At 40.7% G+C, this 71,329-nt stretch overlaps 1 protein-coding gene across 2 annotated transcripts; it reads left to right on the top strand.

The window, feature by feature from the left end:
* Nucleotides 1–12,390: 12,390 nt before the first annotated feature.
* LOC140727305 (cell surface glycoprotein CD200 receptor 1-B-like) lies at nucleotides 12,391–67,475 on the top strand. 2 transcript variants are annotated; one of them, XM_073044567.1, is made up of 7 exons: nucleotides 12,391–12,505; nucleotides 44,870–45,030; nucleotides 49,904–50,224; nucleotides 51,146–51,430; nucleotides 55,032–55,152; nucleotides 65,040–65,067; nucleotides 67,313–67,475. In XM_073044567.1, the coding sequence occupies exons 2-7, from the start codon at nucleotides 44,907–44,909 to the stop codon at nucleotides 67,397–67,399; spliced, it is 966 nt and encodes a 321-aa protein (XP_072900668.1). In that variant the 5' UTR covers nucleotides 12,391–12,505; nucleotides 44,870–44,906; the 3' UTR covers nucleotides 67,400–67,475. The 2 variants fall into 2 exon arrangements, with proteins under 2 accessions (XP_072900668.1, XP_072900669.1); XM_073044568.1 differs by lacking the exon at nucleotides 12,391–12,505 and adding an exon at nucleotides 38,813–38,889.
* The last annotated feature ends 3,854 nt before the right edge of the window (nucleotides 67,476–71,329 follow it).

Genomic DNA, 71,329 nt, shown 5'->3' with positions numbered 1-71,329 from the left:
TGCTAAGGGTCAAAGAAAAATTTAGGACAATTCAAACAAATCCATATTTACAATGCTTCCTTTGAACTACATGTAACAGTTTCAGATGCCTGGATCTTCCCACCATCGCATCCTAACTAAGTGTTAGTTAGCGTTGTATCCATGCAATGGGAAGTTGATTGGGTTCATACATTTGCAGACAATTAGTTAAGTGCCTGTTTCCTGGTCTGCCTGGCTACAGCTTACTGTTCTGAGCTGCATTTAGAGTTTAATCTTCAATGCATATTTGAATCTGAAGGTAAGTGGCTGAAGTCAAAGTTATTTGCTAATCCAAAAAATTGCTCTAACAAGACTACAGATACACTGAATCCTTTCTCTTTGCTAATCAGGTTTATTTACTAGTTCGGGTTATGAAAGAATACCGTATCACAGAGATATATGATCTCCTGTGAGTCAACCTTCAACCACAACCTGTCATGGAATGCTATTAGTATGAAGGTTAAAGTCACATTGACTCTCAATTTCCTGGCCACCTGGTATCACATTCCAGGGAGCCACAGCAAATAGAAACATAGAAAGCCTACAGCACAATACAGGCTCTTTGTCCCACAAAGCTGTGTTGAAAATGTCCTTATCTGAGAAATTACATTGGGTTACCCATAGCCCTCTATTTTTCTGAGTTCCATGTACCTGTCCAGGAGCCTCTTAAAAGACCCTATCGTATCCGCCTCCACCACTGTCGCTGGCAGCCCATTCCACACACTCACCACTCTGCTTTTTCTAAAGAAAAAGCTTAGCCCTGATATCTCCTCTGCACCTACCTCTAAGCACCTTAAAACTGTGCCCTTTCATGCTATCCATTTCAGCCCTGGGAAAAAGCCTCTGACTATCCACATGATCAATGCCTTTCATCATCTTATGCACCTCTGTCGGGTCACCTCTCATCCTCCGTCGATCCAAGGAAAAAAGGCCAAGTTCACTCAGCCTATTCTCATGAGGCATGCTCCCCAATCCAGGCAACATCCTTGTAAATTTCTTCTGCATCCTTTCTATGATTTCCACATCCTTCCTATTGTGAGGTGACCAGAACTGAGCACACTACTCCAAGTGGGGTCTGACCAGGGTCCTATATAGCTGCAACATTACCTCTCGTCTCCTAAACTCAATCCCATGATTGATGAAGCCCAATGCACCTTATGCCTTCTTAACCACAGTGTCAACCTGCGCAGTAGCATTGAGTGTCCTATGGACTCGGACCCCAAGATCCCTCTGATCCTTCACACTGCCAGGAGTCTTACCATTCATACTATATTCTGCCATCATATTTGACTTACCAAAATGAACCACTTCACACTTATCTGGGTTGAACTCCATCTACCACTTCTCAACCCATATTTTCATCCTATTAATATCCCGCTATAACCCCTGACAGGCCTCCACACTATCCACGACACCTCCAACCTTTGTGTCATCAGCAAATTTAGTAACCCATCCCTCCACTTCTTCATCCAGGTCATCTATAAAAATCACAAAGAGTAGGGGTCCCAGACCAGAACCCTGAGACACACCACTGGGCACTGACGTCCATTCAGAATATGACCCGTCTACAACCACGCTTTGCCTTTGTGGGCAAGCCAATTCTGGATTCACAAAGCAATGTCCCCTTGGATCTCATGCCTCCTTACTTTCTCAATAAGCTTTGCATGGGGTACCTTATCAAATGTCTTGCTGAAATCCATACACACTACATTTACTGCTCTACCATCATCAACATGTTTAGTCACAGCCTCAAAAAATTCAATCAGGCTCGTAAGGCATGACTTGCCTTTCACAAAGCCATGCTGACAATTCTTAATCATATTATGCCTCTCCAAATGTTCATAAACCCTGCCTCTCAGGATCTTCTCCATCAACTTACCAACCACTGAAGTAAGACTCACTGATCTATAATTTCCTGGGCTGTTTCTCCTCCCTTTCTTGAATAACGGAGCAACATCCGCAACCCTCCAATCCTTCAGAACCTCTCCAGTCCCCATTGATGATGCAAAGATCATTGCCAGAAACTCAGCAATCTCCTTCCTCACCTCCCAGAGTAGCCTGGGGTACATCTCATCCGGTCCTGGTGACTTATCCAACTTGATGCTTTCCAAAAGCTCTTGCATATCCTCTTTCTTAATATCTATGTGCTCAAACTTTTCAGTCCACTGTAAGTCATCTTTACAACTGCCAAGATCCTTTTCCATAGTGAATACTGATGCAAAGTACTCATTAAGTACCTCTGCTGTCTCCAGTTCCATACACGTTTTTCCACTGTCACACTTGATTGGTCCTATTCTCTCACATCTTATCCTCTTGCTCTCCCATACTTGTAGAATGCCTTGAGGTTTTCCTTACTCCTGTCTGCCAAGGCCTTCTCATGGCCCCTTCTGGCTTTCCTAATTTCTTTCTTAAGCTCCTTCCTGCTAGCCTTATAATCTTCTAGATCTCTATCATTACCTAGTTTTTTTGAACATTTCATAAGCTCTTCTTTTCTTCTTGACTAGATTTACAGCAGTCTTTGTACACCACGGTTCCTGTACCCTACCATCCTTTCTCTGTCTCATTGGAAAGTACCTGTGCAGAACTCCACACAAATATCACCTGAACATTTGCCACATTTCTTCTGTACTTTTCCCTGAGAACATCTGTTTGCAATGTATGCTTCCAATTTCCTGCCTGATAGCTCCATATTTCCCCTTACTCCAATTAATCACTTTCCTAACTTGTCTGTTTCTATCCCTCTCCAATGCTTTGGTAAAGGAGACAGAGTTGTGATCACCATCTCCAAAATGCTCTCCCACTGAGATCTGACACCTAACCAGGTTCATTTCCCAATATCAAATCAAATACAGCCTCTCCTCTTGTAGGCTTATCTACATATTGTGTCAAGAAACCTTCCTGAACACAACAAACTCCACCCCATCTAAACCCCTCACTCTTGGGACATGCCAATCAATATTTGGGAAATTAAGATCTCCCACCATAACAACCCTATTATTATGACACCTTTCCAGAATCTGTCTCCCTATCCATTCCTGGATGTCCCTGTTACAATTGGGTGGTCTATAAAAAACACCTAGTAGAGTTATTGACCCCTTCCTGTTTCTAACTTCCACCCACAGAGACTTGGTCAAGAATCCCTCAATGTCTTCCTCGTTTTCTACGGCCATGACACTATCTCTGATGAACAGTGCCACGCCCCCACTCTTTTGTCCTTTCTGAAACATCTAAAGCCTGAAGTAACCATACCTGCCCCTGAGCCATCCAAGTCTCTGTGATGGCCACAACATCATAGTTCTAAGTACTGATCCATGCTCTAAGCTCATCCGCTTTGTTCGTAATACACCTTGCATTAAAATAGACACATCTCAAGCCATTGGTCTGAGCACGTCCCTTCTCTATCACCTGCCTATCCTCCCTCTCACACTGTCTCCAAGCTTTCTCTATTTGTGAGCCAACTGCCTCTTCCTCTGTTTCTTCAGTTTGGTTCCCAGCCCCCAGCAATCCTACTTTAAACTCTCCCCAATAGCCTTAGCAAACCTCACCACCAGTAAATTGGTCCCCCTGGGATTCAAGTGCAACCCGTCCTTTTTGTACAGGTCACTCCTGCCCCAAAAGAGGTCCCAATGATCCAGAAATCTGAATCCCTGCCCCCTGCTCTAATCCCTCATCCACGTATTTATCCTCCACCTCACTCTATTCATATTCACTGTCACGTGACGCAGGCAGTAATCCTGAGATGATTATCTTTGTGGTCCTGCTTGTCAACTTCTTTCCTAATTCCCTGTAGTCTGCTTTCAGGACCTCCTCCCGTTTCCTACCTATGGCGTTGGTACCAATATGTACCACAACCTCTGGCTGCTCTCCTTCCCACTTCAGCATATCTTGGACATGATCATCCCGGATCCTGGCACCTGGGAGGCAAACTACCATCCGTACTTCTTTCCTGGCACCTGGGAGGCAAACTACCATCCGTACTTCTTTCCTGCGTCCACAGAATTGGCTGTCTGATCCCCTAACTATACTCTATCATTGCTGCCATCCTCTTCCTTTCCCTACCCTTCTGATCCACAGGGCCAGACTCTGTGCTAGAGGTGCAGCCACTGTTGCTTCCCCCAGGTAGGCCGTTTCTCCCCCCCCACCCCCGCCAACAGTACTCAAGCAGGAATACTTATTGTTGAGGGGTACAGCCACAGGGGTACTCTCTAACCTCTGACTCCTGCCCTTCCCTCTCCTGACTGTTACCCACTTATCTGTCTCCCCAGGTCCTGGTGTGACCACCTGTCTATAGCTCCTCTGTATCACCTCCTCACTTTCCTTGACCAGACAAAGGAAATTGAGCTGCAGCTCCAGTTCCCTAACACGGTCCCTAAGGAGCTGCAGCTCGAAGCACCTGGCACAGATATGGCCATCCAGGAGGCTGGGAGTCTCCAGGACTTCCCACATCTGACACCGAGCACAGAACACCGGCCTCACACACATACTTCCAGTCTGTATTCTACTCAGGCAACCTATCTTGTCTCGACCCATTAACGCCAAAGCCCCATTGAGCCAAAGCCTTCCTACTCTGTCTCCCTTTCCTCCGTCACCCGCTCCTCTGGTGCCTGCTCTATAAAACTGTCTCCTTTTAAACTCCTCTTGCTGTTCTCACCAGCTGACATTCTCACACTTGCTCAGTTGTGCTCGATCAAACTGCTGAAGAAATAACGTTGAAGAGGTGAATGACATCTCTTTCACCACTCAGATGAATGATGTTGTTCACTTTAATTTCAGTTACAATATAAGGTGGCATCTTGAGCACCGGGATCTGCTCCATTTCCAGTTTCCCACAAGTACAGTCAGTCTCTAAAGGCCCCCTAAGTAGCCCTGGCCCTTGAACTTCCAGTCTTTGAGCTGCTCATCGATAAACAGTTCCACATGATCTGACCAACTGTTCCATGTGACCTGGCCACAGCCATGCCTCAGTCATTCTGTGGCAGCCCACACTGCTGGACACTTCGTCTGCTTTGCTGGAAGGATAGACCCTGAGTATAAGGGCATCCTGTTGACTTCCTCAGGTCTCCACATGTTTTGTCCATAGAAATGGAGAGATACAAGTACCAGTGTTGTAAAATTTCAACAACAATTTTAAGGGTGATATTCAGTTGCTGCATCAGTCCAATATGCTGGGAGACACCAGGTGATATCTCCTACATTGTACAAATACAGGTATTTTTGAACTAATTATAACTCATCAGTGATGAGCCCCTGAACCAATTACTCCTGTTTTTATACATTTCCAAAGAGTGGCACTTTGCTTCACCTCTGCACAAAATCCACTTTCCTTAAGGCAGTTCCTCTTTGCTAGTCCAAATGTTGGTTGAGATCTTGATTCTTTTAGACTGCTCCCTAACATCCATGGTGCTTTGCTACATAATGGCTAATGCAGCCAATAGGAAAGCACATAGCAATATTTTATCAGGTCATCTTGCCTTAGGTTGAAAGATCCATGTATAAACTAGAATAGTAAGACATTGACAAATGTGAGAAATGTGTGTCTTGCTTTAGTAAGTTAACGATACCTATATTTATTCAGCAATGAGAAATCCTTCCTGAAACACAGTGTAATTAATTGCATCAACTGCGCATTTAAAAAGGTTGCCAGTGTAGCAGAAATATTGAAGTTTCTGTAGTGAATTATGGTGTTTGAAATGTCGGGTGCCATAATTCAACTCGTTTACGTGAGTTGGATGCAACCTTTGTACTTATTTCATCCTTTGAAAACTCTCTCTTATTCTTTCCTTTCTTCGGGACTTAGCCAAAAATGTTGACTGTTTACTCTTTTCCATTGATGCTGCCTGGCCTGCTGAGTTCCTCCAGCATTTTGGATTTCCAGCATGTGCAGATTTTCTCTTGTTTTTGATGGGCTTACTCTCTTTTACAAGTTTCCATCCCTAGCATAATGGAGACATTCAGAGAATGAGCAAGGCCTATCTCACTCTACAAACTTGCTCATGTTCCTTTGCCTCTTTTATTTTTGAAAATCTCATAATAAATATCATGATCACAAGCAGATTTGAAGAGTTGGAATGTTCAGATACAAACTGTGAGAAAAATTTATCTGTTGTGGCATCCAACATTATCTTGCAATCATTCTTTGAAAAAAAAATAATTTAATGACTCATGGCAATTAAACTGGATCTCAAAACATGCAAAGGCTCTAGCAATCTTTATCAGAGGGGCATTGCAACATGTGTTATATCAATAGTTCTCAATCAGGTGAGACTAAGACTGTTGTAGTAGTTGAACATTAGTCAACATAAAGTGGAATGTAAAGTCAAAAATAATGTATTACAAAGAAAAATCAATTAATACTTGGAAAAAAATTGTTTCAACCCTTACATAGCTTGGAACATTTCCCATTTGTAAGTGACAGCCATGAATACATTGGCTATGAATACAACTATGAAAGTTGTCATAGCACTCCACAGTGTTGACCCACGTGTGTTTGCAACTTGGTTGCTGGCAGCCCACTCCATTTCACAAATGTACGTGATGAGCACAATTGGTTGTTGTCTGGAAGGTCAAATTTCGGACAGCTGTCCAGGCTGGGATTACTGGTTGTGGGGCAGGTGTGGATTTCCTGCTGGAGAGGCCATCATGGGTGGTGAAATACTGATCTTCTGCACTTGTTCTTCAGGCAGATTGGAGACTGAGTAGACAATAGTGCAAAGATCTGGAGGCACATAGAACTTTTCATTATATTTCTAACTGACAGTCTCTGCTGCCTTCACATTTCTTAGATTCAGTCTTCTACACAATCGGAGTTAGGACTCTGCTAACAGTGAAGGGTATGAACCAGGACAATGTCTCTGCTTCTGCGGAAGAGTTGATCTCCCTTATGCAGTCTCCCCTTCCGTAGATCTGCTCACATGTATCATCTCTTTAGTTCTGTAAGAGAGGAATGTGCTTAAGTCCAGCAACTCAGTTGGTACATGGAGAAAATTCAAACATTAGAGTTGCAAGGGTACTCGGAAGTCGTTGTGCAGGATTCACTAAAGGTTAATTTGTAGGCTGAGTCAGTGGCAAGGAAGACCAATGCAATCATTTCAAGAGGCTTTGAATATTAGAGCAGGGATGTAATCCTAGCAATGTATAAGGCATTGATCAGAACACACATAGAGTATTGTGAGCAGTTTCATGCCTCTTATCTAAGAAAAGATTTGCAGGCATTCGAGAGGGTCCAGAGAAGGTCAACAAGAATTATTCTGGCAAAGAAAGGGTTAACATATGAAGACTGTTTGGTTCTGGGCCTGTACTCACTGGTCTAGAAGAAGGAGGGGGGGGGGGATCTCATTGAAACCTTTTAAATATTAAAAGAGGGGATGTGGAGAGGATGGTTCCTATTGTGGTTGAGTCTAGGACCAGAGAGCACAGCTTCAGAATACAGAATACAGAGATGAGGAGGAATTTCTTTAGTCAGAGTGTCGTTAATCTGTGGAATTCATTGCCATGGCTAGCTGCAGAGGCCAAGTCATCAAATATATTTTAAGTGGAAGCTGGTAGGTTGCTGATTAGTCAAGGCAACATAAATTATGGGGAGAAGGCTAGAGAATGGGTTTGAGAGGGATAATACATCAGTCATGTTGGAATGGTGGAACAGACTCAATGGACTGAATGGTCTAATACTGCCTGTATGGCTTAAGGCCTTGTAGTGTCTGTTCGTGTAGTGCATGAAAGGACCATTAAAGTACTTTTTTCTAGTATTACTCTATTGAGCAGAGATTCTAACTCCTCAAGGAGACAACTGAAGCCACCTCCTATCAGCCCCTTTAACAGTGGCTTTATAGATCTTCTGAATCCCTCAGTGCACAGGTCTTTCTCCTTGTATGTATTCCATCATAGAGGACTTCATCTTTCAAATGAACCTGAGTCCTTTTATTTTCCTCAGCAACCTCTCTCTTCCATGGTTGTATCCTGACTGCCAAAGGAGTGCTCCCTTCTCACACTGCTGCAGAGAAATGTGCTGGAGTTTGTATCAAACCAATAACTGTCTTAATGGTATCTGTGTTCAGCCCATTTTGAAGCTGTGTTTTATCTGCAGACTGTCCTATCACCGTCTACTCAACTATTTTTGAGGTGGAACCTATCTGGTGTGAACGCTAAACACAGCCCACATTTTAGTGCACCAAGAATGTCTAATGTTTAAGCAACGCACACAAAATGCTAGTGGGACACAGCAGGCCAGGCAGCATCTATAGGGAGAAGCGCCGTCTACTTTTCGGGCCGAGATCCTTCGTCAGGACTAATTGAAAGGAAAGATACTAAGATTTGAAAGTATCTCTCTCTGCCCATCACTCTGCCTGTTCTCCATCTCCCTCTGGTGCTCCCATCCCCCTTTCTTTCTCCCTAGGCCTCCCGTCCCATGATCCTTTCCCTTCTCCAGCTCTGTATCACTTTTGCCAATCACCTTTCCAGCTCTCAGCTTCACCCCACCCCCTCTGGTTTTCTCCTATCATTTCGCGTTTCCCCCTCCCCCCACTACTTTCAAATCTCTAAGTATCTCTCCTTTCAGTTAGTCCTGACGAAGGGTCTCGGCCCGAAACGTCGACAGCGCTTCTCCCTATAGATGCTGCCTGACCTGCTGCGTTCCACCAGCATTTTGTGTGTGTTGTTTGAATTGCCAGCATCTGCAGATTTCCTGATGTCTAATGTTTAGACATGTTTGCATTAAAGGATATTACATTCTTAACTGGGGCTATAGGCTTTTGTTTGGGTTCATCCACCAGCTCACATCCTCAAGCTGCTCGGACAACTGCAAGCTTCCTGAATGATGATCCGTCAGCACTGACTCTTGCTACCCCAGAAACTGGCACCAGAGTAATCTCTACAGTGAATCAAAAACATTGCTGATGTGCCCTTTGAGGTTCTGCTTCCGTGGGTGTGTTATGGTGGTTGAGGTACAATAATGTAACTCTGTTAATGTAATACATGCAGGAAGCATTGAATTATCTTGTATACTGGGGTTAGGGAAAGATGAATCCAAAAAATTCGACAGAAATCTTTGTGCCTGGGTATACCTAAAGAAAGTACATGATGATCGAATATGCACTGGTTTTATAAACCTCAATATTAAAATGTTAAATGCGAGTAGCTAAAGTCTAGACTTTGTGCGTCTTCCAAATAATTAAAATGAGATGCTGTAGAATAACCCACCCATTAGTTAATCACTGTTGTTCCACTGCTACAAAACCACCATTATGTAGGAGGCTTTCTCCACACGCAACACTTACAGAAAACACAAAACTAAGATTAACAAATGGAATTTTAATTTCACCACAGCTAGCATTTGAAGGACTGTTTCCTCCCATTTCCTCTAGAAATAGTTATCACATTCATGGCCTTTTTTGTAGAGTCCATGTCAAATGTTGACAATAAAAAGTGATTTTCCTTCTAGGAAAAAGATGTTTATCTTCTAGTTTATGAACAGCAAATTAAAGCACTTAGGGGGAGTGCACTGATTGGCAGAAAAACCTACTGTTATCAGAACTCATCTTTAACTTCCTGGCTTTTTGATGTTTTTCAAAGAACTCGAACCATTAAAATAGGATACGTATGCATTCAGGGGTTCAGCATATTCACCTGCCGAGTAGAGGTTGTGAAGGGCTGTCTCAGTTATCGTCTCCAGGAATAAGAATCCCTGCTTGATGAAGTAACATTAGAAGATGCTTCAAGGCAAATTATAATGTTCCTGATGTGCACTATCTGCAAGTATGATTTCCAGATTTAAGTCCGGTCAATCTTCAAACCATTGACTTGTTAAAATCAATTGTGGTTCAGATCAACCGTGCTATTCTCAGGAAACATATTGGTTGCTAAAACCTTTTCTAATAAGATTGCACAATCCTTATAGAATGTCTGTTCTTAATTATTGTCAAGCATGTCTCTCTAGCCTTAGAATATGTAATAGGTCTGGATCACGGAGTTATTTTATTACAGGATTTTTGGGGAGCATGAAAAGAAACAACTTTCAGACATACAAATCAAGGCTATAAATATCTCTCCTCCTAATCTGACTGGCCCCATTCTCCTTCCTCAAACCTGTTCTTCAACTTTTTACTCCGGCTACAACCACCCTGTTCTCACCACCATTCTCCCTTCAGCTATGTGCAGGAGGATCTTTCACCTGCCTGGGAGAAGATCTGCCAAAGTGTCAGGGGGAAAGTTCTGAAGAAACAAACTAAATTAAATTAGAGTTACATTCCATAGTATCATTCACCTTTCCACCTGCATTCACAGGTCAGGCTTCTTCAAGCACCACCATATCATTCCTTAAAGAGATTACTTTTTTTGTTATAGGAGCATTGAATTATACAGTGAAGTGCATTGTTTGCATCAAACTAAATCAGTGAGAATTATGCTGGGCAGTCCGCAAATGTTGCCAAATTTCCAGCACCAACATAGCATGCCCACAACTCTCCACAACTAACTGTACATCTTTAGAGGAAAGTAGAACACCCAGGGGAAACATATGGTCATGGGGAGAACATACAGACAGCTTACAGGCTGGTGGGAATTGAATGCTGACCTTACGTTGGGTGCTGTAAAGCATTGCATTAAGCACTATTCCTCATCCCACTCCTTCAGCCACTGATCAGGTCCCACAGCTTTACAGGGCTCCATTAGATTTGAAAATATCAGAGATTTTGTGCCTGTGATAGACATGATGAAGAATCAATTTTATTTACCCTAATACAAATAGAATTTCTCCATTGCCGCTAAACATTTGGCTTTTTAAAGACACTACAGAATATATATCTTCATAAACCCAATGCATTAATGCAATCATGAAAAAGGGTTTTAGCAGCTCCATTTTAGAAGTTTGAGGAGATCAAAAACATTTCCAGAGATTCTTAAACTTTTCTATACATATATAGTGGAAAGCATTCTAACTGGTTGCATCACTGCACGGGGTTACAACAGACTGAAGAGCATTGTAAACTCAAACAGCTCCATTGCAGGTACAAACCTCTCCACTTCTGAGGACATCTTCAAGGGGCAGTGCCTCAAGGAGGTGTCACCCAAAACCAAGTACCCTCACCATCTAGGACATGCCTTTTTCTCATTATTACCATCAGGGAGAAAGCGCAGGAGCTGTAAGACCCACACTCAACTGGTTCAGAAACAGCCACTTCCCCTCCTGCATTGGATTTGAAAGGTCCATGAACATTGCCTCTTTATTCCTCTTTTTTGCACTAGTTATTTTGTAATTTATGGTAATTTTGTGTCTTTGCATTGTACTGCTGTCACAAAACAACGGATTTCACGCCATATAAGATAGTGATACTAAATCTGATTCTGATTATTCTTAGTCTTTTACTCATAGAACATGATGGTGAATTATCCAAAACTTTTCCAATTATTAGTCATTCCATTAGGTTAAGACTCTTGGATCTTGACCCAGTCACAATGAGGATTCAGCAGTACATTTCCAAGTCAGGATAATGGACCAGCACAATGCCACAGGGATTAAGATGTTGCCTACTTAAATTCAATCCTGACTTCTATGCCTCTTGAAGAGAGTCTACATATTCTCCCTATGGCTATGTTGGTTTCCCCAGTTCTTTGATTTTCTCCCATGCTCTAAAGTTGTACATGTTCATAGGTTAATTGATTTATGTAAACCACCCCCCGGTGTAAATTGGTTGAAAGTTAATTGGCGTGTGTGGAAAAAGTGAGTGAAAGGGATATCAGGGATGAGGATTGATGGACATGCTCTAATAATCATCATAGATCCAATGAGACAAATGTCGTCCTATGTTAGAATGAAAAACGAGAACTCCAAGTGTCCAGTGTGGTGGTGACATTGTAGCCAAAGGAGTTCTCACATTCCTGGGTATCCTGTCCCAATAAGTGTTTGGGACAGGAAGATACCAAATAGATTTTGGATAGCAGACAGAAGTTAAACTTTAATGAAAGCAAATTCTATACCCTGTAAAACATTACATTTAATCATAACTGTTAACTATAAGTGGTACAACATTTGACACGATGAAAATGATCATGTTTCATCGTGAATAATTGTGAACATTTCTGTCATATCTTTACTATCTTAAAGTTTCTGCTTAGCAGTAAACATCATTACGGTCATATTTCTGGAGTAAACTGGAAATAATGATTCCAAAAGTATAGTTTTAATAATGGAAAATATAAATAGTTAACATAAAGGAGAATTAGTCCCACACTTAAAAGATTAAATTGACGTTCAAACGCACAGTGGTATTTGCTTATATCGGAAAATCCTCCTTTCTCTGGTTTCAACTATGCTGAGCTAGTAACACCTCTGAGTCAGAAAGTTGTGGATTTTGTAATCTTTCACTTCAGTGCAGTAGAGTGCAGTGCCGGAGGTGCATTTGTTCAACTGAGGTCTGAACCACATGGGACTATTCAGAACAGAGAATCTTCTTGACATACTGCACTAAGTTCCCTCTCCAAACGACATCAAAAGGTAACTTGCTAGTTATTACAGTGTTGCTGATAGTGTGAACTAGTGTGTATGCTGATAGTCAAATGTACCGTCACAACAACAATTACCATGATGAAGAGCTGTTGGGATATTTCTTTGAATAGCAATAAGATTTTTAAAAAAAACAAATCATTCTGCATTCATATTCCTACTCCTGTAAATTGATGGCAGAATTAAAAAATCTTTAAAGCAAATCACCACAAGATAACGAGCATAAAATGTTAAAGATAAAAGGACTTGTTGATCTAGCTTCCCTTTTTTACAAAAGGGACAAATGTAGATTGATCTACTTCTTAGTCAAACTTTTTACTGATCAAAACCTAGGATTTTTTCTGGGTTCACACCAGTTGAATTCAAATTGAGAATGTGAAAGTGTAAGAAAGAAAGAGGTGAGTGATGTTACTAGAATATCTATTGTACTTAGACACCTGAGGAATTATAGTTCTGGTAGCCTATATAATTTAAGATAATCTGTAAATAGCTTTGTACCTAACTTCTAACAGTTGTTGTATATATTTCTTTATTCCTGTAGAATGGAATTATTTAGGCTGATCTCTATAATCATTACAGTGCCATGATTGCAGGCAAGACAAATGTATTTGCTGAGATAGAGATCCTTAGCTGATTTTAAAAATAATCCTCAGATACTTCCTAACCTCAATCCTAAAAGGTTTAAAATTGGAAGCCTTTTAGGGAAAAAGGACTCTTACTATAGAAATTACCAAGTAATGAAAAAAAAACAATAATGCTGAAGTTTTGGCCGCCATGGGCAAAGCTTATAATTTATTATTATTACCATCATCAACCACTTCCCAATACATCTCTAATCCCAGCTTTCATTTGTCTCTTTGGGCCAGAAAGTTTTCTCTTTGTGTGTACAAGATAGATTAACGCAACCTTGCTGTTGACTAACTGTTATTGTTTGCACAATCCAATTCTTTCAAACCGATCTCTTAATTTTGTTGAATTTATCAACTTAGAAACACAAAATAAAGAGGTAAAGCAGAGCAAGAGAAAATATTCTCATCGGCAGAGGGATCCAAGAAATAGGGAGCAGAGAAGGAAGACAGTTTGTAAAACAACCACATTTTTATGGAGCAGTGGTCAGGGTCTGGAATGTATCGCAAGGAATGGCAGGAAAAGTGTCAACAGTAACTTTCAAAGGGGAGCTGTATCGGGGAAAAAGAAAGTTTGCAGGGCTGAAGTGTGAGAATGATTGGATTGTTCTTACACAGAACTAGAATGGACTAAAGGCCAAATAGTTGCTCCTGCACCATGAGCATTCTCTGTTGCTTTATTCAGATACTTTGGTTCTTAAGCACATGTTTCAGCATTCAGATTCCTAAGGATTTAATAGGTTTTATGATCCAAGCCTGCTGCAGACAATCTGAAATGTTTTCCTATAACAATTAGTTCTTTGACAATTAGTTGATGTACTGTATCTACAAAAGAATATTTTTCTTACATTTATCATATAATAGAAAATATTCTCAATGTAGGAATTTTTTGTGTATAACAAAGTCAAGACCCATTTACCACAAATGCTTTCACGTGAAGGAATATTTTAACTCATGTATATTTTGCATTTGTTTCATAGAGCTTCCTTACAGATATTTACATATTTTTTCAAATTCCCTTAGAAAGTATAAAGCTATTCAGAAACACTAGTGGGTTGTACAAAGTTTAATGGATGGAAATCCTAAAATATTTCAGACTAATCTCTTCATTTTGTTGAATTTATCAATTTAAAAGTCCATTTGATCTCAGTATCCAAGTTTCTCATGCATGCTATCGGTATAAATCTCCATTACAAGCGCACTTACTCCAGTGGAAGCAGATCCTCAAAAGTATGCTAAATTTGCTAGCCTGGGCAAGCAAGTTCTTGAATTAATTTTCACTTACAAATTAAAACTGGTGAATAGGATCTTTCAACTTCGATGTATTTGTCAGGTCATTTGAATTGCAAATCAAAATTTCTGGTCCTGACAACTACGCTGCAGTCATAATACCTATGTATTTCATTTGCTTGTAATGTTTCAAGCAAAAAGTAATAAATTACAACTTTTACAAGTTGTCCTGGGTAGGTACATCTCTTCCCATTCCCACTTCCACCCCACACTTAACAGTATTTAAAGAAAACAGAACATGCTGTTCCACTGACAATATCTGCACTGAATATGATGTCAAATTAAACTAAGCTTGTTCTGTCTGTAAATCTCCCATATTTTTCCATTCCATTCATATTCAGATGGCTATATTAAACTTTTAAACACTGCTATCGTACCTGCTTCCACCACTACACCTAGAAGCCCATTTCAGACATGCACCACTTTTAAAAATAACCTCCCTTAAACTTCCCTGCCTCACCTTAAATCTATGTCCACTAGTATTTGATATTTCAATCCTGGGAAAAGAATTCTGACCATCTACCCTGTCCACACCTCTCATAATCTTATACAACTTTCTCAGCCTCTGACAAGTTAGAAAAGAAAAACAACAACCCGTGGCTTATTCAACCCATGGCTAGCACGAGAGGGCACAGTTTTAAGTTGCTTGGAAGTAGGTACAGAGGAGATGTCAGGGGAAGTTTTATTTTACACAGAGAGTGGTGAGTGTGTGGAATGGGCCAGTAGCGACGGTGGTGGAGGCGGAAATGATAGGGTCTTTAAGAGACTTCTGGACAGGTACATGGAGCTCAGAAAATAGAGGGTTATGGGTAACTCTAGGTAATTTCTAAGGTAAGGATGTGTTCAGCACAGCTTTGTGGGCCAAAGGGCCTGTATTGTGCTGTAGGTTTTTCTATGTTTATAATATTTATTTGTATCTCATACTTTCTTATCCTGGTAACCTGCACCCTCTCCAAACTCGCGACATCCTTCCTGTACTGGGGCAATCATAACAGCTAAAAATATTCCATGACCTGCCATGCACTAAGTCATTCTGACTGTCACTATGATGCCATATTTTTCAAATGCATGCCAATCCTATCCCTAAGAATCCTCTCCAATAGCTGAAAAATTATATAACTCCCATTGGCCTATGCTTTCCTGAATCAACCCCATTTCAGTTTTTGAACATTGGTTACACTCCTGTTGCTTGAGGATGCAAAGGTCTACATCAAAGCCCCACTCTTGCCTCTTTCAAAAACAGTGCTAATGGATTTCTTTCTCCTCAAATAAAGATGAGCAAGTCCTTGAAGAAATAGCTGGAATAATTGTTCTTGATTCCCAGTATGTTGGCTGACTATAAAGACAAGAACGTTGTATCAGATTCAAATTTCGTGTTTCTAACATGAGATTGTTGTCATTTGGGTAAGAAGCTCCATCAGAATCAGATTTGGTATCTCTGATTGGGAATATGATTGTTTGGGCACTTGTTTACTGATAGATGTTAGAGTTTCATCATCAAAAGGTAGTGCTGAAACTTAAACAGGAGATTTACTGGAGTCAATGAGAGCAATGCTGATATTACCTTCAGACTCAAAGCACTAAATTGGAAAGGAGAAAAGATTTCAAAGCCAGTTCTCTTTGTAAAAGAAGCCAGAGAAGAACTCTAAAAGGAAGAGATGTCCTGCCAAGAACTCTCAAGGTTTCTACACCATCTTACAAACGTACACCCTTCACCTCCAAGAAGAATAAGAATAGTACTCACATAGGAGTAGCACGGCGTGCGTGTTCACTGCAGGACTTTCATTTTTCTAACCCTTCCTTCCTGCATAGAACTCCATTTTTCTATCATCCTTGTTCCTATCCAAGAGTATCTTAAATGGTCCTCATGTATCTGTCTCTACTACCAGCCCAGGCAGGGTATTCCATGCACCCACCACTCACTATGTAAAGAACTTGCCTTTGAGATTCCCTCTGCTGTCCTCCAGTCACCTTAAAATTATGACCCCTTGTGTTAGCCTTTTCCGCCCTGGGAAAAAGTCTCTGGCTATCTAAAGTTCAAAGTACATTTTTATTATCAAAGTATTTATACATAATACAACCTTGAGATTCATCTCCCAACAGGCAGCCACAAAACAAAGAAACCCAAAAACAAACTCCATGTATATGGGGAGAAAAAGACTGGCTAACACCCAATGTGCAATTATAAAATATTCATGCAAACAGTAACTGCAAGCAGATTGTATTTCTGAACTGAAGTCCACAAGAGAGTTCCATGGTTCAGTGCAGCGATCTTAATTGGCCTGCACCTCGCTTCGGGCCCTGACACACTGACCTTTTCAATCTGGCCCTTCTCCATCTAAACATTGGGTTTTACCGTTTCAAGTAGCAATCTGAACTGGCCTGCATCTCGCCTCAGGCCTCAACACCATGACCTATCCAATCTGGCCCAGTGCTTAACTCTCCATCCAAATAACAGGTTCTGCTGCTTGGATACGGTGGTTTGATGCAGCCTGTAAATCTCCGTCTGCACGTTGTGCTCAGTTGCATCTGGAGCCTGGATCCCGTGCCTTTCATTCGGCCTGTGCCCGATCTCACATGCTCTTCCACTGTCTCAGCGACTGGCCCACTGCCTTGCCTGCCAAGGCTCTGCCACAGTGAATTGCCTCCAAGTCCAAATGGAAATTACAGACCATTACTTGTGATGATCGTTTGGCAGAAAAAAAACTGTAGTTAACAAAGTATTTAGTTGCTATCCTTAACAACTCCACTCGATCTATACCTCTTCTCATTTTGTACACCTCTATCAAGTCACCTCCCAAAGGTGATTTGGTGGAACATATGAAGAGAAACATGAAAAACGAAACAGACAGTTCAAAGGAATAGCAGAGTTGGAAGGATTCAAGTGTATACTTGCATAAACCATTTAAAGACATGTAGGGAGAGCATTGCATACGGGACATAGTTGACATTTTCCATCTAATCCTAGTTAGCATACTTTAGAAAGGATGTGAATATGTAGAAAGGGTGCATTAAGTGTTAGCTGGAATTATTCCAGAGACCAAAGATTTCAAGTAAAATGTTAGGCAAGAGAACTTGAACTGGTTCTTAATGGAGCAAAACACAGGAAGTTTAATGAAGACACATCAGACTGATTTAGTTAAATTAGATGGAGGCAACTTTTTCCTGTTGGTAGATGGTTTAATTAGAATCAGGTTTATTATCACTGATATAGTCTAGCAAATTTTGTTGTTTTGCGGTAGCAGTACAGTGCAAGGTATAAAAATTACAATTAGTTACAAGAAAGAAAATAAATAATGTGGAAGAGGAATTCTGAGGTGGTATTTGTGGGTTCATGGACTATTGAGAAATCTGATGACAGAGGGGAAGATGTTTCTAAAACATTGGATGTGGGTCTTCAGGCTCCTATACTCCTCTCCAATGGCAATAATGAGAAAAGGGCATGTCCCAGGTGGTGAGGCTCTATAACTATGAAAGCTGGCTTCTTGAAGGCACAGATATAAAATTTTGTATAAAAGAAACAAATGCAACAAGAACACATTTTTCAGTCAGCAGGTTATTAGGATCTGGAATTAACCTTAAAGTTCAAAGTAAATTTATGTACAGTATGTCAACATGCACAATCCTGAGATTCATTTTCTTGTGGGCAGACTCAATCAATCCAATAGCCATCATAGAATCAATGAAAGACTGCACCAACAATATGCAAAAGATGGGACAACAATATACAAAAGACAATGAACTGTGCAAATAGAAAACGGAAGAAAAAATAATAAATAAGCAATAAATGTTGTGAGCATGAGATGAAGAGTCCTCAAAAACGAGTCAATAAGTTGTGGAAACAGTTCAGTAATGGAGCAAGTGAAGTTGAGTGAAATTATCGCCTCTGGTTCAGGAGCCTGATGGTTGAGGGTTAATAACTGTTCCTGAACCTGGTGGTGTGAGTCCTAAGGCTCCTGTACCATCTTCCTAATGGCTGGAAATGAAGTGGAATCAAATAAATCAGTGCCTTTGAAAAAGGGAAAGGGCAAGATTTGATAGAGAACAATTTGCAGGTCGTAGAGAACTTCATTTTCATGAGTTACTGTTGATGGACGAGTGGTTGTTGTATGGCACACTAAACAGCGATCTCTCACTAACAGGATGTGCTCTTTGAAGATACATTCCCTGACTTTCTTCATTCTACTGAGGACATCCATCCCCTTCAGTAACAAATTCTATTTTGTATCTTCTCCACTAACACAGTATTCAAAATTATACCATTTATGGCAATTCCGAATAATCAGTGGCAAGTCGTCTGATGGCACCAGCTGCAGCTGCAGTCTATCTCGTCATGAAGAGGAGCAGCCTACCACTAAGTTGCCCAGCCCAACATTAAGTGCTGCAAATGAGTTACGATACTGAACCACATGACCGAGGCACTCTGCTGATGATAAGCCTGGTCAGAGCTGCTGCATGTAGCAAATGCAAAAATGAGCTGGCATTACACTCACGCCCTCACCCTTCCCACAACTACATTTTAGAGCCGCAAATCTGCAGCTTTGATCACTTGAGATTATCTGTCAAAGTGTCCCATGAAGTTAAAGGGACATGAGAGCCCAGTATGCCTGAAATGACTGTCCCCAACATTCTGCTCCTTGGCTTCCCTGATAGCTTACCCAAAGGTCATTGATCTGTTTTACGTGTCTCCAATGATCAGAAAAATGGTTGTCCAAATAGAATAATAAAAATCCCTAAAATATCATTTTATCTTAAATTACCAAATAATACTCAATAAGCTAAAGAATAAAGAAACAATCTATTTGCCAATTTAATAAAGTTGGTATTCAATTCAGAATCTGAATGAGTTTTATTATCACTGACTTGCATCATGAAAGTTCAGATGAGTGGGGTTGTGCTGCATACCCTTCTGGCCTCTCACCTCAGGATGTCCACTGGTGGAGGCAGAGGTCATTTGCATCAGCATCTGCCCCTACCACAATTTGGCTCCGGTGTCCTTATTGTAGCCTGCAGGTGTGAAATTCAGAAGTAAGCCGATCCAAAAGAAAGCTTTCTGAGTGATTTTCTATGGAATTGCCAGTCAAAAAGCAAGCATGTTGAGGCTCAGTGCACTGCCTGTATGGGGGAAACTAACAGGCACTGGTGAAGCAACCCAACTTAGACCCTTGAGGCACAGTCAAGATGCTAAATTTGCTTGTACCTGCATCATTGAAGGTTGTGGTGAGAATGGGCAAGGCAAAAATAGATGCAGACAACTTAACTGGCACTAGATTTGTGATAAGGAGCTTTGAGAGGTTGGTAAAGAAGCATATCAAATCCTGCCTGATAAATAACTTGGTTCTGTTCCAACTTGCCTACCCGTCACAACAGGTTGTTATGTACCCCGTAACTGGGTCACTTACCAGCAAAGACAGAGAGGTCCGTAGAAGTCTGATGGTACTATTTTTAACAGTATTTATTGATAAAAATACACAAAAATAATATCAATGCAAACATACAGATAATATACGTCGTCAATACTAAATCTAAAAGCGCGGGTATAATAATAATCCCTAAGAAATAGCTCTATGGTTGTCTAGGGGATAATGTATTGTCCGATGGAAATATAAAAGTCACTCAAGTTCATGCAGGCTGCAGCCTTTGGTTGGAGTCAAGAGAGAGAGTTTAAAACTTGCCCATTCCTTTTATGATGTCAATCCTTCGAGAGTCGTTGGGGCTGATTTCTCCTTTGTTTTAGCTAAAGCCATTCTTCCGTGGTAAGGCCCACCATTTCCGAGGCAAATGGAAAAGGACGCACGTGGGCTTTCCACCGGCTGTCGCTATTACGCTGTTACAGAATTTCTAGAGTTTCTTCTGGTGTGTCTAAAGGGGGCTGTTCCCCAGACCCTCTTTTATCCTGACTCACAGGGTCTCAGATGTCAATCAGGTCAGGATGATGCAATCCCCCAACCAACCCCCTCTGATCATTCCCTGAGGGCTTCCATGAAGTACAGTACTCAATACACAACTCCGTCTCCAAGAGACAATTGCCTTTTCCGTGGCTTTGTATCGCTGAGGGCCAGGACATTCCAAACGTCTCTCTCTCATTTCCTGGGTCTCCTGACCTGAATTAGTAACGATCTTGCGATTCTCAAAAAGGAGGGGGCACAGGCGTAACAAGGTCAACAGCAGATGCCATTTCATTGCGTCTCCTCAGTTCTGGAAATTCTGGAGAGTGAAGGTGCTACATCAGGATGCTCTTCATTGACTACAGCTCAGCTTTCAACACTATCAATCCTTTGAATCTAATCAATAAGGTCTAAGACCTTGGCCTCAATGCCTCTTTGTGCAATTGGATACTTGATTTCCTCACTTGCAGACCCCAGTCAGTTCAGATTGACAACAACATCTCCTCCACAATTGCCATCAATGCAGGGGCACCACAAAGCTGTTGCTTAGCCCCCTGTTCTACTTGCTTTATACTTAGAACTGTGAACATAAGCAAGGCTCCAATGCCATATTTAATTTTGCTGACAACACCACTGTTGTTGGCCAAATCAAAGGTGGTGACAAATCGGCATAGAGGAAGGAGATTGAGAATCTGGTTGAGTGATGCCATGATGACAACATCTCACGCAACGTCAGCAAAACCAAAGAGCTGGTTATTGACTACAGTAGGAAGAAACCAGAGGTCCATCAGCCAGTCCTCATTAGGGGATTGGAGATGGAAAGGGTCAGTAATTTTACACTCAGTGGCCACGTTATTAGGTACATTCTGTATCAAATAAAGTGATCAAATATTTTTGTGGTCTTCCATAGCTGTGGCCATCCACTTCAAGGTTTGACATACTGCATTCAGAAATGCTCTTCTGTACACCACTGTTATAACATGTGGTTATTTGAGCTATTGTTGCCTTCCTGTCAGCTTGAACCAGTCTGGCCATTCTCCCTGATCTTTAACAAGATTAACAAGGTATATCTGCCCACAGAACTGCCGCTCACTGGTCATTTTTTTTAGATTTTGTTTTTGCACCATTTTCTTTAAACTTTAGAGACCATTGTGGGAGAAATGGTGTGAGAAACAGCTTCTGAGGTACTCAAACCACCAGTCTTGGCACCAACAATTAGACAACTCTCAAAGTCACTTTGATCACATTCCTTCCCCATTCTGATATTTGGTCTGAACAACAACAGAACCTCTTGTCCATGTCTGCAAGCTTGTATGCATTGAGTTGCTGCCACACAATTGGCTCTTTAGATATATGTTTTAACGGGTTGTGCAGTGTACCTGAAGTAGCACCTAAGTGTAAATTGCAAGTCATTATTACTTCAGAGGTTCCTTCCTGGGAACAATACATGGATGTTGTTACTTTCTTGAAAGTTTGCACATATTCAGCATGCCATCGAAAACTTTGATAAACTTCCAAAGAAGCACAGTAGATAGTATTCTAACTGGTTGCATCATGAACCAATATGGAAACACCAATATCCAAGAATGGAGGGAAAAAGCTACAAAAAGTAATAGATACAGTCCAGTGCATCACAGGAAAAAGTCCTCCACAACACTAAGCACACCTAAAAGGCATGCTGACTCAATAAAGCAGCATCCATCATCAAGGACCCCATCACTCAGTCATGTTCTCTTCTCAGTACTGCCATTGGGAAGGAGGTACAACCAACTTAAGTTTCCACGCAACCAGGTTCAGAAACAGTTATTACCTTTCAACCTTCAAGCTCCTGAACTATTGTAGATAGCTTAATTCATCTCAACACTGAAATGATTCCACAACCTATGGACTCTTAAGGTCTCAACAACTCATGTTCTCAAAATTATTTATTCATTTCGTATTTGCATAGCTTGCCTTCTGCTCATTTGTTGTTTGTCAGTCTTTATAGTCGGTATAGAAGTTCACACCACAATTATTCAGTGTTCTGTAGGTGAGTTGCAAAATATCAGCATCATTGCTCGTGAATGAGGAGCATAGCAAAAGCCGATTAAACCTCATGATGTATTGTGCTTGTTTCTAAACTCTACAGTTTAGAAAAGGATGCAAGGCCTTGAAATTGGAATGATGTTTTGTAGGATCACCATGAGCTTAATGGACTGAATGACCTCCTCCTGTCTTGTCTCAATCTGTATTATGTATGTTGAAAATGTTTGGCGATTAGCTCTATAATTAAAACCTTGTGGAGTATGCATGTGCAGTACCCATTCTTCTGGTACATTCATTAGCTTTTTATAGCAAGTCAGACTCACTACTCAACCTGTAACTATAATACTTTAACAAGTAAGCTTGCTCTTACAGAAAGCCATTAAGATTAAAAACAGATTTCTTTTGAAGATAAATCCTCAACCAGAAAGTGTTGAAACGTAACAAAGGTTTTAAATATTACCTTTCCTGTCCTGACTTGGGTGTTAATTACTAAAGGAATTCAACAAAAAGCAAACAAAAGCAGGGCTGATCCCCTCTATCATTAGATGTACCCAAGGAAATTGCTTTTCTGCCATTGACAATGTATACATTAGTGGTGAGTCAAAGTCAGTGTCAAAAATGGAGTAGTTCTTCATTGCAAAAGTAAGTTAACATCCAGTTTTTGTCTGGAGCTGCTTTACTGTAGTGTTAAAAAATACCATTTATGTGGCACCTTGCACTTGGATTGGACAGTCTTGTCACAGTGCCAAAAACAGGAATAAAACACAAGAATAGTAACTGCTTTTAGTCTTAATAGTACAATTACAGATGCATTTCCCTCAACAGAACTTAATAGTCAAAAAACTTCTGTATTTGACTAGACAATGCAAAGGTTTAATGATAATGTTGAATAATGATAATGTTAAATTCTATCAAGAGTCTGTGCAACAAAGTCGGCCATTTTGAATGGCCTGGCTGGTCTCTCTCTATATTCACACTACAAGCAGGCTTTGTCCAAGTCCTCTTCATCTAATATCAACATATCTTTCCATTCTGTTATTTTTTCCATCTTATCTAATTTCTAGTCCTACTATATTCATACCGAAACTTGCGTACCTCAATGACCTAAGAAGCTATGTTGGCTGGAGTCTGGACTTTATGTTTTGGCTCTTAGTAGGATCACCCATACCAAACTGGTCAAAGAGTAGAAGGCAGAGTAAAGTCCTCCAGGTTCCAGGGTTCAGTTCAGGGTTACTAAACCTAACTGGTACAACAAAAAGCAATGAAGAATCCTATACCTGAGTGAAGCAGTATTCCTGAATCTCCACCCAGGTTTTTATGACTGACAGGAGTGAAAAACAAGAGGAAGCTACTGACACAATGGAGAAAGCTGTGAACACCACCAGAGATGGAGGGCTTTCATTGCTGCCTTAAATGCCAGTGGCCTTATGGGCAAAAGAGAGATATTTATCAAAATGACCCACATTAAGAATACACCAAATGGCTACTTTCTCTACTGTTATTTTTCTAGGGATGAACACTGAACAAATTTTAAACCTTTAGAATTTTGGTTATGAATATAGATGGAGTGCTTATCGACTTGGTAAAAACAGTTCAAAGTAGAACATCATTATTTTTATTAAATGTGGCTAAGTAGATGCTGGCACTGAAAATGAACAACTGGCTGAAATGCTAATACAATTTGTTTGAACAGCTGCCATGTGTAAGAAAATAATTGGTGCTAATACCCTCAGTGACATCAGATACAATTTGGTTGAAAAACTGTTAAGAAATTTTAATTCTGGATCTGTTGTTTTTGCCCAAGCCATTTTGTGCTGTTATGTCTGACCCAATTACAGAAACTAAAATTGACTGTTGCTAGGATTCAGAGCCGGGGGGGGGGGAGAAAAAAGGAGAAAATTCAGAGAGCCGTTTTCAAATTGTTCGTTTGAAATAAACTCATTAGCTTAGTAGCACAGCCTGCTTGTAGTGTGAATATAGAGACAGACCTACCAGGCCATTCAAAGTGGCCATCTTTGCTGCACAAACTCACAATACTCCAAGTAAGGCCTCACCAGCACCTCATAGAGCCTCAAAATTACATCCTTGCTTTTATGTTCTAGTCCTCTTGAAATAAATGCCAACATTGCATTCACCTTCCTCACCACCATTTCAACCTGCAGATTGTGTCCTGCACAAGGACTCCAAAAATCCCTTTGCATGAAGGATCTTTGAACTTCCTTCCCACTTCGAAAAGTCTATGCTTTTGTTCCATCTAACGAAGTGCATGACCATACATTTCCTGACACTGTATTCCATCTGTCACCTCTTTGCCCATTCTCCTAATCTTCAAGTCCTTCTGTAGCCTTTCTGCTTCCTCAACATTAACAGCCCCTCCACCTATCTTCATACTGAATGCAACCTTGGTCACAACACCATCAATTCCTTCATTGAAATGATTGACATATAGCGTAAGAAGCATCCCAACACAGACCACTGTGGAACACCACTAGTTGCAGTCAGCCATTCAGAAAAGGATCTCTTTATTCTCACTCTTTGGCTAACTGACTTATAATTTCCTTTCTTCTGCTTCCTCCCTTCTTGAAGAGAAAAGTGATATTTGCAATTTTCCAGTCCTCTGGAACCATGCCAGAAATTATTATTTTTGAACAATCATTACTAATGACAATCTCTTCATCTGCCAACTTTAGAACCCTGTGGTGTCGTCCACCTGGTTCAGGTGACTTATCTACCTTCAGGCATTTCACTTTCCAAAACATCATCACTCTAGTAATAGCAACGGCACTCACTTTTGCCCCTTGACACCCTCGAACTCCCTGCATATTACTAGAGTCTTTCACTGTGAAGACTGGTGCAGGATACATATTCAATTTGTCTGTCATTTCCTTGTCCCCGTTTCTATTTCTCCAGTATCATTTTCCAGTGGTCCAATATCTACTCTCACCTCTCTTCCTCTATATATCTGAAAAAAAATTGGTATAAATTTTGATATTATTGGCTAGCTTACCTTCATATTTCATCTTCTCATAAGATCATAAGACACAGGAGCAGAATTACCACATTTGGCCCATTGAATCTACTCCGCCATTCAATCATGGTTAATATCTTTTCCCTTCCTTTGCCCCACAACCTGACCTTCTCCCCGTAGCCTTTGATACTATGTCCAATCAAGAAACTATCAATCTCTACCTTAAATATGTCCAATGAACTGGCCTTCACAGCTGCTTGTAGTATTAAATTCCACAAATTCATCACTCTCTGGCTAAAGAAACTTCTCTGCATCTGTTTTAAATGGACACCCCTCTACCCTGAGGCTTTAGCATCTTGTCCTAGTCTTCCCACCATAGGAAACATCCCTTCCACATCTTACTCTGTCTAGGACTTTCAACATTTGAAAGGCTTCAATGAAATACTCCCTCATTCTTCTAAATTCCAGTGAGTACAGTCCTAGAGCTGTCAAATGTTCCTCATATGATAACCCTTTCATTCCCGGGATCATCCTTGTGAGTCTCCTCTAAACCCTCTCCATTGCCAGGACATCTTCTCTTGGATAAGGAGCCCAGAACTGTTCACAGTACTCAAGGTGAGGCCTCACCAGTGCCTTGTAAAGCCTCAGCATCCCATCCCAGCTCTTGCATTCTAGACTTGAAGTGAATGCTAACATTGCATTTGCCTTCCTCACCACCGACTCCAACTGAAAGTTGTCTTTTAGGATTTTCTGCACGAGGACTCCCAGGTCCCTTTGCATCTCATATTTTTGAATTTTCTCCCCATTTAGAAAATAGTTTGCACATTTATTTCTATTACCAAAGTGCATGACCCTGCATTTTCCAGGATTGTATTTCAATTGCCACTCTCTTGCCTATTCTCTTAATCTGTCTAAGTCCTTCTGCATCCTACCTGCTTCCTCACCACTACCTGCCCCCCCCCCCACCAATCTTCATATCATCTGCAAACTAGGCAACAAAGCAATCTGTTCCATCGTCTAAATCATTGATATACAGCATAAAAAGAACACCGACCCCTGCGTAACACCACTAGTCACTGGCAGCCAACTAGACAAGGATCTTTTTATTCCCACTCACTGCCTCTTACCAATCAGCCAAAGCTCTAACCATGCCAGTAACTCTTCTGTAATACCATGGGTTCTTAACTTGATACGTAGCCTTGTGTGTGGCACCTTGTCAAAGGCCTTCTGAAAGTCCAAATATCGAAATCCACTACATCCCCTTTATCTATCCTACATGTAATCTCCTCAAAGAATTCCAACAGGTTCATTAGGCATGACTTTTCCTTGAGGAAACCATGCTGATTTTGTTCTAAGTTGTCCTGTGTCACCAAGTACTTCACAACCTCATCCTTAACAATTGACTCCAACAACTTCCCAACCACTGAGTTCAGGCTAAATGGTCCACAATCTCCTATCTATTGCCTTAGAGTGGAGTGACATTTGCAATTTGCCAGTCCTCTGGCACCATGCCAGAGTCCAATGATTTTTGAAAGATCATTACTAATGCCACCACAATTTCTACTGCTACCTCTTTCAGAACCTTAGGGCGCAGTTCATCTGGTCCAGCTGACTTCTGCACCCTTGGGTCTTTCAGCTTTTTTGAGCACCTTCTCCCTTGTAATAGTAACTGCAATCACTTCTCTTCCCTCACACCCTTCAATGTCTGACACACTGCTAGTGTCTTCCACAGTGAAGACTGATGCAGAATACTCATTTAGTTCTTCTGCTGTCTCCTTGTCCTCCGTTATTATTTCTCTGGCCTCATTTTCTAGTAGTCCTATATTCACTCTCATCTCTTATTTTTACATACTTGAAAAAGCTTTTACTATCGACTTGGATATTGTTTGCTCACTTGCTTTCATAGTTCATCTTTTCCCTCCTCTTGATTCTTTTAGTTGCTCTCTGTAGGTTTTTAAAAAGCTTCCCAATCCTCTGTCTTCTCACTATTTCTTTCTTTGTTATATGAGGGGTGATTGATAAGTTTGTGGCCTAGGCTAGAAGGAGTCAATTTTAGAAAACCTAGCACATTTATTTTTCAACATAGTCCCCTCCTACATTTACATACTTAGTCCAGCAGTTGTGGAGCATACGGATCTTGGACCTCCAGAAAGTGTCCACAGATGGGTGATTGATAGGTTCGTGGCCTAAGGTAGAAGGAAATGAGTTACACAGCTCTTGTTACATGCACATGCAGTTCAACTCTTAGAGTGATTGTGCAGAAGGTTTGAAGTTAATAACTCATCTCTTTCTACCTTAGCCACAAACTTATCAATCACCCCTGCTGTGGACACTTTCTGGAGGTCCAAGATCCGTATGCTCCACAACCGCTGGACTAAGTGTGTAAATGTAGGAGGGAACTATGTTGAAAAATAAATGTGCTATGTTTTCTAAAATTGACTCCTTCTACCCTAGGCCACAAACTTATCAATCACCCCTCGTAGTTCCTCTCTTTTACTTTTACATTAGCTTTGACCTGTCAGCCACGTTTGTCCTATTTTGCCATTTGAGTATTTCTTTATTTTTCTGAATACATCTATCCTGCACCACCTTCATTTTTCCCAGAAGCTCACACCATTTCTGCTCTGTTGTCATCACTGCTAGCATCTTCCAGTTCAGTTTGACCAACTTCTCTCTCATACCACTGTAATATCCTTTACTCCACTGAAATACTGCTATGTCAGGCTTTACTTTTTCCCTCTCAAATTTCAAGATGAACTCAATCACATTGTGATCTCTGTCTCCTAAAGGTTCTTTTACCTTAAGCTCCCTAATCACCTATGGTTCACTACGTAACACCCAATCTAGTATAGCTAATCCCTATACCCCTTTTTTTTAATATATGCCCTCTTTTGGTTTATAAAAGCTTCCCAATCCTCTAACCTCCTACTAATTTTTACGGTATTATATGCCCTCTGTTTTGCTTTTATGACGGATTTGACTTCATTTGTTAGCCAATTACATCATCCTGTTTTTAGAATACTTCCCCTTCTTTTTGATGTATCTCTTCTGTGCCTTCTGAATTGCTCCTGGAAACTCCAGCCATTGCTTCTCTGCTGTCATCTTTGCTGATGTCCCCTGCCAATCAACTTTGGCCTGCATCTCTCTCATGCCTCTATAATTCCCTTCACTCCACTATAATACTGATACATCTGATTTTTAGCATCTCCCTCTCAAATTGCTGGATGAATTCTATCATATTATGATCACCACTTCCCAAGAGCTCCTTCACCTTATGCATCCTAGTCATACCTGTTCATTGCACAAGATCCAACAAGCCTGTAAGTAACTCTCATCAGTGTCTTCTTACCATTGCAGTTTCATAACGTTACCCACAAGGATTCTATATCTTCTAATTCTATGTCACTTCTTTCTAAAGATTTTAATTCATTTTTTTACCAGCAGAGCCATTTCTCCTCCTCTCCCTACTTGTTTGTCCCTTCAAAAGATTGTGTATCCTTGGATATTAAGCTCCCAACTCTAATAGTCTTTCAACCATGACTCCGTGATACCCCACAATGTCATACCCACCAATCTCTAACTGTGCGACCAGATCAACTACCTTATTTTGTATGCTGAGTGCCTTCAAATCTAACACCTTTAGTCCTGTATTTCATCCTTGTCAATTTTGTCTCTGTTACAATGCACCCTATCCCAAAAACTAGAATTTTACACTATCATTTGCTTGTCCTTCCTGACAGTATAGGCTTCCACAAATAAAAACTGTGTGGGGCATTTTATGTTGAAGAAAAACCATAACAAGTCAATTATTGAAATCCAAAAATCTGAATACAAAACCCAGTAAAAGTACTTCACATAATAATGTCATCATGTCAGGCCAGTCTCTTAAAGTGAGCTCCAACTCAATTTAGGATCTTGAGAATTATGTATGTTTCCACCAATTACATTGCCCTACATAGGCCCTACCAGAATTTACTAAAACCAGCATTGTGAGTCTGTCCGGAGTCTGGGTGAGGAACAGCAGGGTGCGTCTGGCTTATCCAGAGGTGTGTAGACACATTTATGGTCATGTCATGATAACAAGGGCATGGTAATGGAATCCATCAAAACTTGGTGGCTGGCTTAAGGTGATGTACTGAAAGACACTCAGGTTTACTCATCTCATCTATGATAACATTCGATTATCTCCATTCCAAAACGTGGAATGGGCCAAAAGAAGGGGGCCTAAGGGGATGCTGGTGTGCATCATGGTGGACAAAAACAAATGAGGTTGTACGTAGGTCAACAGGAACCTAAGAGTGCAGTACACCATGATGGATGGTGGGAGTAAGTGCAAAGGAATTGAATTTACTGGGGACGGTGGAACGCTGTAGGCCAACCAGGCAGTCATGGCAACAGGAATAAAATCACCCCCTGGCGTTCATAATGGCTGTCCATATACTCACTCAGCCGCGGACAACTCCAGGTCCTCTTTTGGAGCAGTTTTGAGCACCAACAGGATCCATGGGAGACAATCATGCCAACACTCAATGGTCAGGGAAGCTCTCAGAGCAGTCTTCAAGGAGTAGTGAAACCACTCATATAGGTCATTGGACTGCAGGTGATATATCATGGTGTAATGCAGCCTAATACTGAGATCCTGGGCCATCGCAGCCCAGAGAACTGATGTGAATTGGGGACCGTAGTTAGAGGGAATATCAGATAGGGTGCCAAACTGAGTAACCCGGTTGCTGATGAATGCCTAAGACACATCTGCAGCCATCGACAATGCTAGGAAAATGATCCATGGCTACCTAGTGGTACGATCCACCATGGAGGTGGGTGAAAACTGCAGGAGGGGGAATAGAACCAACAAGGTCCACGTGACATGGTCAAACCATCACTCAGAGACCTCAAAAGGTGCCAATGGCACCTGGATATGACTGGTGGATTTTTCACTCATCTGCCCTCACCCCAACCTCCCGCAACACCACCAGGGACAGGGCTCACCGAGCACAGAAAAGCGGAATCTCCCAGTGGCAACCCATTTTTATTCCACTTCTCATTCCCATTTCAACATGCCAGTCCATGACCTCCTCTACTGCCATGATGAGGCCACACTCAGGTTGGAGGAGCAACACCTTGTATTCCATATGGGTAGTCTCCAACTTGATGGCATGAACATCGATTTCTCAAACTTCCATTAATGGTTCTTCCCGCTTCTACTTCACCATTCCACATTCCCATTTTCCTCCCTCACCTTACTTCCCCTTCATCTCCTTCTGATGCTTCCCTCCCTTCCCTTCTTCCATGGCCTTTTGTCCTCTGCTATCAGATTCCCCCTTCTCCAGCTCTTTATCTCTTTCACCAATCGACTTCCCTGCTCTTTACTCCCCCCTCACATTTCACCCACCACCTGCTACTTGTATTTCTTCCCCACCTTCTTTCCCTGACTCGTCATCTTTTTTTCTCTGGTCCTGCTGAAGGGTCTTGGTCAAAATGCCAACTGTTTACTCTTTTCCCCAGATGCTGCCTGCCCTGCTGAGTACCTCCAGCATTTTGTGTGTGTGTATTGCTTGACATTATCCCCTTTTGTTTAAGAGCCTGATGGTTGAACACCTGTTCTTGAACCTGGTGGTGCAAATCCTGAGGCCCTTCTCCCTTCTACCTGACGGCAGCAGTGAGAAGAGAGCATGACTGGGTGGTGGGGATCACTAATGATGGGTGCTGCTTTTCTGCAACAGTGTTTCATGTAGATGTTCTCAATGGTTGGGAGGGCTTTCCCCTTGATTGATGTAGAGGGCCGAATCCATTACTTGTAGGATTTTCCATTCAAGGGAATAGGTGTTTCCATACCATGCTGTGATGTAGCCAGTCAATATACTCTCCACTACACATCTATAGAAGTTTATCAGAGTTTTGGATGTCTTGCAGAGTCTTTGCAAACTCTTCAGGAAGTAGAAGGGCTGCTGTGCTTTCTTTGCAATTGCACTTGCGTTCTGGCCTAGGACAGGCCCTCAGAAATCATAACACCTAAGAATTTAAAGTTGCTAACCCTCTCCAACTCTGACCCTCCAATGAGGATTGGCTCATGGGCCTCAAATTTCTTTCTCCTGAAGTCTACAATCAGCTTCTTGGTCTTGAGTGAGAGGCTGTTGTTATGACACCACTCAGACAAATTTTCAGTCTCCCTCCCATGTGCTGATTTATTACTACATTTGATTAGGCCCATGAAAGTGGTGTCATCAGAAACTTGAATACTGTATTGGAGCTGTGCTTAGCCACACAGTCCTAAGTGTAAAGTGAGTAGGGCAAGGGACTAAGCACGTAACCTTGTGGTGCATCTGTGCTGATGAAGATCATAAAGGAGACGTTGTTGCCAATCCAAAATGATTGGGGCTGCAATTGAGGAAATCCAGGAGCCAATTACTCAAGGAGGTATTGAGGCCGAGGTCTTATTGATTAGTTTTAAGGGAATGATGGTTTTGAGTGCAGAGCTGTAATCAAAAAAGAGCATCCTGATATTGTATGTGCATCTTGTCCAGATGTTCCAGGATTGAGTGAAGAGACAATGAGATGGTATCTGCAATGGACCTGTTGCACTGGTAGGCAAATCGGAACAGACCCAAGTGGCCTCCCAGGCAGGAGTCGATATGTTTCATTACCATTCAAGGATGGCATTGGAAAACTCAAACCTAAAGGGTAAAATAGTGTTAATTTAAAATGCCACACCAAAGTTTGCAAAGAAGGCCAAGTTCATTATACCATCTGTGATAAGGTAGCCAGTGAGCTAGATTTCATGGAGGTTGAAGGAATTCTTTTCAAGGTTGAGTAGAGCCCATGGGCAACACCAGTGGTCCCAGTAGCCAAGAAGAATGGGTCTATCAAAATCTCTGGTGATTTAAAGGTTACCATCTGTCTTCTGGCCAGGAGAGAGGAAATCTTTGCAAACCTTTCTGGAGCAAAACACTTCAGTAAACAGCCCTTAGCTAAGGCCTACATGCAGATGACGATGGCAGAAGAATCAAAAATGTTTCTCACCATAAACACTCACAAAGAGCTTTATTGCTAAAATGGACTTATTTTTGTAGTATCATCTGCACCTGTATTCATGTAGAAAGCAATGAATCAAATGCTGCATGGTTCAAGCACTCAGTGGTATCTGGAAGACATTATTGTTACTGGTAAGGATGATAAGGATCATCTCCAGAACTTCAAGATAATGCTAAAAAGATTGGAAAATGATGTGCTCAGAAAAAGACATGATAAGAGTGAATTCTTGAAAACAAGCATCACTTAGGGTTCACAAGTGTGCTGAGAAAATTCAAGCAAAGTCAAAAGATGCGTCGTCCTTTTTAGGATTTGTCAGTTACTATAACAGGTTCATGCCAGAGCTGTCTATTCTGCTCCACCACTTGAACTCATTAGAACAGCATGGAAAGAAATGGCAATGGACAAAGCGGTGTGAAATGGCTTTTTAAAAAAAAAAAGTAAAGGAAATGGTGACATCAGACACTGTACTGACACATTATGATCCATAGTGTCCAATGAAGCTTGTCTGTGATGCCTCACCTTATGGTATAGGTACAGTCATGGCACATGTTATGAGAGATGAAAGTGAATGCCCCATAGCCTTTGCATCATGTTCCCTTACTACTGCAGAGAAAAATCGTGCACAGATTAATAGAGAAGCCTTGAGTTTGGTTTGTGGTGTAAAACGTTTCAACTAGTACTTGTATGTGAGAGAGTTTACCACATTCCTGATCATCAGTGCTTGGTGTTCCACAAACAGCAATAGCACAAGTGCAGAGATGGGCTCTGTTTCTTGGAGGAATACATTTACAAAATTGAATTCAAGAGGATGACTAATCATAGAAATGCTGATGGATTGTCCTGTTTGCCCTTAACAAAGGAAATAGCAGAAAATTTACAAAAAAAAAACACTCCTCTTGATGTATTCTCTCCAAAGCAAATCAAAAGTCTCCCTATTACGGCAGAGATGATCTAAATGGAAACTAGAAAAGACCTTGCGCTGTGTCACCCAAAATGGCTGGAATTTGCAGTTGAAGTTCCACTTCCATCACTTTTACCAGCACCAAGATGAACTTGCCCTTGACAGAGGCTGCCTTATTTGGGGATTGAGAGTTGTTTTATCATCCTGGTTGAGAGCTAAAGTATTGGTGGAGCTACATGCAGGTCATCTAGGAATGGTTAAAGTGAAAGCATTGGCTCAAAGCTTTTTTTCTGGTGGCCTGAGATATATCAGCAGATCCAGCATCTTGCTATGCACTATACAGGATGCCAATATGTCAGAATATGCCAAAAGCAGCACCCTTCCAAACGTGGAAATGGTCTATATTGCCCTAGCAGAGGATTTACATGGAGTTTGCTGGACTGTTCATGGGCACAAATTTCTTAGTAGTAGTGGATGCAGCTACTTCCACTATTCTGGCCAGAAGTGTTCTCAAAAAACTCCACAATGGCCTTGCACACGGTTGATGTACTCAGAAGTCTGTTCTCATGGACTGGTGTTCCAGTCAATGACAATAGACCACAGTTTGTGCGGGAACAGTTTCAGTCATTCCTAAAAATGTATGGACTAAGATATATTACACCTGCACCTTACCGCCCAGCTGCAAGTGGCTTGGCAGAAAGGTTTGTCCAGAGTCCGAAGAATGCAGGACACTAACACTGAGTCAGAAGCTCGCCAATTTCCTCCTTGCATATTGTTCTACAACACACTTCACAAGCAAAAGCTCACCAGCATTCCTGGGCTGTCTCTTGCGTCCATGTTTGGAATTCCTCTAACCCAATCTCAGAAGGGAGAAACAACTGAGACAAATTGAAGGCTCCTCAAACAATGAGGTTCAATTTTTCACTCATGGACAAGCAGTCTTCATGAGGGACCAGAGGGATGATCGAAAGTGGGTACTCTGAAAGATTTAGGACAGAATTGGACCACTCTCCTACACAGTGGAGATTGCATCTGATATCATTTGGAGACGAAACATCAATCAGTTGAAGAGAGTAGTGTCAACTGTTAGAGAAGAAAGTTGGCTATTGCTATCAGAATCGCTGTGGTCTGAGATACCTCCCCCAACCACCATGGAGGAGGCCCCAGATCCTGAGATCGTCTCAGCTACCAAGCAGGAAGATGTTATCCCAAAACAGTAAGAAATCCTCCACGGCAATTAAATCTTTAGGTCTGAATGGGACAATTAACATTTTACTATGCTGTGGATGGCTGTATATATAAATTGTATTGTTAATATACTGTGTATATAGTTGCGATGCACTCTCTATTAGAGTTGGAGTTTGTAGCTAAGCAGGCAGGAGTGTTGTATTTAATATTTGAGTGATCATATATATGTTGTCAGACCAAGAAATAAAAACAAGAAATGCTGAACAAGCTAACATTTGCAGGAGAAGACAAATAGAAGTACTAAACAAGTTAAACCTGTCTTGGTTCTAACCTCACATCATATTTGCCCAGATATTTCTATACCGAACACCTTCAGGTAGCACTCTAGAGATGATTAGAAGTTTTTTTTTAACAGCAGCAGATATCCTTGGATTGACTTACACTGAAGGTGTGCAGTGGGCAGACCAATACGCAGGACAGGTTTACCTGAAATGGCATATTAAATTAGGTGATCCTGCTTTCTTTATAAAATTCAAATTCTCTTAATAACCACCATGAAGGAGAACACGAGCAAACAGGATGTAAATGCTACCACAATCTGATCTTGTTAGCGTTGTGTTTTATCAAACTTACGATAATTGATCTTATCATAATTCAAGCTACTATGATCTGAACACTTTGCAACTACAGCAATACATCTAGTAGAGCAAAGGGAATTTAAAAGCAGCACTTTAAGACTGGTGTTGTAAATTTAAATATATATATATTTGAGAAGATTTGTGTATAAACCCCCCCCCCCTGAAATTCCAGTACTTATGGCAGAAAAAGTACACAGTTTCTAATCAAACCAAGTTTAATTACCATTCAAACCATACATGGATACAGATGAATGAGACAGTGCTCCTCTGAGGCAAGGTGCATAACATGTATTCAAAATAGTGAGAGAGGGAAAAAAAAGCACATCATTATGCATGTATAGTCCAAGTCCCTGAGCGACATGGAAATTGATGGCACAGCTCCCAACAACTCCAGCCTGTCATTCCACTGATTGAACACTGGAGGGCAACACTGATGGGAGAGGCTAGCTCCCAAGTGAGCACGGATGCCTCACTACACTGCCTCCTGGCATCTTCTCACCTGGACTACAGCAACAGGCAAGCCCGCAGCTTGAGGCCTAGTCTTCATCACAACCAAGGCCATGCTGTTGCCTCATTGCCTATCTTTACACCAAACAAGGGAAACAGGACTGCAGCATATTGGCAATGTCCACCAGGAGTCTTGTGATCATGAGAGGCACATCCAAGATATTTTTTTGAATGTACAATATTAGGATTAAGAAAAGTTAAATTCACCTTTCTAAAGTGAATCAAATAAGTGGATCAATGGTTTTCAGGTATATATTAGAGCTTTGGTTTGGCAACAAATTTAATTATTTACATATGCAAGATGTTCAATTCCTAATGCAGTTTTACAATCATATGATTCTAAGCACCTTAAATAATTTATTCAAAAAATAATCAATCCCCGAATTTTGGAAATAATCTAGTTTTAGAACCTATTCTTCTCTCAAATCTTAATCAGAATCTATTCAAATATCTGGGTGGCCTGGACAATCTAACTGAAAATCTGTCATATTCTGGAGAGTTGAGATTTTACACTATTTTAAAATCTTACTGTACCATGTTTTTTACTTAATATTTGGAACCCAACTATGCACTTTGTTTTATTTCCCTACAGTCCTTTCATATTACTGGTGCAACTTTAATCAACTATCAACAGGTTTTTTTGCTAAACAGTTACCTCTTATTGATTTCCCAATAAAAGGTATCAAAATACTTCTTAAAATTAAAATAAAATTAAATATATAACCCTGCAATTGCCAATGCTTATAATTATTTAGGAAATAGAAATGACTTCTTCCAAGTTAAATACCTATCAATTTGGCCTAAAAACTAGCTTCACCTGTGAATTTGCTTAATTACCGGTATATCAATTTTAGCACATTTAAACCAGTAAGAATATGATCATCAGGAAATGGTTCAAACGCAGAACATTGAGTTTCTGATTTTGAGTAGCCTCTGTACAGGTACCTACCCACAAAAGTACATGTTTCTAAGAAACTCAATGAATTCCACTAACCCACTGAGTAATATCCTGACGAAGGGTCTCGGCCCGAAATGTCAACGCGCTTCTCCCTATAGATGCTGCCTAGCCTGCTGTGTTCCACCAGCATTTTGTGTGTGTTGTTGAGTAATATTTTATAGTTTTTTTTGCAATCTAATTAATAACTAGCATCAAATGCTATAGACCTTCAATGGAGTAATGTGTACAATTCAGTCACACCTGCAAGTGAGTTTGTCTGGGTTGAGCCCGTACTAAACTCCCTGTTAGCTTGCTAATTCCTGACCAGTGATTGTTCTGAAACTAGATTATTTCCAAAATTCGGGGATTGATTAAAGTTTGTTACTGCTTTCCTGTTTTTAAGGGAAGCATAAGACCATAGATGCTGAATCTTGTATCAAAGAAAATGAGCTGCTGGAGTAACTGACTAGGCCCGGCAGCATCTGTGGAGGCAAAGGGATAATCAACATTTCAACTTGAGATCCTGATGCAGCGTCACTTCTTGGGACATCAATTACCTCTTCTCCCCCCAGATGTTGTACGATGCCTTGTGTTTCTCCGGCTGTTTGCTATTTATTGCTCCTGTTTTAAGATGTCTATTTCACCACTACCTCAGTCTATTACAGAAATTTTGCTCATGTTTTTATCAATTCTAATGTTGGTTATTTTAATGCACTATTAGCTAGCTTCTCTTGCTCTTCTAGAATTAAACTCGAAATTATCTAAGACTTGTTTCCTATATCTTCCACACACCAACAGTCACTTATAGATGGGATATTGAACTTTAAGATATTTAAAGTTATATGGGATATTTAACTTTAAGCAATGTTGAGAAAGTGAGGAAGCCTTCATCTTAAAGATTTGAATAAAGGCAGTGTTGTTCCAATACTGTAATCAGAAAACACAGTTAAATCAGTTTGGGTGGACCTAAGGAGCAGCAAGGAGAGATTAGTGCAATTTTGATATACTGTAGACTCTATGTATTAATGGTAATATAGGATAAAATATGAAGTAGGAATTTAAATGGGTATATCAGTGGTTATAATCTGCAAATCAGCTCTTTTATTTAAGAGGTGATCTCTTTGAAATATACCATATTTTTAAGGGACTTGGCAGTGATGTTGAGTTGATGAGGGGCTGCCCATTCGAGAAAGTGATGAGAAAAAAAATAGTCCACTCAGAGGATAGCATACCTTTGGAATCCTTTGCATAGGTGGGTGTAGCTCAGATGTTGAGCATAGTCAAGACAGAGATGAATTTATTTTTGCCCATGAATTAAATTGGAGAGCATGGAGTTAATGGCAGAAAATGATGCTGAGCAAAATGGCAAAGCAGGCATGGCAGGCTGAATGTTCTAACCACTGCTCCCATTTCTGATGTGCAAGAATTGGATTGTTTCATAATGTGAGTGGCATCTTTGTATTTGCTGAAGATGAATTTGTGATCAAAGACAACAATATTTTATTTAATGACCCAAGTGTGCTTTCTTATTTTGATCTTTATTGAAGATGTTAATATTCTCAGGAAAAGCAGGTATTAACATGTACAGGCTGTCAACCACACATTGACAAAAATTAGCACATTAACTCAAGCGTTGACAATTATCTAGAAATATCCTTGTGATGATAAAAGGACAAGTTATATAAATGTAGTTAATCTTAAACATGCCTTACCAATCTGCATCCTTTCCTGGCTGGATACAAATATCTCTACTTTAATAGTAAAAAAATTAAGGTGAATCAAACATCAGTAAAAACTCCTCAGTTCTTTCTCACAATTACCGGTGAACTATGTCTCTGTAGCAGACATAATGTTCTTCCAGACCCTTTAATGTGGTTTCCAGCATTCATAGAGAAAGAAGCTCTAAACTGTATATATTGCTGAATTAGCATTGCAAATAAAAATAAAAGACTATGAAGGCAGATTTTTGATTTGAAGATAACCTTAGTTCAAAGCAATATTTGTAATTGTATTATTCAATAGGAAGCATAAAACAGAACATGTTTTCATTTTTTCTTAATAAAATATATTCTCCAAAGCTTAACATGAAAGATGTAAAAATCACAATTGTTCAGAACTTGGCTGCCTATAACATACATCTTTTTCTAGATCAGCAGATGTTGACTTGCTGTCGGAAGTTGTCTCAGTTCCCATGATCAGACCCCTGACATTCAGCTGACATCATTCCCATCATGTGGGTTGGCTGAAACAAGCCCTGCCAATAATTGAGTTATAAAACTTCTGACAGCTGGCTGAGGCACTTTCTGAAGCTTTACCAAGTGTTCCAACCTGTGAAGGACTCCAAACATTTCTGCAGACCACTGATCTTAATAACGGTAAAAAAAAGACTCTCATATATCAGACTAAAACATCCTAGAAAATCAAAAGTTATTATATATAAATTATATATATTAACTATGTATGTATATGTGTGTATATATACGTATGTATATACGTATATATCTATAATATATTAATATACACACACAACTTAAACAACTATAGTAATTTAATTAAACTCACTTATCTTAGACTTACTGAAGGCTCCAGAAGCCTTTCCTTTCCTTTCCCTTGAAATAAATGGACTTACTGCTCCTGCACAATTCTAACCAGGTTAGAGTTCAATGCGGAATTCCTCAGGGAACTTACATCAAATTAATGCTTAGCCACTGGGTGCCATGAAGAATTTTACTGAGGAGGATTAAATAACTGCAATCATTGCATGAGTTCTTAAATTGCAGTGCAAAGTTCACAAGATGCATAATTTGCCTCACTTGTGTGATTTTCACTACATACAGAAAATTAAGAACAGTTCAGGTTTGAAAACAGGAGCAGGTCAGGCCTTCTGTTGTGATAGACTGGAGTTAAGAGAATTCTGCATAAATTCACAAGACCATAAGATATAGGAGCAGAATTGGGCCATTTAGCCCATCGAGTCTGCTCTGCATTTCACCATGGCTGATCCAATTTTCCTCTCAACCCCAATCTCCTGCCTTCTCCCCATATCCCTTCATGCCCTGATCAATCAAGAATCTATCAAGTTCTGCCTTAAATATACATACAGACTTGACCTCTACAGCTGCCTGTGGCAACAAATTCCACAGATTATCTCCCTTTGGCAAAATAAATTCCTCCCCATCTCCATTCGAAAACGATGCCCCTCGATTCTGAGGCTGTGTCCTCTGGTCTTAGAGTCTCACACCATAGAAAACATCAACTCCACACCCACTCCATCAAGGCCTTTCACCGTTCAACAGGTTTCAGTGAGGTCACCCCTCATTCTTTTGAATTCTGGTGAATACAGACCCAGAGCTGTCTAACGCTCTTCATATGACAAACTAGTCAATCCTGGAATCATTTTTGTGAATCTCCTTTGAACTGTCTCCAGTTTCAGCACATCCATTCTGAAATAAGGGACCCAGAACTGCTCACAATACCCAAATGAGGCCTCACCAATGCTTTTCAAGTCTCAACATTACATCCTTGCTTTTATATTCTAGTCCTCTTGATATGAATGCTAATATTGCATTTTCCTTCCTCACCACAGACTCAACCTTCAAATTAATCTTCAGGGAATCCTGCAGAGGGACTCCCAAGTCCAAATGGACCTCAATTTTTCATATTTTCTCTCCATTTAGAAAACAGTCAACCCTTTCATTTCTTCTACCAAAGTTCATGACATTGTATTCCTGACATTGTATTCCATCTGCAATTTCTTTGCCCATACTCCTAATCTGTCTAAGTCCTTCTGTAGCTTCTCTTCTTCCTCAAAACTACCTGCTCCTCCACCTATCTTCATATCGTCTGCAAACTTTGCATACAACTTAACATATAACAATGTCAAACATTGACATATAACTTTAAAAAATCGGTTCTAACACAGGCTCATGCAGAACACCACTAGTCACCGGCAGCCAGCCAGAAAAGGCTCCTTTGATTCCCACTCTGTGCTCCTGCCAATTAGCCACTACTTTATCCATGCTAGAGTCTTTCCTGTAATACCATGGGCTCATAGCTTATTAAGCAGCCTCATGTGTAGCACCTTGTCAAAGGCCTTCTGAAAATCCAAGTACACAAAACAACTGATTCAACTTTGTCTATCCTGCTTGCTATTTCATCAAAGAATTAAAACAGATATGTTAGACAAGATTTTCCCTTAAGGAAACCATGCCTATTATGGCCTATTTTACGGCCAAGTACTCTGAGTCCTCATCCTTAATAATCAACACTAACTTCTTCACAACCATTGTGATCAGACTAACTGGCCTATAGTTTCCTCTCCTTTACCACTCTCCATTCTTGAAGAGTGGAGTGACATTTGCAATTTTCCAGTCTTCTGGAACTATTCCAGAATCTAGTGATTCTCGAAAGATCATTACTGATGCCTCCACTTTCAATTACCTCTTTCAGAACCCTAGGGTGTACTCCATTTGGATAAGGAGACATCTCTCTTCAGAATTTTCAGTTTCCCAAGAACCTTCTTTATAGTTATGGTAACTTCACACACTTCATAACCCCTGACATCTGGAACTTCCACCAGACTGCTAGTGTCTTCCACAGTGAAGACTAATGCAAACTACTTATCTACTTCTCCAGCCATTTCATTGTTTTCCATTGCTATCTCCCCAGCATCATTTTCCAGCAGTCTGATATCCACTCTCATCCCTCTTTTACACTTTATATATCTGAAAAAATTTCACTCCACTACAATTCTGATACATCTGACTTTAGTTTCTCCTTCTAAAATTTCACAGTGAATTGAATCATATTATGATCACTATCCCTGAATTGTTCCTTTAACTTAAGCTCTGTAATCATTCTGGTTCATTGCACAATACCCATCCAGGATAGCTGATCCTCTGGTGGGTTTACCACCAGCTGCTCTAAAAAGCCATCTCATAGGCACTCCAGAAAAATCCCCTCCTGGAATTCAGCACCAACCTGGTTTTTTTTTCCAAGTCTACCCGCATTTTAAAATCCTCCATAACTATTGTAACATTGCCCTTTTGTCATGCATTTTATATCTTCCACTGTAATTTGTAAACCACATCTTTATTACTGTTTTGGGGGTCTGTATACAACTCCCATCAATGTCTTTTTATCCTTGCAGTTCCTTGGCTTTATCCACAATGATTCAAAAACTTCCGACCCTATGTCACCTCTTTCTAATAATTTGTTTGCAATTTTATGAACAGAGCAGTTCTACACTCTCTCTGCCTTCCTGTCTGTCCTTTCGAGGCAATGTGTATCCTTGGACGTTAAGCTCCCAGCTATAATCTGCTTTCAGCCATGATTCAGTGATGTCTTCAACATCATACCTGCCGATCTGCAACTGTGCTGCAATTTCATCTACCCTATTCTGTATACTGTGCACATTCAAATATAACACTTTCAGTTCTGTATTCACCCCTTTTGATTTTGTCCACCTTTTACATTGCAACTCATCCTGTTTCCTGATATTTTGCCCCATCAACAGCCTTACCTCACTACACATTGCCTCTGTTTGTAAACCATCTACCTCATCTTCAGCACTATCATCCACCTTTCCTAGGATCACAACCCTGGAAGTCCTGCCCATTAACTTAGCACCTAACTCCTTGAAATCCCTATGCAGAACCTTGTCAATCATCATACCCATGTCATTGGTACTTACATGGACCATGACTTCTGGCTATTCACACTCCCACTGAAGAATGCTGAGTAGTCGATCCAAGATATCCCAGACCCTGGCACCCGGGAGGCAACATACCATCCGGGAATCTCCTGCTCACCCACAGAGCCTCCTGTCTGTTCTCCTAACTAACGAGTCCCATATCACCATAGCGTGCCTTTTCTCTTCCCTTGCCTTCTGAGTCACAGAGGCAGACTGGGTGCCTGAGACCCGACCACTGTTACTTTCCTCTATTAGGTTATACCCACTCACCCCCAGGAGTATCAAAAGTGATGTACCTGTTATTGAGGGGAATGGCCAGAGGGTTAATCTGCACTGACTCCTTAACACTCTTCCCCTTTCTGACTGTCACCCAGCTTCCTGTGTCCTGCACCTTGTGTGTAACTACCTCTCTACATGTCCTATCTATTGCCCCCTCAGTCTCCCGAATGATCCAGAGTTCATCCAGTTCCAGCTCCAACTCCTTAATTCAGTTTGTTAGAAGCTGCAGCTGGATTCACTTAATGCAGTTGTAGTCATCAGGGACACTGGAGGCTTCCCTGCCTTCTCACATTCTGCAAGGGGAGCATTGAACTGTCCTGCCTGGCATCTCTACTATCCTACCTGAGCAGATATAAAGAAGGGAAGAAGAAAAAATTGAACCTTGAGCTTTTCTGTCCTTTTGCTTTCTCTGACTGAAGTCTGTCTTCGCAGAAGCCTCGAAGAGCTGAAGCCTCAACATCAGTACTCTGACGGTCCACTTTGACAATGGCCACTGTGCCTTCCACTGCTTTCCTTTCATTTGCAATTGTTAATCAATCCCAAACAACAGTTGGCCACTGGTAAGAACTCTTTTTCACTGTACCAACCTATCGCTGCCTTTTGTACTCAGGCAGCAGGGCTGATTGAAGTACCCTCTTCTCAGAACCTCCAATGTCCAGATCGGCTGCTGGTCAAAGCTCTTTAGACTATTTTTGACTTTTTTTTCCTCACTATCTTCCATAGTCCAATGGCTTCTCCCTGACCAACACTTTCAATTTTCTGGTACCAGCCATCACTTCACGGATTACCCTTATTTCAAACAATATTGAGGTGGCCTACAGGGAAGAAATCTCTGACACAGTGGTGTCAAGAAAACAACCTCTTCCTCAATGTTGTAAAATCAAAGGTGCTGGTTGTGGATTACAGGAGGAATGGAGACAGGCTCACCCCTTTTGAAATCAATGGATCTGGGGCTGAGAGGGTAAACAGCTTTAAGTTCCTTGGCATCCACATCACCGAGAACCTCACATGGTCTGTACACACCAGCTGTGTGGTGAGAAAGGCACAACAGCGCCTCTTTCACCTTAGTTGATTGAGGAAGTTTGGTATGGGCCCCCAAATCCTAAGAACTTCCTACAAGGACACAAATGAGCACATCCTGATGGGCTGCAACATTGCCTGGTATGGGAACTGTACCTCCCTTAACCGCAGGACTCTGCAGAGAGTGGTGTGGGCGGCCCAGCGCATCTGTAGTTGTGAACTTCCCATGATTCAGGACATTTGCACAGACAGGTGTGTAAAAAGGGCCAGAAGGATCATTTGTGACTCGAGTCACCCCAACCACAATCTATTCAAGCTGCTTCCATCCAGGAAATGGTACTGCAGCATAAAAGCCAGGATCAACAGGCTCTGGGACAGCTTTTCCCACCAGGCCATCAGACTGATTAACTCACGCTGATTTGAGTGTACTCTATATTACATTGACTGTTCTATTTATTAAAAATTATTATAAATTGCAATAATTGTACATTTAGATGGAGATGTAAATACTTTTACTCATGTATGTGAAGGATGTAAGAAATAAAGTCAATTCAATTCTCACACTTTCTTATGTCTTTTTTGAATCCGTCCTCAACATTTGCCAACCTTTGTTTTCTAATCATCCATCTGGCACATTCTGGTCTTATCTCCTTCTCACAATCTATTTCTATTGGCCATACTCATCTGTCTACATCAGTCTGATCTACTGTCCATTTGAAGGTATGGTCCCTAACAACTATCCTTGGCAATCATCCCCCCATTCCATCTGCTTATCCCATCAATACAATCTACTTCCTCAACTACCACTAACTGATTATGTTTACAACACATTCTGGTCTTCTCCAAGTACAATGAACTCCCTGTAATCTTTCTTCTTCTCTAATCAGCTACACCATCATTACAATCCTTCCCCTAATCCTTTTTCCCCATGGAGATCTTTCTTTCACAACATCTCTGATCATCTTATCACCAAAATTCCCTCACCAACTCTGCAGGTTCTCCCTCAACTGCCCCCTCTCCCATGGGTAAATATTTACCACATGATTTGTCTGCAATTGTAAATACAAGGGAAATGTCAGTTGCACTGTACACAATGTCACAGTTCTTAAATTTTGTGGAATAGTGGAGCTTCATGAACTGACATTAAGCTGGTTGATGCACCATCAATAACTCACGCTGAGACGTATACAGGGGTCTGTGGGAGGAGCCACAGGAGCAGCCCAGACAGGTATATCTAGTTCACCACACTGGTGCCCCAAATGCTGCTCCTCCAAGGAATGTACACTTAACAATACCTTGTTCGATGGTATTTCTTGGTACAATTCTGATTAACTTTGCCTGTAAAATTCTGTGATTATGTTCAGTTCCAGAGAATTGGTGGTTGCAGGATGATAAAACCTCATGAAAATTTGTGACCTAAAAGTTCAGTCAAGAAAAGCATTGCTGACTAAAATGAAATCCTTAAGGAAAAGGTTGCCATCTGCTCTGCTACTAGTGATCATCCTTGTTGCTCTTTCACAACCAGGTATGGTAGTCTTTCTATTTTTAGAAATTGTAAATCATGATTATGCCACCTTTAAACATGTTTCCTCAATTTCTTTGGTTCTGGTATTGAATAGCCTTGGGTTCAGCCATCCAGATCCTAAGCTCTGGAATTTTCTTCTCAAACCTTGTTCTTTTAAAGCACAGCCTGACCAAGAGGTTCTAATATTTATTCATGATGCTTATGCATTAAGTTCCGAATAATTATTAGAACATCTTTGAAGCATTCCTGTGAAGCTCTTTAGGCTTTTTACTTTGCTAACAGCTTTATATAAATACAATTCATTGTATTATATCAATTATTTTAATTATAATTCATATAATTACGTTTCATTTTACCGAGCAGATCAAAGGTTCAGGGGTCCAATTTAATGTCAGAGAAATGTATACAATATACATCCTGAAGTGCTTTTTCTTCACAAACATCCATGAAAACAGAGGAGTGCCCCAAAGAATGAATGACAGATAAATGTGAGAACCCCAAAGTCCTCTCAGCTTCCCTCCCTCCTGTGCGTAAGCAGCAGCGAACAAATCCTGCCTCCCCCCAACAGCAAAAAAAGTATCAGCACTGCCACCGAGCACTCAGTTTGAGCAAAGCAATAGCAAAGACACAGACTTGTACTTTCCCCAAAGACTTTGTGTTTCACCCGGCAAAAGACATACCGTAGACTCTCTCTCTCTCTCTCCCCAATAAGGGAGAAGGACGTGTCTTCCATTTTTCACCAGTGAGCGGGGAGACATAACAAACAACAGATCCTAGTTAAATGGAAACAATTGCCTGTGGAAGTGTTTGAGGCAAATATGTAAGGTACATTTAAAAAATATGTGGACATGTCTATGGATGATCAGAGTTCAGAAGGATATGGTCAACAAGTGGGATTGGTTTGAATATATATCTTGGTCAACATGGACAAGTATGGGTTCAAGAGCCTTTTTCTGTGCTGTATGACTCTATGGCTCCATATCCATTACCCCATGGCTGTTTGTGCAAGAACAATCAGCAGTATTAGGAAATGAAAATTCCAAGGGCATGCATATTCTAGATAGATATCTGTTAACCTTTGCACTTTCCCTTAAGTGGTATCTATTAAGTTTCAACTCAGTTCCATAATTGTGGTGGATAAGCTACCATCGTTACACCAGTCTTACCTACTCACTCTAACCGACATCAAGAACGAATTGAAGGTTTTGATACAGAAATTTTTTTATTTATTTATCTGCCTATCTGTTTGGCGATAGACCATGAAGTCGGCCCTTCAAGTCACACTGCCTAGCAAGTCCCAACTACCTCAGTTTAACCCTAACCTAATCCCAGCACAATTTACAATGACCAATTAATCTAACCAATATGTCTTTGGACTGTGAGGGGGTTCAAGGGTCTGGAGAAAACCCACGCATTCCACAGGGAGGACATACAGAGACTCCTTACAGAGGATGCTGGGATTGAACTCTGAACTCAAGTGCCCAGAGCTGTAATAGCATTGTGCCAACCACTACGCTATCATGGTGCCCAGAAACAATGGTCTCTCAAAGTTGTGGTGTTGAACACTGTGCCTCAAGACAGTGGCATATCTAATGTATGGCAGGTATGGCACGTGCCCTGGGCACCACTTGAAGGGGGCGCCACTGAGCGGTTTCTATTAAAGTCAGACAAGCCATCCTTCGATAGTGGATAAAAGAATTTTCTTCAGATGTATGATCTGTCTTTGATTATCATGGGTGAGAAGAACTAGGACGGCCTTATTTCAGAGCATTGTGTAAGAAGGCCATGAAACATTTCTTCACGAAGAAGAAAGAAAGTGGAGCTGAAGGACGGCAGAGACGGAAGTTGGAGGCAGAGGAAGCCAAGAAGTCGAGCAAGTCATACCCTTCTTTGAAAAGCTCGGAACAAGTAGTTTGACACATTTCATGGAATCGCCTGCACCTGCTACAAGTTTGTTAGAATCCAAAGGTGGATCAAGTACAAATGCGTCACAAGCCAAGGAGGAAGTCAAGTCAGATAAATCCGAGTATGATGAGATTAAGAGTGAGGCTGATACAGAGAACATGGACATGACAGGAAGGGAAGATGATGGTGGTGGTGGTGGTGATGTTGAGCTTACTGATGAGATTTTAACTGCCGAGATTGAACCTGACAACACTGAACCTAGTGAACTGGATGGTGTCAATGAGCCTCGAACTGTCATACCAGAAGTGATTGAACAGCATGACATTGGTCTTCTGAAGTTAGACAAAGATATTAGAAAAGCAATTCTGCCTGATGCGTTGAGAACAGAAATAATAAAGCTAGGTTCAAAGTATTTCCAGATCAATGAGGGGCCTTTCCTACCAACAAATAACCACTCAATGAACAAAACTTTGTTCAAGAGGAAATTAGGAAATGATCATGGTGAAGAATTGACTCACCCATGGCTGGTCTATTCCCCTTCTAAAAAGTCTGCATTTTGTATTTGTTGTCTTCTCTATTCCCGGTCAAACCATCAATCCTCATTGGAGCAGGAAAGTGGATTCAACCAGTGGAAAGCATCTGGAAGGATTAGTGTTCATGAAAATGCCAAGAATCATCGGGAATGCTACACATAGTGGAAAGAAATGGAAAGAAATTTAGCTGGAAACAGGGGAGTTATTGACGCGGTATTTCAGTCACAGATTGAGAAGGAAAAGCAGAAGTGGCATGATATCTTGACAAGAATCCTTCACTGCAGAAAATTCCTTGTGACTCAGAACCTGGCTTTGCGAGGACACATAGAGTCACTTCAGCTAGACAATGACTCCAATGTGGGAAATTTTCTTGGCTTACTGAAACTACAGGCCATCTTTGACCCTGTCATAAAAGAACACCTCACTCATTTGGAAAGTCATCCTGGATCCATGTCTTGTCTTTCACCTGGTGTCCAGAACAAATTCATCCACATGATGGTATCCACTGTTCACCAGAGTTTACTGAGAAGCATTTATAAAGTGAAGTACTATGGTCTCATGTTCAACTCAACTCCTGATCAGGCACACTGTGAGCAGTTGTCAGAAGTAGTGAGGTACATGGAAGTTGATTTTGAGAGGAAAACAGTCCGTGTTAGAGACTCCTTCCTTGGTTTTATCCAGATAAGCCCAGAAGGATGCTGAGAGCTTGGTTGAAGACATCTTGAAACAGCTAGAGAAGGACGAAATGGAGCTATAAGATTGTCGGTCACAGTGCTATGACAACACTGCTGTGATGGCTGGACACAGAAGTGGTGTTCATCAAAGAATAAGTGAGAAAAACAACCTGGCAGTGTTTGTGAATTACGACAATCACTCACTCAACTCGGTGGGTGTACATGCAGCCAAGCAGGATACAATGATGGTCACGTTTTTTGGAACCATCAAAGCTCTCTACGTGTTTTTCTCTTGTTCAACACAGTGCTGGGAAAAACCCAAAAACGCTGTGTCTGTAGTTGTTAAGTTGGAGTCCGAAACCAGGTGGAGTGCAAGGACAGAAACAGTGAAGCCAGTCAAAAGTACCTTGAGGAGATACTTCAAGTTCTCCAGGACATGATAGACAATGAAAACGAGACCAGTGAAACAAGAAGTGATACACGGCAGCTGTACAACCGCATGTTGAGTTATGATTTTCTGATTTTGCTAGGATTTTGGAACAAAGTACTCATTCGCATTGACTGTATTCAAAAGAGGCTGCAGGATCCTAGCATGAACTTCCACAATGCTGCCCTGGATTTGAAAGCCCTCCAAGATCATTTTTATGATGAAAGAGAAGTGTTGATCAGTGAGTCACTCAAATAAGGAGTCAGTCTCTGTCAAGAATGGAATATTGAAGTTGAAAGACATCAGAGACAAAAGAAAGGAATGGCTGATGAGAATTTGAGAGACACTGGGTTAACAGCTAAGGAGGAAATGGAAAGAGTCATGAAGGGAACGCTCGACCGTCTTCACAGAGAAATGGACGAAAGGTTTGCTCTTTTGCACGACACTGACGCCAAGTTTGGGTTTCTTCTCGATGTTGAGGGACTGTGTTACGGTGCCGGCAGTAAACAACCTAAAGAAGAAGTGCAAAAATTTGGGCAAATTGTACAGCTCTGATGTTCGTGGACAGATGCTATATGAAGAAATTTTGGATTGCAGAACGTTGCTATCAAGGTGGGTCAACATGAAAATATCAAGACCTGAAGAGCTTCTTGAATTTATTGTTTAGTATGGAGATGAGAGTGTCTTCCCCAATTTTCGCATTGCTATTCAGATAATGCTAACCATCGGTTTCCATCGCCAGCTGTGAGAGATCACTCAGCAAGTTAAAACTAATACTTTCATATTTGAGAGCCTCCATGGGTCAAGGCAGACTCTGTGATCTTGCTCTGCTGAGTGTAGAAAGAGAAGAAACTGAAAAAACTGACTTTGATCACATCATAGATCAATTTGCATCAGTGTAAGCAAGGAAGGTGCAGTTATAATTTTCATGTAGTGCCATAATTTGTTAATTAAAAGATTAACAAGCTTGACTTGTATTTTTGAGCTGATATTATGGTAAAGCTATCTAAAAGATGGATATCAGATGTTTGGACAGGGGCGCAATTTCAGTGCTTGCCACAGGTGCTATTTTTCCGTAGATACGCCCCTGCCCTAAGACAATTCACACCTGTAGTAGTGCTGTTCCTTTGTAGCCACAAAATAAGTAACTGACAATGTGGAAAATTGCCTATATATCCTCACCACAAAAAGATACTTACATAAACAGGAAAGGCAAGAAAAATATTTTAATGCAGTAACTTGTCTGCACGTTGGCAGCTACATAATGCTTATTTCTAAATTATTTTACTATTGTTTTTCCCTTTTTTACCTTTAATTGCATGTTTCTTTTCTAGGTTTCCCGACTACCATACATAGAAGCGTAATATTAGGTAGTAATGTCACCCTGAGCTGCCCATTCATTGGCAATGTGACCATGGTATCATGGAAATTCAATGGAAGTACGATAACAGCCCTCCGATGTGAACCGAATGAATCAATTTGGCCTGATAACAACAGTGCCAGAATGATAATAAAAAATGCAGCATGTAATAAATCAAATAATAAAATCAGTCTCCAAATACAGCCTGTGATTCTTGATGATGATGGGAATTATACCTGTGAAATAACAGGTGAAAAAGGAATACATAAAGTTACTTTCTTCTTGTTAGTAACAGGTAAGTTAACAATTATTTTAAAATATTTACCATTCAATAAAATGGCCATTTTTGAAGGAGAAAAAATGTCAATTTTGGCTCAGCTGATGCTACTCTCAGTCTGAGCCATCTAGTGGTGAGCTTCTGTTCTAGTCTAGGGCATTGAGGTCAATAATCATATTTAATTTCTCAAGTGGACACCATGGCCTCTACAGAATGAAGGAGTTCCTTGCAGTATCCAGTTCAATATTTATTCCTTGATCAACATTCCTAAAACTAAAATGTTTCTTTGGCTGCCATGAATGCTGCTATATAAATGGTAGAGAAGGATCACAGACCTCAACATTATTTATCTGATTCATATTCAAAGCTACATCACTTTAATCATGGAGGGTTATATTATGACATTAACAAAGTGGGAGGAATTTAAACTGTTATGATGATGGTGATAATGATGAATAAATTTAGCAGAGAAATAACCTATGCTTAACAAGACCATCTCCGTTTCAATGCTGAGCAACATAAGAAAGAAATTAATTATTCATTTTCTTTTCAGATGCCTCCTTCACCTAGTGAAATTCAGGTCATGTATTACTTCAGGCTGAAGCTGACATTTTGTAACATGTTAAACATGCAGGAGCATGGTGTGAAACTTACAGGAGAGATTACTAAGACTCGGAGAGTTGTATGAACCTCTAATTCAGCAGGTTTTTGATTTCCAAGCCAAAAATAAAGATCAGTTTAGTTTCTTTGGCTAGTTTTTGATTATGTTAGAAAATCCTACTGCTAAACTATTGTGGGTTTAATATTTTGCATGTTATTAATAAATTCCTATAACAGCCAATGTACAATTCTGGAAAATATCAGTTAGAATGGTTGATGATTCAATAATGATTTCAACAATGACGTTCTCAAAACAAAATAATTTTCTGTCTTTTCCAGTTCCTCCCACTGTATCTTTAAGCATTGAAAACAAATCAAATGAAACAGTGGCTATATGCATTGCTTCAAATGGGAAACCAGCTTCAGAAATTACTTGGCACCCAATTAATATAGGAAACACCTCGGTAAACAAGACCATTTATGGAAACAAAACCATTACTGTACAAAACAAGAATATTATAACCACCCACCTCTTCAATGAGCAGATAATCTGCAGTGTAAGCCACCCAGCATTTAATGGAATACAAAACTATACAATTGCACTGAGCAACAGAACTCCAAACAGTAAGTAGACCTAACTGCGTGCATTTTCATAAATTATCTGATTCTATCTCCTTGTTGTTTATAGAAAGTATAATTAAGTAATGGTTGGCTTGTCTGGAATGTTAGATTCACATGGGATCCAGGTTGAGCTAGGCAACTGGATGCAAAATTGACATAGTGGAAGGAGTGTGACCAGTGCTATGCTACAGGGATTGCTGCTGGGACCACTGTTTTTATCAACTGTGTTGACAACTAAGATGATAATGTTATTAACACATTTAATAGCCTTGTGGTTGTTATCAAAATTGGTGGTGTAGTGGACATTGAAGAAGGTTACCTAGGATTACAGTGTGATCTATATATAGTGGTGCTAGAAAGTTTGTGAACCCTGTAGAATTTTCTCTATTTCTGCTTAACCTTAATGAGATCAGATCTTCAAATAAGTTCTAAAACTAGATAAAGAGAACCCAATTAAATATATAACACTCAATAAAAAAATTAAAAAGTATAATGTTTTCTGAGTTATTTATTTGTTTGAGTTATCTTTATCTAGGTTTAGGACTTCCATGAAGATCTGGTCACATTTTAGGTCATGTTTATGCAGAAGTAGAGAACATTCTCCAGTGTTCACAAACTTTCTAGCACCACTATAAAATGGTGAATGGGGCTCAAGAAAGACAGATGGAATGTAACTCAAACAAGTCGAGGTGTTGCACTAGGGTGATGTGGTAGCATAGTGGTTAGCATAATGCGTTACAGTTCCATCAACCCAGGTTTATTTATCCGACACTGTCTGTAATGAGTTTGTACGTTCTCTTCGTGAAAACGTGGGCTTCCTCCAGGTGTCCTGGTTTCCTCCCACAGTCCAAAGACATACCGGTTGGTAGGTTAATTGGTCATTGTAAATTGTTCCATGATTAGGCTAAGATTAGATCAAGGGTTTGCTGGTCATCACAGCTCAAAGGGCCAGAAGAGCCTGGTCTATACTGCATCTCAATAAATAAATAAATACATTTTGTCTGTTAAACCAGGCAGGCACCTCACAATAAATCACAGGACCATCGAAAGTGTTGCATAACAGAGAAACCTAGGGGTAACAGGTACATACATTGCTTAGTTCTCTAAAAATCATGATACAGGTTGCTGAAGAAAGCTTTTGGCATGCTTGCCTTCATGATTAGGGCAGTGAGTAAAGGAACTGCAATGTTGCAACTGTACAAGTCATTGGTGAGAACGCCCTTTGAGTACTGTGTGCAGTTCCAGTCACCCAGCTATAGGAAGGATGTCATTAATCTGGAAAGGGTGCAGGAAAGATTTCCAAGGCTGTTTGCTGGACTAGAGGACTTGAGTCATAGGGTGAGGCTCAATAGGCTGTTTTTTCTTGGAGTGCAGGAGGATGAAGGGTGACCTGACAAAGGTATATAAAATTAGAAGGGACATAGATAAGGTGGGTGGCTACAGTTTTTTTTTAACTAGGAGTATGGGAGTCTAAAACTAGAGGGCAAAATCTAAAGTGAGGGGAGAAAAAAATTTAAAGGTACTTACTTTTTTCCAGAGAGTAATACTCATATGGAATGAACTACAAAAGGCAGCTGTGGAGGCTATTGTAATGCTTCAGAGATATTTGGATAGTTACAGGGGTAGTAAAGGCCTAGAGTGATTTCGGGCAAATGCAAGTAAATGTGACATGCTGAGGTAGACAAATAGTTAGCCCGGACAAGTACTGAATAACGCCATGACTCCTTAAGAGTAAACATAAATAATTTGCAGCAAATTAAAGAAGTTTTCAATTTATAATAATGGGTTTGTCTGTAAACCATAGTTTCTGTAATAAATAACTCACAGAGAATTTGGCCTATACTTAGTCATTGTATTATAAGGTTGCCGTTCACATTTTAATGACCAGCAGTGAAGGCACAATCTGGACCTTCTTTTGAAATTTTGAATTCAAATTGTGGGCACCAAATCTAACATAAGATAGTGGCCAATTTGAAAGCATCTGTAGATATCCTGCTAAGCAATCAAATACTGTGGTAGTAGCAATAGTAGCAGTAGCTGTGTAACCAGTAGCATTACAGACATATTAGTAGGAAAGTAGTAAAGGAACTCGATGTAAATGTCAGTATGGTTTCTGTAAAGATTTGTCATGTTGCAGACCAGATTTTCAAAGGTCTTTGATAAAGTATCAAGGGAACGGTTAGAAAATGTAGAGTAAGAGGGAAAGAGCTGGAAGGATAGCACATTAGCTAACAAATTGGTGGGAGTATAAGAAGGACATACTGGCTTTGGAGGCAGTTCAGAGGAGGTTCACCAGGTTGATTCCAGAGATGAAGGGGTTAACCTGTGAGGAGAGATTGAGTCATCTGAGACTGTACACTGGAATTCAGAAGAATGAAAGTGGATCTTGTAGAAACATACAACATTTTGAAAGGGTTAGATAAGATAGAAGTAGAAATTTGTTTCCATTGGTAGGTGAGACTAGAACTAGGGGACATTGCCTCAAGGTTCAGGGGAGAAGATTTAGGACAGAGATGAGGAGAAACTGTTTGTTGCAGAGAGTGGTGAATCTGTGGAATTCTCTGCCCAGGGAAGCGGTTGTGGCTTCTTCACTAAATATATTTAAAATACAGTTAGATAGATTTTTACATAGCAGGGTAATTAAGTGTTATGGGGAAAAGGCAGGTAGATGGAGCTGAGTTTACGGACAGATCAGCCGTGATCTTATTGAATGGTGGGGCAGGCTCGATGGGCCGGATGGTCTACTCCTGCTCCTATTTCTTATGAGTAAAGAGAAGTTATCCTGAATTAATCTGGAGAAAATGGATATTCAAAAGGGTCAAGTGATAGGACTGGTGTTATCTATAACTACTTATTAATTATAATTATTAATTAATTATAATTAATTGGAATTGGGAATTAGTAACTCAAGAGTTTTTGGTAAGGCAACAATAATATTGGTAATTGTAGGTGTAGACCCTTAAAAGCTATCTGATAAACTGATCTATCGGCAAAATTAAAGAACATTTGTTAAACTGGCATCATCAGCAAGTATACAAAGAAATAAGCTATGAAATGGAAAGCAGAGAGTTGTGAAAAGTGTCTGTGTTGGTCTGATGCAAAGGAAGTCTATAATAAAGTTTCCAAGAACAAGATGGTAATACTTAGGTTACGGTGCACAAGTCTTTGAATGAGACAACATAGGTGTACAAAGCAGGTTGCAAAGTATGTGGGATCATGGGTTTATACCACAGTAGGTGAATAGTTTAGATGTTTTCAAAGGGAAAAACAAAATTAAAAGATGTGTCTAAACAATGTATTGAGATGGACAGAATGGAAAAGATTTGTGTAGAGTATAAGCACCAATACAGGCTCTTCAGCCTGTTTCTATGTTGTACAGTATATTCGATGTAATTCTCCAGAATGTACTCATTTAAATAGGAAAAGTAACAATATGACTAATGTAGTCTTGGTTCACAAAACTTCCCAAACAATCATCAAATCTTTGTAAAGTAGCAATGCATCATGTTAACATTATATTTCATGTTGAAATGATACAGTTTATGATTCTAGCTAAAAACAACTTAGAGCAAATAAACTTAAATCATTGCTTATGTCTTTACAGATTTAAGGGGAATTTCAATGTATTTATTATGTGCATGCCTCATTAGTGGTATCATGGTAGGCTTTCTGTGCATCTTTGCAGTAATATATTTTAAACATCTACAAAAGAAAACTTCTATCAGGTGAGCTGAGAATTATATGAAATGTCTTTACTATCATGTTGAGGAAAATAATTACAATTTAAATGCGTATTTTTCTTTTCTCATCGGAACAAAACGTGGAATTTTATCCTGTTACTGTTGATGCTAGCGCAGCCTGCCCACTACAAGTCTGTCCGTGAGACTCATAGTTCTTACCTATATGCTTGACCCATAATGGCCACAGATGACTGTCCTTATTGCAAGAGGTTCATTAAAGCAGAAACTGCGAGAAACATTCAGCAAATTATGTAACAGTAGTGGAGAATGAAAATTTAAAAACTTTCACCCCATATCTTTACATCAGAATACATGGGGTTTCTGTTTTAATCATGTAGAACTCTACAATGAAGCCACTGAAAACAAAATCAGAAAGAAATGTGAAATTGAGTTACCAAATCATGATTGTCCATCTTCCATTTTCATGCTAGATCAAAAAACAGTCCCTCATTTCTCAAACAATTCTATTTTTATGTTTTAGGGTGTTTTCTCACCAACATTTCATAACCACCCTCTACGCCTTCTGCCACAGGGCCTTCATCCCCAAACCAAAGTATGTGTAACCCTCTCACTGGGGCTCGTAACAAACTTGGCTCGTTAACTAACTCTGGCTAACAGCCACGTGACAGCACCACATGAGTACCAGTGAGAAGGCCACCTTCAGTAAGTCTAGGGTCGACATGATTCGGGTTCAACCAAACAGGAGAGTTGTAATGTTCTGATGAGAGAATGAAAATAGTAGTGAATGCTGTTTATATACAGCTTCGTGCACAGTTATCACTCGCCAGGAAATAACAGATCCTACACCAGCATACAATTACAGTGGAAGTATTTTTAACCAATATTTCAACTTTAACAAACAGTTAAGAGAAAAAGAAAAGAGACCCATTACAGTTAAACCAGTCTAAATATGCAGATAAACATTGGAGCTCATTTCTATAGTAGTTGGGTGTATTGCTTTACTCATGCCGCTAAACTCCCATCACCGGCCACAGGTCAAAATACTTTTGAAGCATGTTATGAGTAAACTGCCTAACTCGGGAATTTTGGCACTTACTCCTTGAAACCATTTGTCTACAAAAAGCACTCCTTGCAATGGGGTCTCCCCTTTGAGTAGGATCCTCCAAGTGTCTTCCCTTGTGCTCTTTGCTGCACCTCCTAACTCAAAATCCCAAATCAGACTACTGTCCTTCAGAAATGTGATCCTGCCCAGCTCTCTGAAATGTTCCATCACATTCTCCACCCACTTCAATTGGCTGACACAACATTCCTACGCTGAGCAAGTGCCCTTTATCTCAGTGAAGTCAAAACACTAGTCTATGAAGCTCAACTAACCGAACACAGTGTTTGCAGAAAACTGCTAAAATAAAATGGCCACCAGCATAGCAGTGGGAATTCAACTTTAACCAGGGCATTACATTCTCCCCCTCCCCCCACCAAATATATTCATGTTCTCATGACTTTGTAAGCCTTTTGAACTGAATATTATTAATATTCAAATAGATAGATAGATAGATACTTTATTCATCCCCATGGGGAAATTCAACATTTTTTTTTCCAATGTCCCATACACTTGTTGTAGCAAAACTAATTACATACAATACTTAACTCAGTAAAAATATGATATGCATCTAAATCACTCTCTCAAAAAGCATTAATAATAGCTTTTAAAAAGTTCTTAAGTAGTTTACTTAAATACATTAAATACAATCAACCCCAGCACTTTAACATATCTTACTCCTGGCGGTTGAATTGTAAAGCCTAATGGCATTGGGGAGTATTGACCTCTTCATCCTGTCTGAGGAGCATTGCATCGATAGCAACCTGTCGCTGAAACTGCTTCTTGTCTCTGGATGGTGCTATGTAGAGGATGTTCAGGGTTTTCCATAATTGACCATAGCCTACTCAGCGCCCTTCGCTCAGCTACTGATGTTATACTCTCCAGTACTTTGCCCACGACAGAGCCCGCCTTCCTTACCAGCTTATTAAGATGTGAGGCGTCCCTCTTCTTAATGCTGCCTCCCCAACACGCCACCACAAAGAAGAGGGCGCTCTCCACAACTGACCTATAGAACATCTTCAGCATCTCACTACAGACATTGAATGACGCCAACCTTCTAAGGAAGTACAGTCGACTCTGTGCCTTCCTGCACAAGGCATCTGTGTTGGCAGTCCAGTCTAGCTTCTCGTCTAACTGTACTCCCAGATACTTGTAGGTCTTGACCTGCTCCACACATTCTCCATTAATGATCACTGGCTCCATATGAGGCCTAGATCTCCTAAAGTCCACCACCATCTCCTTGGTCTTGGTGATATTGAGACGCAGGTAGTTTGAGTTGCACCATATCACAAAGTCCTGTATCAGTTTCCTATACTCCTCCTCCTGTCCATTCCTGACACACCCCACTATGGCCGTGTCGTCAGCAAACTTCTGCACATGGCAGGACTCCGAGTTATATTGGAAGTCTGATGTGTACAGGGTGAACAGGACCGGAGAGAGCACGGTCTCTGATTTTTGTGATTCCAGGACCCCCAATCCATTTGTAAATGGAAGATGCAGATCTCAGTATTGGCATTGACACAACACTCTGTTTCCCAGTGCATTGTATGCTAGCCGCTCTGCGGGTTTTCTGACTCTCTGAAACCTCCTTAAGTTACCGACCCTCTCCACCTCTCATCCTCCGATGATTGCTGACTCATGGATCTCTCTGGCTTCCCTCTCCTGAAGTCTACAACCATTTTCTTGGCATTATTGACATTGAGTGAGAGGTTGCTGTTTTTACACCATTCAGCCAAATTTTCAGTCTCCCTCCTGTATGCTGATTCATTACTCCTTTTGATACAGCCCACACCAGTGGTGTTATCAACAAACTTTTATATGATGTTAGAGCTGTATTTAGCCACACAGTCATAGGTGTAAAGAAAGTAGAGCAGGGAGTTAAGTACACATCCCTGCAGTGTTCCTGTGTTGGTGGAGACTGTGGAGGAGATATTTTTGCCAATCCAAACTGACTGGGGTCTACAAGTCAGGAAATCCATGATCCAGTTGCACAATGAGAGTTTACGATTAGTTTTGAGGGGATGATGGTGTTAATTGCTGAGCTGTAATCGATAAAGAGCGTTTTTGCCGTCCAGATACTCCAGGGTTGTATGAAGAGCCAGCAAGATAGTATCTGCTGTAGACCTGTTGCTTCTGTAGCACACCTCTATCAGGCCATCGTGATTTCCCCACTGTAGAAAACTGGTTCATTGCTTTAACACCAGAGGCAGGGACATTCTCCCACTCTCTGTCTGCTGTTCACTGCAATCACTTCATGTGAATGTCGTTGTATTGCATCCGCATCAATGTTTCAACTTCCTGGCTGATATTTGATGCTGAAATCATAAGCAGAGAATTCCACTAACCAGTGACCTGTGGCATCAAACTTGTCAGTAGAAAAGACATTTCCACATTCCAACATCTTCTCCATTTGTCGTCTTCTCTATTCCTCAGGTATCGGGGAGTCAGCAAAGTTGAAAGACTTCGCTGTCAACTTCTCAATCCAGGAGACTGTCTCGTCCCAGTTTTCTCACCAGAAAACTAGACACTACCGTCACAAGGAGAAGATGTGCAATCAGCATCCCATGTCTGAGGGCAACATCTCTCCCCAGGGTATTCCTGACGATCACTGTCATCCTGTTTTGTGTGGACTGCCGAAGGTTTCTGCAGTTCAGGTCTCACCAGCATTCCAGCAAATAAGCGTGACTCTTCTTCATGATCACTGGAGCATCCACCAGGGGTTCTTATCACTCTAGTTACTCCTCCAGGACATAACCTTACAGGTTTGGACTGGCTGTACCACACAGTTCCTCATCTATGTTCATCATCTTGTTTAGGAAGAAGTTGCACCTTCTCAAAAGCAGCTCGGAACACCAGATGAATAGATAAGCTTTTGAAAAAATTCTCCTCTTCCCTCTCCTAGCATGCCCCCATGTGCCTTCTCATGATGAAAGCATTTGTTCCCACAAGAATGGAAGCTTCACCTTTTTTGACAGGATATGGGTAGACTAACGCTGGTACCCGTATCAACTAGTCTCAACTACACCAACATCTGTTTCCATTGTATACATAATCATCAGCACTAAGCCCCAAAATTTCAAAGGGTGGTGTCAATGGTAAATGCGCCAAATACAGGTTGTAAAAGGATCTGTAGAAATGAGGAACCCGAGAACCTGTGTCAAGTATGGCTTTAGCATAAATACCTTCAATCCACATGGATACATCAGAGACAAGAGAAAATCTGCAGATGCTGGAATTCCAAGCAACACACACAAAATGCTGGAGGAGATCAGTAGTCCAAGCAGCATCTATGGAAATGACTAAACAATTGATAATTTTGGCTGAGATCCTTCATCAGGACTTGAAGAAAAAAGATGAGAAGCTAGAGTAAGAAGGTGGGTGGAGGGGAAGAGAAAGTACAGGTTAGTAGTTGATAGGTGAAAGTAGAAGTGGGGAAGTCATGAAGTAAAGAGCTAGGAAATAGATAGGAGAAAGAGATAAAGGGCTGGAGAAGGGGGAATCTGATAAGAGGGTAGAATACCATGGAAGAAAGGGAAGGGAGAGGAGCACCAAAGGGAGGCAATGGGCAGGTGAGAGAGAGAAGCAGGAATGGGGTTGGAGACTACCCAAACAGAATATGAGGTGTTGCTCCTCCAACCTGAGTGTGGCCTCATCATAGTAGTGGAGGAGATCATGGATTGAGATGTCAGAATGGGAATGGGAAGTGGAATTAAAATGGGTGGCCACTGGGGGATCTGCTTTTTCTGGCAGACAGGGCATAGGTGCTTAGTGAAGAGGTCTCCCAGTCTACTTTAGATCTCACCGGTATACAGGAGGCCACACCAAGAGCACCAGATACAGTAGATGACTCCACAGACTCACAGGCAAAGTGTCGCCTCACCTGGAAGGATTGTTTGGGGCTCTGAATGGTAAGTAGTGAGGGAGGAGGTGTAGGGGCAGGTGTGGTATTTGTTCCACTTGCAAGGTTAAGTGCCAGGAGGGAGGTCAGTGGCTGACATCAGTGGAGATACACGAGCTGACATTAACCAAGGCACCTTGTCTTGCAGTTCTTTCACTTCATTTTGCAACCCCCTACTTGTGTGACATTAGAGGTCACTTCAGCAACAGAGGTTACAACTGAGGACATTACCTGACTGTTGGAAACCCTCCACTCCCCCATCATATTTTCCTACCGTCTTAGTTCTCTATATAGCTCAGCAAGTGAGGGAGGAGTGCACATCTCGTAAGTCATTTGAATACATAGAGCAATCATGTCATGTGACAGTGTTTTCCTCACAACCTGCCCCATCCTTAAGCTATTTATCTCAGCCATTTGAATGGTGCATTTACGGCACAATGCAACCGTCTCTCTAGCCTGAAAAGGTAGACAGAAATGTTCTCCTCTTTCTCCTGGAATGCGTGGCTAAACTTCTTCATAAGATTAGCTGGGCTGTCTGTCATGCAAAAAGTATTTTCTAATGCTTGCATAAAGTTAACTAACAGGTTTTCTGTCTTTAAGGACCTCAATTCATCAGCAACTGGACCTTTTAAACTATCAGTCACTGCTTTTTTCATATTATCTAATCACTGCTTCTCATTCAGTAACTGAGATGGCTGCTCTGCTCAAGCATCATATTCTTCTTCCCCATTGGGCATGGGTTTAACTCCAGAGAACATCCCCATCCAATGATAACTTTGGCTCTCTGCAGGTAAACTTCAGCATCTATTGACCAGTAACGTAATAGCCGAAACCAGCTCAGAATTTAAATCAACTGCTGAAGGACCCATTAGACCTCTCACACCAGACAATTCCTTTCCCTCACTTTGCATAAAAGAGAACTTGTCTTTATAATCTTCACCCTCAGCTACATTTCCCCTTCTTCTTTAAAACTATGGACCAGCCATGGTCCTGCCTCTCCAGGTGCACCTATCCCATCAGGCAGCGTTTCTTCAGACACGTCACTGGTAATCTGGACTAACACCACATCTTTACCAGCTGATTCCTCAAAGCATCATTCGATCTGTGTAACTTTCCCCAATACTTTTACAGAACCCAGCACTCTAAGTAGCAGCTCGTTGGGAATTTGGACAGCAACTCTGCTCAGAACACAATTGAAACACCCTGGTTTCCTTTGCAGCGTAAGTCTAGGGAAGACCTTCTCAAGTCCTGCCAAACTTGTGAGATTGAGTCAGCTTGATCCCACCCTAACCCCAGTTAGTGTGGATGCTGTGTAATTTGCTACCCCGCTACAAATTAGTGCCACAAAATACTAGACAGTACACTGCATATGATTAAAGGAATTATATTGATGAATCTTAACTTGATTAATAGGTTAGTATAGAATAACAAAGAGAAAAGGGCCCATTCTAATTAAACAGTCAAATGTACACAAGTTGGAGCTCATCTTAAACTTCCCTATCACTCACCTCTTTCACAATCCATCTTGAACAAACGGGTCTCACACCAGATCATATGCTTCGACCGGTTCTCCCCAGCATCTTCTCGCTCCATCTCCTGCCAAACAAAATCCCCAGGCCGAACTATAGCGTCCGTCACCAGAGAAACCTTCCCTTAATTCAACCATCCTAATTGGATGGCATACATTTCTCCTCATCTCTTATTTTCACCAATAACCCAAACAAGCTGCTCTTACAGAACTGCCACAATGAAATACATACAGCATAACAGTAAAAATACGAACTAGGGCATTGCACAAGCATTACGTGTGGATACACTTTTCGTATCGCACCAGACCTTAACTTAGAATTATTGGTACTTCCTCTTTGAAACTATTAGTTGGCTTAATGGACCCCTTTGGGTGGGATCCTCCAAGTGTCTTCCCTTGACCTCTTATTCCCACCTCCTAACAAAAGACCCCAAACCAGACTACTGTCTTTCAGAGATCAAATCCTGCCCAGCTCTCTGAAATGTTCTATGGCATTCCCCCACCCCCACCACAATTGGCTGACACAACATTCCTAGGCTAGGTAAGCACTCCTTACCACAGCTGCAGTCAAAACTCTATTCTATGAAGCTTAACTTACCAAACACACTGCATTTGCAGAAAACTGCTTAAATAAAATGGCCCAACAGCATAGCAGTGGAAATACAACTTTAACCAGGGCATTACATATTTTTCACTGTTTTTGGAGAAAGGTGGATTAACAGAAGAAAGATGTGCTGAACTGGACTAGGTTAGGCACATGACATTCTACTTCTGAATTTACAAACTGAGGTACTCTCTGTTCCAGCTGACTCAGATTACACAGCAAAAAGAATTCAATCCAACCTGGCAGTATAATCAGGATAAAAGCTGCTATCAGTGTTTTCCTCACCAGTTAAATGGTTGTACATGGATGTGCAATGGAATTCCTAGTAAAAGTAGATTCATCCACTTCCACCTAGATGGTCCACCACAGCAGGACAGGGAAATATTTGAAAAACAGTTTGATTTTCCAAGGTCCAAGGATATAGAGAATATACAATAACCTGTGATGAATTTAAGCCCACAAAGGCTTTTCAAGCATGTTGTGGACACCCCTGAATCTTTCTGGAATAAAGCCTTATTTTTGAGGCCACAAAGGTCTATAGATATAGAGAACCAGTTGTTGCTGATGTCCACAGATGGACAACCAAATCTGAAATAGAGGATTTTCTCTGTAATATCTTTGGCTACTGAATTAATAATCTTTCCTACAACACATCTCCCCACCACAATGGAAGGTCATCTACAATTCATTCTGCAAGTGATCAATTCACACACTTTCCATTCATCAAATCTCCCTTCAGTCTTCTCCAAAAACTGGTATGTTGTACCAGAAGCTTCAGTACAGAAATACTTGTTAAAAGAAATGTCAGGCTCTGTGGGCCTGATCTTGCTGATGAAGATCATTGCCTGAAACCCCTCGCCCCATAACTCAACATGAGCACGTGAGGGAAACACACACACACACACACACACACACACACACACACACACACACACACACACACACACACACACACACACACACACACACACACACACACACACACACACACACACACACACACACACACACACACACACACACACACACATCCCAGAATTCAGCAGCATGGTATTAAAGACAGCAGAGTTGTGGAAGCACAGAGAAGCATCCTGATCCAGTGACAAGGGGAGACCAGGCTCTGAAGACTGACTATTTACCTCAGGAAGAGGAAACTGGAAGTCCTTGAGCCAGTTCTCAGCCGGTTCTCATCAGAGGTGCTCAGGGTCAGCAACTTAAAATTCCTCAGTTTTATCATTTCAGCAGACCTGTCCTGGGTCCAGCACATAGGTGCCATTACAGAAAAAGCACAACAGTGCCCATACGTCCTTAGAAATTAACAAAGATTCAGCATGCTATGTAAAACTTTGACAGACTTCTATCAATGTGTGATGTAGAGTATATTGACTGGATGCATCACAGCCTGGTGTGGAAATACCAGTGCCCTTGAATGGAAAAACCTACAAAATATAGTGGATATGGCCCAGTGGGCAAAGCCCTCCCCACCAGAAAGCACATTTAGAAGGAGCACTGATGCACCATCAATAACTCACGCTGAGACTTAGGAAGTGAGATATCGGCTCTTATTGACTGAAGAACAACACTACATCCTGGGAAAATGAGGGAGAGCAGCAGACCACAGTCGCCTTTATACAGGGGTCTGTGGGAGGAGCCACAGGAGCAGTCAGCAGGGTCTGTGGGAGGAGCCACAGGAGCAGTCAGCAGGGGTCTGTGGGAGGAGCCACAGGAGCAGTCAGCAGGGTCTGTGGGAGGAGCCACAGGAGCAGTCAGACAGGTATATCTAGTTCACCACAAGCACTGACACAGGAAAGCAGCATCTAGGACCCCACCATCCAGGCCATTCTCCCTTATCACTGCTGCTATCAGGAACAAGGTACAGGAGCTTCTGGACCCACGCCACCAGGTTTAGGAACAGTTATTACCCCTCAACCATTGGACTCTTGAACCAGAGGGGATAACTTCACTCACCCATCACTGAACCATTCCCACGACCTAAGGACTCTTCATCTCATGTTCTCTATATTTGTTGTTTTTTTTTCTCCTTCATGTATTTGCTCAGTATATTGTCTTTTTGCACATTGGTTGGGGACAGTCTTTCATTGATTCTATTGTGGTTCTTGTATTTACTGTGAATGCCCGCAATAAAATTAATCTCAGGATTGTATTTGGTGAAATATATGTGCTTAGGTAATAAATTTACTCTGAACTTTGAACAATCCATAATCCATGCAACTGGCATCTCACTGTCATATCTTCCTTTTCACCCCAACTACGTATGACGGGGCTGTTCTATTCTTAGCTTTGATTTCTGACCACCAACTTGTGTATTTTTCATGCCAGCATTGTGATCATCATTGGTGCTTTCTGTACTCCAACCAACCTCACCGCCCCACCCTTGAACACCTGGCAGCTTTCCTTCCATCCACAGGACATTCGTGATTACCATGGCCTCCTGTAATTCTCTGACCCATGTTTCAGCTGGTGCCCACTATTCCATTTACTTTTTCCCAGGGAACTTCCTTTCCAATGACCTTATCTGGTTGAATTTATTAATTTCAGTACTTCTCTCCCACTTTACAGACATACAGTATAGACTATAACAATGATGACATAACCAAGTAAATGCCTTAAAATTAACTGCTTAATGACAATTGTTGGTGTTTTTTATGTTTTATTTGTATTTCATTTTACAATCACCAAATATTCACACAACACCTAGAAAAGCAAACAAATGCTTAAGATCTTAAAATATTTCATTGCCAGCTTTGCTTTCTCCCCACAGAAGTACCTGCAATTCTGGACCAACTGAAGTAAGTATCATTTATAACAACTTATAGCTTTAAAACTATAAAATGGTCAATAATACTAGTGCTTTAATACCAACATACAGTGTTTACAGACTTTGCGGAGTAAAAGAGACATGCCACTTTAAAAAAAAATTGTTTGTTTAATTTAGTTTTACTGTTAGATTTTCTTAACCTTGTAGATTTTGTTTGCCATGGTAGGCGAATACTCAAGTGTCAAACAGGTAGTCTGTCAATCCTCTGGTAAATTAGATACCTGGTAGAAAAGTTTGACTGACCTTACAATCAGTTGACTCAGAACTTGCAACAAAAATAGCAACTACTGGAAACACTAAGTCAGTCATATAACATCTGTGGAAAAAATGAAGTGTTCACCAAAGGGTTTTTGACCTGAAACAGGAAGGTTGTTCCTCTGTCCACAGGTGTTATCCGACCTTCTCAGTGTTTCCATTCAGATTCCTGCTGTCTGTTTCTGCTTTTTATTTCATTTTTCCAGCATCCAGTATTATTTTATTATTTTCAGAACTTGTGGTGCTTTTAATAGATTTGCAAGAGCAGTGAAGGAGCTAGATAGGTATCTTATGGATAGGGGAATCAAGGGATATGGGGACAAGGCAGGACCAGGTATTGATAGTAGATGATCAGCCATGATCTCAAAATGGTGGTGCAGGCTTGAAGGGCCAATTGGTCTACTTCTGCACCTATTGTCTATTATCTTCAAAAGCCATCAATGGTGTTCAAATGGAATGGCCAAAGATTAAAATGAATAGGAGTAGAAAAAGAATATTAATCTCATTAGGGCCCTTAAAGAGATCTTGTGGAGGGAGAAGGTATGAAATAAAAGTAGATTAAGATATTGTAATGAAAGGTTTGGCTACATTCAAAGTCAGGGGAAACCTGATTCTGAGGTGATCCAGCCTCTGTCACTGAGAAAAACAGAATTACTGAGGAGTCTTTCAAGATATGTGAGTGGTACCTCAAGTCTGGAAGATGACTAAAGCTATAGCCATGGTTTAACAAAAAGGTGAGCGGAGTAAGAGTACCTGGAGCTCTTTTTGGCATGTTTCACTGAACCAGGTTGTCCACCTGATCTAATGGTACAGGTAACGTGGGGATATGATGAGTCAGAAGATTACAGACTGCTTGTGATGATGCCCCATAGCCTCTCACAGATGCCAGATATTGAACACCTAGAGCACTATTATGGTGGCCAGGATTTTGTTTGACATCATCTGCGACAGTTTGACATCATCTTAATAAAATAAAAAAATAAAAATAAACCTAAGTTGAGAGAGTGGCCTCCACACAAACTTTTCTTGATTGAAAAAAAACTTAACCTTGATGACTATTTGTTAAGTATATTTGATATTTAGTATACTAAAGCTGGAAAATACCTGGGGATGGAGTAGGAAAGTGGAACTGAAGGCAAAAATAGTTTTTGATCTTGTTAAATAATGACATGGACTCGAAGGGCAGGAACACATTATTTCTTTTACTAATTCTCAATGTTATCAGATTTGAAATCTACCATCAAATTGAAATAAGAAATCAAAGCAGATAAATAAGGACAGAAAGAAGACTGAGTTTAATAAGTACTGGCAGAGCAATGATAAAAAGTTGTCAGTCTCTTTCTAAAACATGACATGTATTAGGAGTTCTATAATACTTACACTGAAGGATAAAAGTGAAAGAAATAGTACATAGTATATCTAATGCCATAATTCCTCAGTCAAACAAAAGAATAATCAACGAAACCTGCTGCTGTAATGAAGCCGGCCTTCAAAGTTCTGATGTTTGGTATTACGAGGAAGGATAGTAAGTTTACTTTTTTCCGGCTGGAAAAGAAGGGATACAAGTGTTTGGATGCAGGACTGCTTGGGAAAACTATAAATGGACAGAACTGTTAGTCTGAATTTTGCTTCGGCATCAGTCTATCCTATTTAATTCCGCCCTTATTCATTACTTCTTCAGTTTTACGTTAGAGTTTTTCTCCCTGATGTGCTGGGCTCCAATTGTTGTGATATGAAAAATGACTCATGTTTGAAATGGTAATTCTGCTTCCCCCCTCCCACAGTTGCTACTCAACTAGCTGGGTATTTCCACCATTACACGTATTATTTTTATATTTACTGCTTTTGCAATAGAATATTGAAGGACTTATTCATTGTTGCTGTCATCAAACTGTTTTATGTCTGCTACAGTGCCAATGTTGGAAATTCCTATATTAAGACTTCATTATTTTTGCTTCTAGGGTGTAACTCAATCAAACGGACCTTTTATTCAAATGGAGAACCTCATTTATGAGACATTGCAGCCAGAAAAAATGAGGCAACCATGAATGTATTCTGTTCAATCATATTACACATTTTTGGACCAGATATAATAAAATATTTTCCCATGCCATTATATTTAATACCACTTTAAGTTTAGTGTTATAAATGCATCAAATAGGGTTCAGAACTAATCTGGGGTATCCAAAATTAGCAAAACCTCCAAGCCGCTTTTTTACATTTACCACATCAACAAATGTGTTCACCAATATGTGGTGACAAGCAAACAGAAAAACATGCAACTGCTCTGCTCGCAACCTGACCTAAGCACCTGATAAACAGAGAATGCCTACTGTCAAAAATTAATCGTTTTAGTCATTGTCTGCTATAGTCAGCTATAACCAATAAAACCTACTTCATATAGTCAGCCATCATATATACATCAGAAACAAGATAAAATACTCTCCATCCAGTCATAACCATATGTTTCTAGCTATTTGTGTCACTCACATCAGCTTTCCTTCCCCATTAGCAACAATCTATCACGAAATACTGATCAACTTGCCAACATCAAGGATAATGGGTGGGACACCTGATCATCAAATTCACATCTGGATATAAATGATAACACGTAATAAAATAGATTGAAGGAGGACTAACAGCTGAGTGTGAAGAGTAATTCCGAAGTGTATGGAACAATGTACCTGAATTACTTCATGGATTATCTTTAACTTCTCATAATTGCACAAACCAGTCATATGGCTTTCTACTCTTCTCCTGTGACATCAATAAATTGTAAACATCAAAGAGAACAGGTCTAGATAACGCCCATGCCATATTGCTGGAGATTTGAAACTAGGGCTAGTGCACCTGTAGTCTAGCTTCAGTTCCAACTCTGGCATCTCCTTGTCAAAATGAAAAAATCTTCAGTAATGGCATGTCCATAAAAAGTAAAGAAACTCCAGTCTGACTTATTAGACCATAAAACTTAGAAGCAGAATTAGGCTGTTAGGCCCATCGAACCTGCTCCGCCCTTCTTGATGGATGATTTGTTATCCCTATCAACCTCAATTACCATCAAATCAGTCCACTTCTGATCAATAACAGAGCAATCGAACACCTCAACTGTGGTATCAAGTGACGCTTCTTCATTAATAACTTTCACACCGCTGACCAGTTTGGTCAGTGACAAGAAGAAACCATTTTTTTTCCTCCACAATTGAACAGAAGAAATGGAATGGCAGTGATTGTTGTTAATATTAAGGCAAGCTTTGATCAAGTTTTGCATTCAGGAGCCCTGGCAAACTTGAAGTTTTTGGGAATCCAGGGGAAAAAGGACTCTCCATTGGCGAGAATCAAAACTCATCATAACTAGAAGCTCCCTTGGACCAAATAATAGTGTATTCCAGGAGCAAGTTGGAGTTTGTGTATCTTGTGGTAGATGAACCACCCTTGACTCCCCCACACCTTTCCACAATCAACACTTGGAATGAACTCATTGCTGCTTGTCTGGATGATTGCAGATACAGGGTAACAATCTTGACACCACCAGAGCCAATGAAATATTTATTATTGTACTGGAACCATCAGCTTGACTATTTGATACTGTCACCAGTGACATTCCTATGCCACCATCTAAAAAAAAATTGTGATGTTATTCCAGCAGCACTTTCCAAATCTGTGACTCCTAGCACCAAGGACAAGAATATATAGTATAGCCAGCATTTGTAGGGTCCCCTGCTGGTTACACACCAACTGTAGATGGAATGTTTTCATTTTTTTCCCCCAATGGACTAATTCCTGTAATTCCTACCTACCAGCACTGAACACTTTCATTAGAAGGACTGTAATGGTTCTGGAGGGAGGACCATCACAACCTTTTGAAATACAGTCAAAAATGGGCAGTAAATACCAGCTTTGCCAGCAATGCCCAACTTCCAACAAATGACAAAGCAGTGTTACTGAACTAAGAACAATGCTGTCATAGTGAGTAGAAAACAAACCTTCAAGTTGCTTTGCATTTCTCTAACTCCTATGCCTATCTATATCTCTCCTTAAGCAGCTGCACTCTTTAAGAGTTATGGAACATTTTTTTTTCTAAGTTCAATCTCTGAAAGTCAGAAGAGTGTATTTTTATGCTTATATTTACCAACAATATGTACCGAGCTGTATATAGAGTGTAAGTGAGCTGCATATGACAAGTAAAAATATATCAGAGGAAATGAATAAGGTATTTGGCACAGTTCTGAGAGACGGTTCAGAATTTACCTATATCATGTAGCTGTTAGCTGATGATGTCTGTTTGAAACATCCTTGTGTTAGTGAGCAATGACAGCCTCACTGTTTCATTAATAAATCTGGGCCTCAGTACAGACCAAAAAGCTAAATTAATAGCTATTGGATATGCATGGTTATCATAGAAGATGGATTAATGAAGAATAAATATAATTAATAGTTTTCATATTATCTATTCAAAAATATTAGCCTCTTATTTCTGTACCTTTCAGTGCATTTCCTTCTAGTGTTTCCCCTTTGAAATGGTCTTCAATAAATCTTGTTCATGATGCTTTCATTTAAATCATTTTCTATTAACATCCAGTGTTAGAAATAGAAGCCATTAGAGGATATCATTCAGTGCTGTCAATATAAGTCGAGGTGACCTTTATTATAGAGTATTTTTAAAGCAGTTCTTACAGCCCAATTTTGTAGGGAAGTTCAACAGAGAAATGAAGTCTCAGCAAGTGAAGTCCAGAGCTGGGTGGTATACATCAGGCAGGTTTCCAATCGCACCTAATTGCAGATGTCACTATCCTGCAGCTTGCCACTTCTCCAATTCCTCATCTAGAACTCAGAGGATACCCACATGCACCTACATGACTAACCTTTGAACTGACCCCTGTAACTTTTACCCCAACCATTTCCTGAGCTTTGCCCTCTCCAATAATCCACTAACTAATCCTGGTAGTCACCACCCGCAAAAATCCCAGGCGTCAATGCTCATCAATCCCCAGCCCAATTCCTGCCCACAATGTTTGACTGTCAACCCCCTCCTGCAGTCATCATTGGTTGTTTGCTCCCTTTGTAGATCCTGCTATCAAATCCTACAGATACTAACCAGTACTCCTACCTTCAGCTGTTGGCCATCCTTGTCAATATTTAGCCATTGATTTCTCCCAAACCCAACAATGGCTACACACAGCTCCAATACCATCTTCAAATATGCCATGTTGTTGGACAAATCAAAGGTGATGGTAATTCAGTCTAGTGGAATGAGATAGGACACCTGGTTGAGTGGTGTCGCAACAATTTCTCAGAGTCAACAAAATTTGAGAGCTGATTGTTGAATTCAGGAAGGGGAAGGAATGCAATTACACATGAGTCTATATTAGGTGGACAGAGTCTCCAGCTTTAAATTCCTGGGTGTTAACATATCAGATGATCTGAACGTGGGCGCAGCACATAGATGTAATCATAAGGAAAGTGCACTAACGTCTTTACTTTCTTAGGAGGTTTGGCTTGTCACCAACTACAATACAAACTCTGGCAGATATACTGTTGAATGAATCCTGACTGAGTGCATCATGGTCTGGTAAAACAACTTAAAAACACAGTAATGAAAGAAGCTGCAGATGGTGCATCTGCCCAATACGTCACAGGCGCATCCCTCCCCACCACTAAAAGTATCTCCAGGATCCATCATCAAAGACCCCAACCATTCAGGCCATGCCACCTTTTTGCAGCTACCAACAGCCAGGAGAAGCCTTAAGTCCCACACCAACAGGTTCAATAACAGCTCCTACTTTTAAACCATTTGGTTCTTGAACCAATGTACAAGACCCTAATCAAAGAAGAAAACAGCTGCAGATGCTAGAAATCCAAGGAACACACACAAAATGCTGAAGGAACTCAGGCGGCATCTATGGAAAAGAATAAATATTCAACGCTTCAGCCGAGACCCTTCATTAGGACTGGAAAAAGGCAAAAGACTAGAGAAGGGG

The sequence above is a fragment of the Hemitrygon akajei genome, chromosome 5 (assembly GCF_048418815.1).
Source record: "Hemitrygon akajei chromosome 5, sHemAka1.3, whole genome shotgun sequence".
NCBI classification, from domain to species: Eukaryota; Metazoa; Chordata; class Chondrichthyes; order Myliobatiformes; family Dasyatidae; genus Hemitrygon; species Hemitrygon akajei.
This window is presented reverse-complemented; position numbering and strand designations above follow the sequence as displayed.

Coding starts and splice junctions, on each gene's coding strand:
- LOC140727305 (XM_073044567.1), top strand. CDS start 44,907: ATGAAAATTTGTGACCTAAAAGTTCAGTCAAGAAAAGCATTGCTGACT. Junction 45,031..49,903: donor TGTTGCTCTTTCACAACCAG/GTATGGTAGTCT, acceptor TTTCTTTTCTAG/GTTTCCCGACTACCATACAT. Junction 50,225..51,145: donor TTTCTTCTTGTTAGTAACAG/GTAAGTTAACAA, acceptor TGTCTTTTCCAG/TTCCTCCCACTGTATCTTTA.